Consider the following 72,089-nt stretch of genomic DNA (forward strand, 5'->3'; position numbering starts at 1 on the left):
CATGGAGTTGATCAGGCTGTTGATTGTGGCCTGTGGAATGTTGTCCCAATCCTCTTCAATGGCTGTGCGAAGTTGCTGGATAACGGTGGGAACTTGAACACGCTGTCGTACACGTCGGTCCAGAGCATCCCAAACATGCTCAATGAGTGACATGTCTGGTGAGTATGCAGACCATAGAAGAACTGGAACATTTTCAGCTTTCAAGGAATTGTGTACAGATCCTTGTAACAAGGGGCCGTGCATTATCATACTGAAACACAAAGTGATGGAGACAGATGAATGACACAACAATGGACCTCAGCATCTCTTCACAGTATCTCTGTGCTCATTCAAATTGCCATCAATAAAATGCAATTGTGTTCATTGTCCGTAGCTTATGCCTGCCCATACTATAACCCATGGGGCAGCTCTGTTCACAACACTGACATCAGCAAACCGCTCGCCCACACGATGTCATACACACTGTCTGCCATCTGCCCAGTACAGTTGATACCGGCATTCATCTGTGAAGAGAACACTTAACCCAGCATGCCAACGAAGGTGAGCATTTGCCCACTGAAGTCGGTTATGACGTCGAATTGCAGTCAGGTTAAGACCCTGGTGAGGATGACGAGCAGTCAGATGAGCTTCCCTGAGACGGTTTTTGACAGTTTGTGCAGAACTTCTTCCGTTGTGCAAACCCAAAGTTTCATCAGCTGTACGGGTGGCTGGTCTCCCTTTGTGCTGTTGTCTGTGCCCAATAATGTTTGTACAATGTTTTGTGCTGCTACCATGTTGTGTTGCTACAATGTTGTTGTCATGTTGTGTTGCTACCATGCTGTGTTGTCATGTGTTGCTGCCCTTGCTATGTTGTTGTCTTAGGTCTCTCTTTATGTAGTGTTGTGTTGTCTTTCTTGTCGTGATGTGTGTTTTGTTCTATATTCTTTTTTATTTTTTTTATCCAAGTCCCTGTCCCCACATGAGGCCTTTTGCCTTTTGGTAGGCCGTCATTGTAAATACGAATTTGTTCTTAACTGACTTGCCTTAATAAATAAAGGTTTAATAAAAAAATACAAATAAATAAAGGATGAAGTAGCCGGATGTGGTTACACGTGATTCTGAAGCCAGTTGGACGTACTGCCAAATTCTCTAAAACGACGTTGGAGGAATTCTCTGGCAACAGCTCTGGTGAACATTCCAGCAGTTAGCATGCCAATTGCACGCTCACTCAAAATGCTCACTCAAAATGCAAGACATCTGTGGCGTTGTGTTGTGTGACAAAACTGAACATTTTAGATTGGCCTTTTATTGTCCCCAGCACAAGGTGCAACTACGTAATGACCACGCTGTTTAATCAGCTTATTGATATGCCACACCTGTCAGTGGATTACCTTGGCAAAGGAGAAATGCTCACTAACAGTGATATAAACAAATGTGTGGCCAAAATTTGAGAGCGAAATAAGCTTTTTTTGTGTATGGACAATTTCTGGGATCTTTCATTTCAGTTCATGAAAATATGCAACCAACACTTTACATGTGTTTATATTTTTGTTCAGTGTAGTATTTGAACCCAGATGTGGTATGGATGGAGAACATCTGAGCGTCATCAGACAGAGACATGTCTGGCTGCAGCTCTGCCATCACGTAGTAATCCTCCATATTCACCTTATAGGTATGCAAAGGAATGTGTTATTGGCCAGCAGTCTTCTTAGTAACGAGACAAACAGATACAAACGGTACAATTAGTGGTTGTTATTTGTATTGATGTCAACAAATTATATATCCACTTTCGTAATGTATTTGGATGGGAGAGCATAAAGATGGTGGTCCCCATGAATTTAATAAAAGTTTGTGGTCCTACGCACATCGTTAAAAACATAGGTGCTGGGCTAACAAAGAATACTAGTATAGAAGATTTGTTTCAGATGGGAACGTTGTCAATAAAGCCGTGATTTAACAATGTTGTCAAACAGTGTTGTTCTATACTGCATTTACCACAAATGACTAGTTCTGCTAAGTTCGCCGTGTTGTACGTTGCTCTCTGTTACTATTGTTTGTGTGGTAATTAGCACAGTATACATGATCCTAATGTTAGCTTCAAAACACAACGCAATTTGAAAACCAAAAAGAGTAGATTGTGCTGATTTATGGCACGATATCCACGTTGATCAGTGGTGCCCAGGTTAGACCAAGGACATTCAGAAGCTCTGACCAGCTCCTGTAGTCAAGACCCCCCGTGCTGAAATATCACTCTCATCTGCTGTTTCTACCACTGTCTACATCCAAATCAGGTCAGATAAACATGGTCATATCCAGCTGCTGTGTTTGCATTTCTGGAGCTTATTGTTTGTAGGATTTAGCCCGGCGCATACACAACTTTGTAATTAAAGTAAATATTTGAGGAAAGCATTCTGATGCTTGTGTGTGTGTGTGTGTGTGTGTGTGTGTGTGTGTGTGTGTGTGTGTGTGTGTGTGTGTGTGTGTGTGTGTGTGTGTGTGTGTGTGTGTGTGTGTGTGTGTGTGTGTGTGTGTGTGTGTGTGTGTGTATCTGCTTGTGTCTGTGTTAGGCATGGGATCTAGGGGTATGTTTCGTTGTTTACCTTTTCTCCATGCAGACGGCTATTCCTTATAAGACTGCAGTTCTACATTGTTATTCTATAAGTCTCTTATACATGTGTAATGTTTACATGCCTAGTGTTTGCATAGCTTGTAAGTCCCTCATCATAGCAACTGCTTCTGTCTACTGTCAACCAAGAACCATTCATTATGCACTAGAAAGACTAGTGTAACAATACATGTTCAGTGTTGTCTTGATATCCATGTTGGTCAGTGGTGCCCAGGTTAGACCAAGGACATTCAGTAGCTCTGACCAGCTCCTGTAGTCAAGACCCCCTGTGCTGAAATATCACTCTCATCTGCTGTTTCTAACAATGTCTCCTACCAAATCAGGTCATGGATCATTTAACCAAACTCGTATCCAAACTCCATGTTTGCATTTCTGGAGCTCATTTTTTATAGGATTTAGCCTGGCACTCATACAACTTTGTAATTAGAGTAAATATTGACTTTATATGCATGTTGCCTTTGTATCCATCAGTGAGTATTGGCCAAACATTTGTACATGTATCAAAGTTGGGCCACATGATTGTTTATTAACATCATGCAGTGAGGTCACATTGACTCAAACTCTCTCCCCACTGCACATGTGTCCCGTGTCGGCGTGGGTACGAATCCATCACACTGCATATTTTATTTTGACACATATTCTCCTGTCTTTCCTGTGCCCTCTACTCACAGTCCAATGTACGAGAGGAGTGGGAACTGCCCGCATTCATTTGAAGACCAAATGCAGCTGTTTTTATCTCAATATCAAATCATGTCTGAGTAACAAGTACACTACGTGACTAAAGTATGTGGACACCTGTTCGTTGAACATCTCATTCCAAAATCATGGGCTTTAATATGGAGTTGGTCCCCCCTTTGCTGCTATAACAACTTGCACTCTTCTGAAACATTGCTGCGGGGAGCAAGAGCATTAGTGAGATCGGGCACCGATGTTGGCCGACAAGGCCTGGCTCGGCGTCGGCATTCCAATTCATCCCAAAGGTGTTCGATGGGTTTGAGGTCAGGGCTTTGTGCAGGCCAGTCAAGTTATTCCACACCGATCTAGACAAGCCATTTCTGTATAGACCTCACTTTTTGCCTGGGGGCATTGTCAGGCTGAAAAGGGAAAGGGTCATCCCCAAACTGTTGCCACAAAGTTGGAAGTACAGAATCATCTAGAATATAATTGTATGCTGTATGCTGTATGCTCACAGCCGAATCCATGAAAAACAGCCCCAGACCATTATTCCTCCTCCACCAAACTTTACATTTGGCACTATGCATTCGGGCAGGTAGCGTTTTCCTGACATATACCAAATCCAGATTCGTTTGTCGGACTGGCAGATGATGAAGCGTGATTCATCACTACAGATAACGCATTTCCACTGCTCCAGAGTCCAATGGCGGCGAGCTTTACACCACTCCAGCCGATGCTTGGCATTGCGCTTGGTGATCTTAGGCTTGTGTGCGGCTGCTCGGCCATGGATACCCTTTTCATGAATCTCCCAAAGAAACAGTTCTTATGCTGACGTTGCTTCCAGATGCAGTTTGGAACTCAGTAGTGAGTGCTGCAACTGAGGACAGACGATTTTCACATGCTACGTACTTCAGCACTCGGCGGTCACGTTCTGTGAGCTTTTGTGGCCTACCACTTCACGGCTGAGCGGTTGTTGCTCCTAGACGTTTCCACTTCACAATAACAGCACTTACAGTTGACCTGGACAGCTCTAGCAGGGTAGACATTTGACGAACTGACTTGTTGGAAAGGTGGCATCCAATGAGCTCTTCAGTATTCTACTGACAATGTTTGTCTATGGATATGGCTGTGTGCTCTAGTTAATACACCTGTGTGACTGAAACGGGTGTGACTGAAATAGCCGAATCCACTAATTCAAATCCACTAATAGTATACCTTACTGTGATTGCTTTCAATCAAAATTGTCAAATCAGAACAAAAAATGTGCTTCTTAGCAAGAGCAATTTTTCAAGCAAGAATTGGGCAAGGACTGTCTGGGAGTGGTCTGAGCGAGGAGGGGAAAACTGAAAACTAGCTGTTATTGGCAGAGAGGTTTTGAACTCTCTTTGTTATTGGTCTATTAACTAATTTACTGCATGGTGATGTCACCATGGAAGGCCAAAACTCCATCCCACCTAAACAGGTTGACATTTCAGGCGTTCATTTCAAACAGCTCTTAAACTAAAACGGCATTAGCATCATTTTCACAATGTCACAGTATTATTCCAAACTCATAGTGTGGAAATATATATATATAAAAACAGGATAATCAAGTTTTTGACTGCACTGGGCTTTTAATAAGAGCAACCATCAGAACCCTCTCCAATAGTAATACTTTATAGGCCTCCTGGACCTGCGGTACAAGCCTTTAAACGTTCACGGGCATCGGAGCTGTATATCGTGTGCCAGGAGATCACTGTACAGTACATGAGTAAGAGTAATGAAAGCCTTTAAACGTTCACGGGCATCGGAGCTGTATATCGTGTGCCAGGAGATCACTGTACAGTACATGAGTAAGAGTAATGAAAGCCTTTAAACGTTCACGGGCATCGGAGCTGTATATCGTGTGCCAGGAGATCACTGTACAGTACATGAGTAAGAGTAATGAAAGCCTTTCGAATATAATATCATTTTAAACCATTGCATAGTATTCTCTGATCCTCACCCACCATTATTGTTACCAATGACACAGCCATCTTGGGCCCATAGAGGGTCTCTTGTAGAATCTTACTTTAGTTAAGGACGCGTAAATGTAACATAAATCCCTTTTTTATACACTCATCTCTCTAAGTGTATTCTGACCTTGAACTCAAGCATGAGAATATCAGGCTATTCATTGTTTGGGTTGAAGATCAAAGAAACGGAGGTGGGTCTACAGATACACTGTATTCTGACCTTGACATAATTCCCTCATAATTACATTCCAGTCGGAACGGAGCCTCTCCTTAATACTACTTAATATACTTAATATTTCTATAATAATAAATAACTGTCACGCTCTGACCATAGTTTGCTTTGTATGTTTCTATGTTTTGTTTGGTCAGGGTCTGATCTGAGTGGCATTCTATGTTGTATGTCTAGTTTGTCTATTTCTATGTGTTTGGCCTGATATGGTTCTCAATCAGAGGCAGGTGTCATTTGTTGTCTCTGATTGGGAACCATATTTAGGTAGGCTGTTTTGTATTGTGGGTTGTGGGTGATTGTTCCTGTGTTTGTGTTCACGTTACGGGACTGTTTCATCGTCGTCTGTTTGTTGGTTTATTGTTATGGTTCTTGTTCAAGTATTCTAATTAAAATGAATACTCACCACGCTGCATCTTGGTCCTCCTCTATTTCGCCCGACGAAGATCGTTACAGAATCACCCACCACAACCGCACCAAGCAGCGTGGTAACGGGCAGCAGCAGCAGCAGCGGCCGAAATCTCAGGACTCCTGGACATGGGAGGAGATTTTAAACGGAGAAGGACCCGTTTGGTGAAGGACCCGCTCAGGTTGGTGAATATCGCCGCCCCAAAGCAGAGCTGGAGGCAGCGAAAGCTGAGAGGCGGTGGTATGAGGAGGCAGCACGAAAGCGCGGTTGGAAGCCTCAAAAATGTATTGGGGGGTGGCACACGGGGAGTGTGGTTAAGTCAGGTAGGAGACCTGAGCCAACTCCCCGTGCTTACCGTGGAGAGAGAGGGACCGGCAGGCACCGTGTTATGCCGTGAGGCGCACGGGGTCCCCGGTGCGCAGGCAGAGCCCGGTGCAGTACATAGCAGCGTCTCGTATCGGCCGGGATAGAGTGGGCATCGAGCCAGGTGCCATGAAGCCGGCTCAGCTCATCTGGTCTCCAGTGCGTCTCCTCGGGCCGGGGTACATGGCACCAGCCCTACGCATGGTGTCCCCGGTTCGCCAGCACAGCCCAGTGCAGGCTATTCCACCTCACCGCACTGGCCTGGCTACGGGGAGCATTCAGCCAGGTAGGGTTGGGCAGGCTCGGTGCTCGAGACCTCCAGTGAGCCTCCACGGTCCGGTCTATCCGGTGCCTCCTCCACGTAGAGACCTCCGGTGGCAGCCTCACTCACTACCCGTCTGAACAGCACAATAACACTACAATGACACTGTTCTCCATGCACTGTAAGTTACACATTGATAAGAGCATATGTCACATTTAACCTTTATTTAACTAGGCAAGGCAGTTTATAATGACAGTCTATCTTGTTCAGGAGTAGAACAACAGATTTTTACCTTGTCATCTCAGGGATTTGATCCAGCAACCTTTTGGTAACTGGCCAAATGCTCGAACCCAATGCTCTAACCACTAGGCTAGCTGCCACCCCAAATGGTTTTATTTATAGAATGGTGTTATTTCTATTTGGGCTCTTGAGTGGCACAGTGGTCTAAGGCACTGCGTCTCTGTGCAAGAGGCAGCATCTCTATCCCTGGTTTGAATCCAGGCTGAATCACATCCAGCTGTGATTGGGAGTCCCATGGGGCGGCGCACAATTGGTCAAGCGTCGTCCGGGTTTGGACAGTGTAGGCCATCATTGTAAATAAGAACTTGTTCTTAACTGACTTGCCTAGTTGAATAAAGGTTACAATATAAATAACACCATGCTCTGTAAGTTACACATTGATTTGAGCTAGGTAAATGAGTAAGGGGATTGTAAATGGAAGTAGTTTAAGATTCATTTTACTCTTATAATTTCTGGTGACAAGTCATATGGCAGCAAACTGAAACATATCAACTTATCATCTTTTCCACAGTAAAGTTTATGAAATGTTGGCCTTGTAACTTTTAACTAAGCTATAGGCTTCTGTAGCCATGCACAAATGACAGTATATTGCACCAAGCCTACTGAGTTGTTTTAAGTAAGTAACAAGTAAGTAAGCAACAAGAACATTTCCCAGGACATAGACATATCTGATATTGTCAGAAAGCTTACATTCTTGTTAATCTAACTACACTGTCCAATTTACAGTAGCTATTAGAGTGAAATAATACCATGCTATTGTTTGAGGAGAGGGCACAGTTATGAACTTGAAAAGTTATTCATTAACATATTAGGCACATTTGGGCAGTCTTGACACAACATTTTCAACAGAAATGCAATAGTTCATTGGATCAGTCTGAAACTTTGCACATGCATTGCTGCCATCTAGTGGACAAAATATAAATAGTAAATGGGCTGGAATAATACATGATGGCCTTTCTCTTGCATTTCAAAGATGATGGTACAAAAAAATACAAAAGAACGGTTGTTTTTTTTCTTTGTATTTTCTTTTACCAGATCTATTCTGTTATATTCGCCTACATTCCTTTCACATTTCCACAAAGTTCCTTTCACATGGTACCAAGAATATGCATATCCTTGCTTCAGGGCCTGAGATATAGGCAGTTAGATTTGGGTATGTAATTTTAGGTGAAAATGTTATATTCCATTAGCCTAAATCGTCAGTTTGCTTTTCTCTCCTCTGTCATGTCCGTGCATAAAGGCTCTCCAAACCTGTTTTTTTTTATTATTCATAAATACTTTCCTAACCCTAAATAACGTACAAGATCATAAATCTACCAATTGGTGCTGAATTAAATGTATTCAGTGGCTGCAAAGGAATCATGCTTGCAAAGCCTATTTAGCACCCGCATAAGGTAAGTCTGAATACCGCATAAGGTAAGTCTGAATACCGCATAAGGTAAGTCTGAATACCGCATAAGGTAAGCCTGAATACCGCATAAGGTTAGCCTGAATACCGCATAAGATAAATCTGAATACCGCATAAGGTAAGTCTGAGTACCGCATAAGGTAAGCCTGAAAACCGCATAAAGTACGTTTGAATATCTTAAAATGCACAAATAAAATATATTATTATTATTATAATACTCTTTAAAGTATTAGGAACAGAAATATAAACGCAACATGTAAAGTGTTGATCCCATGTTTCATGAGCTGAAATAAAAGATCCCAGAAATGTTCTAAATGCACAAAAATATTATTTCTCTCAAATGTTGTGCACAAATTTGTTTACATCCCTGTCAGTGAGCATTTATCTTTAGCCAAGATAATCCATCCACCTGACAGGTTTGGCATATCAATAAGCTGCTTAAACAACCTGATCATTACACAGGTGCACCTTGTACTGGGGACAATAAAATGCCACTTTAAAATGTGCAGTTTTGTCACACAACACAATGCCACAGATGTCTCAAGATTTGTGGGAGTGTGCAATTGGCATGATGACTGCAGAAATGGTCACCAGAGCTGTTGCCAGAGAAATTAATGTTCATTAAGCTGCCTTCAACGCTATTTTAGAGAATTTGTCAGTACGTCCAACCGGTCTCAGAACTGCAGACCACGCCATCCCAGGACCTCCACATCCGGCTTCTTTACCTGCGGGATTGTCTGAGGGGGGGAGGTGGGTTGCTGAGAACTACTTTTGTCGGGCAAAACTTATTCAGATTGGCTGGAACTGGTTCCCCAGTGGGAGCCAGGCCCAGTCATGTGAAATCCATAGATTAGGGTCTAATTAATTTCATTCAATTGCCTGATTTCTTCATATGAACTGTAACTCAGTAAAATCTTTGAAATTGTTGCATGTTGCGTTTATATTTTTGTTCAGTATAATTTTTAGGAAGTGTAAAAATGCAAAAATATTTACTGTATTGTGTTATACAGTCTTTAAATGGATCTCTACAGATCGGTGTCCCATCCGCGGGATGGTTAGAGCTAATATGCGCTAATGCGATTAGCATGAGCTTGTAAGTAACAAGAACATTTCCCAGGACATAGACATATCTGATATTGGCAGAAAGCTGAAATTCTTGTTAATCTAACTGCACTGTCCAATGTACAATAGCTATTACAGTGAAATAATACCATGCTATTGTTTGAGGAGAGTGCACAGTTATGAACTTGAAAAGTTGTTAGTAAACCAATTAGGCATATTTGGGCAGTCTTGACACCAGATTTTTAACAGAAATGCAATAGTTCACTGGATCAGTCTAAAACTTTGCACACATCTAGTGGCCAAAATCTAAATTGCACCTGGGCTGTAATAATGCATTAAGGCTTTTCTCATGCTTTCCAAAGATGATAGTACAAAGAAATGCAAAAACAGGCTTTTTTTTACATTACGTTCACATTTACACAAACTTCAAAGTGTTTCCTTTCAAATTGTATCTAGAATATGCATATCCTTGCTTATTGTCCTGAGCTACAGGCAGTTAGATTTGGGTTGATCTTTATAGGCGACAATTTAAAAAAAGGGGCGGATCCGTAATTATAATTATGACTGATATAGAAAATCTGTGTCACCTACATTTGGATCAAGTGATTGAGAGAGTGTGTGTGTGTCGGGGAGGTGGTGGGCAGGGGGTCATTCGGGAATGCTTTTTGGGAACTGCATGACTTGACATTATCTCCAGTGTTCACTAACCCCACAGTGAACATAGCTTACTTGGCAAGAGCTGGCTGCCTGTCGGACGGCTGTGACAGGAGTGGAGCTCAATTGGACTTCTTCAAGACTTGTTGATGCTGTCGAGTTGGTTTGACCCAGAGCAAAGGGAAGGAGAGGGAGAAAGGGAGAATGAGAGAAAGAAGGGAAGAAGAGAGGCAGAGAGCTTTGACAAAGGAAGGGTTGGGTTGGGTTGGGAAGAACTCCATGACCCAAACGTTGAATGTGAGCCGAATGTAAAAAGAGTCTGAGGAGACCGGACCGATACAACAGCTGGCTTGGAGACAGAGAGAGGGGGAGGAGACAGCGAGAGAGAGAGAGAGAGAGAGAGAGAGAAAGAAAGGGAGGAGGTTGGAGAGACAAAGAGAGAGGGTGAGAGAGAGAGGGGATAGAGAGAGGGTGAGAGAGGAGAGAGAGGGAGAGTGTGGGTAGACAGACAGAGACAGGATGAGAGACTATGAGAGAAGGAGAGGAGGAGAGAGAGGTAAACAGGCGAGACAAAGTTGACTGTCCACTCGATTTGTTACCCTGCCCATCAATCCTGCTGTTGTTTTGAAGTGTGCCTCCCCTGTTTCCCCTGTTCCTTCCTGTTTCCCCTGTTCCTTCCTGTTTCCCCTGTTCCTTCCTGTTTCCCCTGTTCCTTCCTGTTTCCCCTGTTCCTTCCTGTTTCCCCTGTTCCTTCCTGTTGCTCCTGTTTCCCCTGTTCCTTCCTGTTGCTCCTGTTTCCCCTGTTCCTTCCTGTTGCTCCTGTTTCCCCTGTTCCTTCCTGTTGCTCCTGTTTCTCCTGTTCCTTCCTGTTGCTCCTGTTTCCCCTGTTCCTTCCTGTTGCTCCTGTTTCCCCTGTTCCTTCCTGTTGCTCCTGTTTCCCCTGTTCCTTCCTGTTGCTCCTGTTTCTCCTGTTCCTTCCTGTTGCTCCTGTTTCCCCTGTTCCTTCCTGTTGCTCCTGTTTCCCCTGTTCCTTCCTGTTTCCCCTGTTCCTTCCTGTTTCCCCTGTTCCTTCCTGTTTCCCCTGTTCCTTCCTGTTTCCCCTGTTCCTTCCTGTTTCCCCTGTTCCTTCCTGTTGCTCCTGTTCCCCCGCCTTCTCCTTCACATGCTCATCACACTGACAAAATCCTCACGTGCAAATATAGCTTCCTTTTTCTGTGTTAGGGTATGTTGTAACGAGTGATAACACCACCAGTCCTGGTGCCTTGTAATGATAGATGACTGAGCACAAAGTGAGCATTATCAAAACTGTCTGCCTGCCTGTCTGTCTCTGTGTGAGAGAGTGAGAGAAAGAGAGTGAGAAACAGAGAGAGAACAGGGGACAGGAAAAGCATTGTTCTGCTGGCCCAGCTAGAGTTTTCTGGGTTAGTGGTGTAGGAGAACATGTAGGAACACAGAGTCCTTAACCCCATCCCCAATCTCTAACCTCTAATCCTAACAACTAACCTCAGCTCCATCCCCAACCTCTAACCTCTAACCTTAACACCTAACCTCAGCTCCAGCCTCTAACCTCTAACCCTAACACCTAACCTAAATTCAGCTCCAACCTCTAACCTCTAACCTCTAACCCTAACAGCTAATCTCAGCTCCAACCCCAACCTCTAACCCTAACACCTAACCTCAGCTCCAGACTCTAGCCTCTAACCCAAACACCTAACCTCAGCTCCAGACTCTAGCCTCTAACCCAAACACCTAATCTAATATCAGTTCCAACCCCAGACTCTAACCTCTAACCATAACACCTAATCAAACCTAATCTCTGCTACAGCTTCTAACCTCTAACCCTAACAAATAACCTCAGCTCCAGCCTCTAACCGCTAACCCTAACACCTAACCTCAGCTCCAGCCTCTAACCGCTAACCCTAACACCTAACCTCATCTCCAGCCTCTAACCTCTAACCCTAACACCTAACCTCATCTCCAGCCACTAACCTCTAACCCTAACACCTAACCTCAGCTCCAGCCTCTAACCTCTAACCCTAACACCTAACCTCAGCTCCAGCCTCTAACCCTAGCACCTAACCTCATCTCCAGCCTCTAACCTCTAACCCTAACACCTAACCTCAGCTCCAGCCTCTAACCCTAACACCTAATCTTATCTCAGCTCCAGCCTCTAACCCTAACACCTAATCTTATCTCATCTCCAGCCTCTAACCTCTAACCCTAACACCTAACCTCAGCTCCAGTCTCTAACCTTTAACCCTAACACCTAATCTTATCTCAGCTCCAGCCTCTAACCCTAACACCTAATCTAACCTCAGCTCCAACCCCAGCCTCTAACCCCAACACCTAATCTAACCTCAGCTCCAACCCCAGCCTCTAACCCTAACACCTAATCTAATCTCAGCTCCAACCCCAGCCTCTAACCCTAACACCTAATCTAACCTCAGCTCCAACCCCAGCCTCTAACCCTAACACCTAATCTTATCTCAGCTCAAGCCTCTAACCCTAACACCTAATCTAACCTCAGCTCCAACCCCAGCCTCTAACCCCAACACCTAATCTAACCTCAGCTCCAGCCTCTAACCTCTAACCCTAACACCTAATCTAACCTCAGCTCCAACTCCAACCTCTAACCCTAACACCTAATCTAACCTTAGCTCCAACCCCAGCCTCTAACCCTAACACCTAATCTAACCTCAGCTCCAACCCCAGCCTCTAACCCTAACACCTAATCTAACCTCAGCTTCAACCCCAGCCTCTAACCCCAACACCTAATCTAACCTCAGCTCCAACCCCAGCCTCTAACCCCAACACCTAATCTAACCTCAGCTCCAACCCCAGCCTCTAACCCTAACACCTAATCTAAACTCAGCTCCAACCCCAGCCTCTAACCCCAACACCTAATCTAACCTCAGCTCCAACCCCAGCCTCTAACCCTAACACCTAATCTAACCTCAGCTCCAACCCCAGCCTCTAACCCCAACACCTAATCTAACCTAAGCTCCAACCCCAGCCTCTAACCCCAACACCTAATCTAACCTTAGCTCCAACTCCAACCTGTTGTCTCCGACTAGAGCAGCCTACTACTTTTCATTTTCAAATCATTTCAATCAATCAATAACCTTAATGCTAACTCCATTTGATCAGCTATTGACATCCACTGAAACGTATGCTAACTCCATTTGATCAGCTATTGACATCCACCGAAACGTATGCTAACTCCATTTGATCAGCTATTGACAGCCACCAAAACAGAATCATCAGAGTGTTCTCTATCTAATCAGTCTCCCTCATGAAATAGGTCATCTGAATTCAACGTGACTTCCTGCTTAAGTAAAGGTTAAATAACGTAAAACACCGATTGGCTTACTTGGGTAAACATCTTATGTGACACAGAAACCAATGCATTGTCACCATTTTATATCACTACGTAGTCAGATTCAAACTGAATGTTTGGCAATGGAGACCACTCTAGCATTAACGACACAGCACTTGTTTTTCCTATAAGATGATTATATATGTAACTGCCCTTTAACCCCTATAACGTTATGCTATACCGTTAGGAAACTTTGTTGTGAAACTGAAATGTTAGTAACACTATATTTGGATAGTACCAAGGAGATGGTCGGGAGAAGATCAGGAGATGGTCAGGAGAAGGTCAGGAGACGATCAGGAGACGATCAGGAGACGGTCAGGAGACGATCAGGAGACGGTCAGGAGAAGGTCAGGAGATTGTCAGGAGATGGTCAGGAGATGGTCAGGAGATGGTCAGGAGATGGTCAGGAGATGGTCAGGAGATGGTCAGGAGACGGTCAGGAGACGGTCAGGAAAAGGTCAGGAGACGATCAGGAGACGGTCAGGAGATGGTCAGGAGATAGTCAGGAGATAGTCAGGAGATTGTCAGGAGATTGTCAGGAGATTGTCAGGAGATGGTCAGGAGACGATCAGGAGACGGTCAGGAAAAGGTCAGGAGACGATCAGGAGACGGTCAGGAGACGGTCAGGAAAAGGTCAGGAGACGGTCAGGAGACGGTCAGGAGACGGTTTGTAGATGTTCAGTAGGTGTTCAATAATTGTCAACAACATTTCAACTAACTATCCACTAACATTAACTGTAGCCCTAACAGTATGATCATCTGTAGAGCCTCTATATGGGACAGTCCAGATAAAGGTTGACCTGGGTGTTTAGCAAGATGTCACCTCTATAGATTTTAACTATCTGCCACCCTGCTATGATTTAAGGTAATACTGTTGCCAAACATTTCAGTTTGGCAATTGTGTCACCTCTTTGGACGTAAGAAACAATCTATAGCTCCTAAGCCTTTGTAAGATGACTGTGCCCTCACGTGGATAAATGTCATATAAAAACAAACAACTGTGGCTTAAATAACGACCATGACCAGTGGAGGGAGATTGGCTTATAATAATGGCCGGAATGGAGAACATGGAATGGCATCAAACACCATGGAAACCATGGAAACCATGGAAACCATGTGTTTGATAACATTCCACAGATTCTGCTCCAGTCATTAACACGAGCCCTATCCTCCCCAATCAAGGTGCCACCAACCTCCTGTGACCATGACATTACATCCTGTAAGTGCAGCCATTGGCTTGTACCCATCGACTTTCTTTATGGCCTAGAGGAACAGGCTTTCTGTATACAGTACCCGGTATAAAGCTTCTGCAGGAGAGAGATGAGGCTGGATGTATGGAAGACTGAGGATACGAAGCATCAAGCTGGCTGGGTCATACCTCAATTATCCCCCCTCTCACTCTCGTCTCCTTCCAGTCACCTGTAGTCAGAAACACAAGAAACACAAACGCTTCTCAGATCCGTGTAGAAGAAGGAATGGAGACAAGGAAAGGACTTTGGGGACATCATTTGAGACCAGAGGTGGGTGAATCTTACCACCTGCCCGCAATGGCTTGTAGGGGTGCTGGGTGGTGTTTTAGACCATGCGCCCCGGGGTGCATCTCAAAGGTCTAAAAGCAGTGAGTGAGTCATCATGAGGGGTAGCTATATAATGAGTTCATAAAAGGTCTGAATTTCCCACATGGCAGATGTCCAGCGACTATGACAATTACTAATCATAACGTCAGGCCTCTTTATTTTCCTGTTGGGCTCACTGTGCTTGGCAAGAGGAGTTTATTTGGGTCAGCTGACGGGGGAGAGAGACAGGTGTTGATTTACTTTTTCCTAGAAAAACACAGTGTACAAGTTTGCTTACAATTTGGTCCACTCTTTTTGTTTGACAAGATAGCTGAGAATGAGATTAGATGTTAAATACAAAGACAGTCAATAAATCAAGAGCAAATGGTTGTTTTAGTGGTTTCATATTTTATTGAATATGACTTTGAAGGGGTTGTGAAAAAATAAGTCATTTTTTTAAATCAAAACTGCACATGCATTTTACTAGTATTTTTTGGGTCTATCTTAATTTAATTTAGTCGAGAAATGTATTGTTTTTAATCTTTTGTTACTTTTTATGATAAAAAATTAAAATAATTGTTAACCACTTTGTACTGCATTTTGTATTTTCACGTACGTTTTTGGGGTGAAAAATGATCAATTCTAAAGGAGTGCACTATCTTCTGTATGATTGTTTTGGAACAATATAAAGTTCCTTGAGGCTTTGCCACCCTTCTCTGTTTCCATGTGTTATATTACCGAGAAGCGCTATAAGCCAGCGAGAGAGGGGGTAGCACTCGGTCTGACGTCATGATCTTACAACAAGATACGCCTGGAGCTCTATCGCGGAGGCGAATAATTTACGGTATAAAAAGATTTACAGCCGAGAGGGCTAACTCGTTGGAGCACACAAGCAATTACAAAGCCAGCTAAATACAACTTTTGGCACGCGCAGAGCGCAGCCCTCGAATACGCTCCTTGAGCCCTCTCTTGCCTCTTTTTATCCCGGGTGACAATTCATTTGTGCGCTCCAAGTCAAGTCAGAGCGCACTCCGTTGAAATGCGAGCAGCAGCATAAAGACCTTACACCTTCGAGAGAGGGGACAGAGACATATTTAGTGTTTGACAGTGTCAGACAGTGAGCGGGGAAAAGCAGAGGAGCACCTGTCTTCGCGGCATGTCCTTGGAAAGCAGCTAAAACCGAGACGCATCATCGGTCTAGTCCGGGGACAGAAGCCTAAACAAATGGGCGCTGCCAGCGTGGACCTGCTGGTCACCCTCCAGATCCTGCCCGGTTTCTTCTCCAACTGCCTGTTCCTCGCGCTCTACGACTCGGTGGTCCTGGTGAAGCGCGTGGTGTCGTTGCTGAGCTGCCCTGGCGGCGGCGGGGGAGAGTGGCAGCGCATGCTGACCTCGGCGGGGCTCCGGTCCATATGGAACAGCTTCCTGCTGGACGCATACAAACAGGTAATGAACCATGTATGTTAACACTGCAGGCTACACTGAGGCTAGAGTCTGTGCTTATACTGTACGTTGTAGCAACTTGTATTGTGGTATTTCTGTGTTCAACAAACCCACAGGTATTGGGCAATGTTCCAATATAATAGTAATCTCTCATGGACATCTTCACGGATAATTTTACTCTTGTGTGTATGCAAGATTAGCGAAATAGTGTCCTCTAAAAGTGTCAGAGTGGCATCACCTGGAAAAGTTGGTATCTCAACTGTTATATAAATACTTTTCTGTTAATCTTAACATTTCAAAAGCACTGTATCGTTTTTAGAAGGTCAGTCCTTCATTTTGAAAGGACAGTTATACATCAGCATCACTGAATTCTTCTTATCTGGCCATCTGAGCCCATGGCCTCTCCTTTAAATGTCCAACTTTAATATCAAATTCAAAATGGAGGTTATCTAAAACGTGATGAACTTTGGTCCCCAGACAGTCAAAACCATGCGGGCCATTCACCCTCTGTTACTCAGAAGTTCAGAGGTCTGGCTTCTCCTAAATGTTACATTTTAACTCCCAAACCAAACAGAGACCAGTGTGTCAGTGCCAGCCAGACACCAGGCATCACACCAGGTAGACAGGTACACATGTGGGCTTTTACACAGATCATCTGACACCTATAGGCATTTTGATAGATAAGAAAATGTACAGAATGGATGTGAATGGCTTATAGCAGGTGAATGAAACACGATGCTCGTCACTAAAGAATGTGGTTGGTGTAGTTTGGTTGTAATTTGGTAGAGGATTCCCTGCCTCTCCCCCTCTCTGTCCCCTTGTTGGTGTAGTTTGGGGTAATTTGGTAGAGGATTCCCTGCCTCTCCCATCTCTGGCCCCTTGTTGGTGTAGTTTGGTTGTAATTTGGTAGAGGATTCCCTGCCTCTCCCCCTCTCTGGCCCCTTGTTGGTGTAGTTTGGGGTAATTTGGTAGAGGATTCCCTGCCTCTCCCCCTCTCTGTCCCCTTGTTGGTGTAGTTTGTGGTAATTTGGTAGAGGATTCCCTGCCTCTCCCCTCTCTGGCCCCTTGTTGGTGTAGTTTGGGGTAATTTGGTAGAGGATTCCCTGCCTCTCCCCCTCTCTGTCCCCTTGTTGGTGTAGTTTGGGGTAATTTGGTAGAGGATTCCCTGCCTCTCCCCTCTCTGTCCCCTTGTTGGTGTAGTTTGGTTGTAATTTGGTAGAGGATTCCCTGCCTCTCCCCTCTCTGGCCCCTTGTTGGTGTAGTTTGGTTGTAATTTGGTAGAGGATTCCCTGCCTCTCCCCTCTCTGTCCCCTTGTTGGTGTAGTTTGGGGTAATTTGGTAGAGGAATCCCCTGCCTCTCCCCTCTCTGGCCCCTTGTTGGTCTAGTTTGGTTGTAATTTGGTAGAGGATTCCCTGCCTCTCCCCTCTCTGTCCCCTTGTTGGTGTAGTTTGGTTGTAATTTGGTAGAGGATTCCCTGCCTCTCCCCTCTCTGTCCCCTTGTTGGTGTAGTTTGGGGTAATTTGGTAGAGGATTCCCTGCCTCTCCCCTCTCTGTCCCCTTGTTGGTGTAGTTTGGTTGTAATTTGGTAGAGGATTCCCTGCCTCTCCCCTCTCTGTCCCCTTGTTGGTGTAGTTTGGGGTAATTTGGTAGAGGATTCCCTGCCTCTCCCCTCTCTGGCCCCTTGTTCGTCTAGTTTGGGGTAATTTGGTAGAGGAATCCCCTGCCTCTCCCCTCTCTGGCCCCTTGTTGGTCTAGTTTGGGGTAATTTGGTAGAGGATTCCCTGCCTCTCCCCTCTCTGTCCCCTTGTTGGTGTAGTTTGGTTGTAATTTGGTAGAGGAATCCCCTGCCTCTCCCCTCTCTGTCCCCTTGTTGGTCTAGTTTGGGGTAATTTGGTAGAGGAAACCCCTGCCTCTCCCCTCTCTGTCCCCTTGTTGAGAGTCTGATCCTCTGTTGCGTCCTTGTCACTTTCCTCCTCTCTCTCTCGCTTCATCCTCTCTCTCTTTTTCACTCTCTCATGCCCCCTCTCTTCCCCTCGCCTTTGTCGTTCAGTCCTTGTCTCTGTCGTTCAGTCCCTGCCTCTGTCGTTCAGTCCCTGCCTCTATCGTTCAGTCCCCGCCTCTGTCATTCAGTCCCCGCCTCTGTCATTCAGTCCCTGCCTCTATCGTTCAGTCCCCGCCTCTGTCGTTCAGTACCTGCCCGTCGTCCTGCCTCTGTCGTTCAGTCCCTGCCTCTGTCGTTCAGTCCCTGCCTCTGTCGTTCAGTCCCTGCCTCTGTCGTTCAGTCCCTGCCTCTGTCGTTCAGTCCCTGTTGTTCAGTCCCTGCCTCTGTCGTTCAGTCCCTGTCGTTCAGTCCCTGCCTCTGTCGTTCAGTCCCTGCCTCTGTCGTTCAGTCCCTGCCTCTGTCGTTCAGTCCCTGCCTCTGTCGTTCAGTCCCTGCCTCTGTCGTTCAGTCCCTGCCTCTGTCGTTCAGTCCCTGCCTCTGTCGTTCAGTCCCTGTCGTTCAGTCCCTGCCTCTGTCGTTCAGTACCTGCCCGTCGTCCTGCCTCTGTCGTTCAGTCCCTGCCTCTGTCGTTCAGTCCCTGCCTCTGTCGTTCAGTCCCTGTCGTTCAGTCCCTGCCTCTGTCGTTCAGTCCCTGCCTCTGTCGTTCAGTCCCTGCCTCTGTCGTTCAGTCCCTGCCTCTGTCGTTCAGTCCCTGCCTCTGTCGTTCAGTCCCTGCCTCTGTCGTTCAGTCCCTGTCGTTCAGTCCCTGTCGTTCAGTCCCTGCCTCTGCCGTTCAGTTCCTGCCTCTGCCGTTCAGTTCCTGCCTCTGCCGTTCAGTTCCTGCCTCTGCCGTTCAGTCCCTGTCTCTGTCGTTCAGTCCCTGCCTCCGCTGTTCAGTCTCTGTCTCTGCCGTTCAGTTCCTGCCTCTGCCGTTCAGTCCCTGTCTCTGTCGTTCAGTCCCTGCCTCCGCTGTTCAGTCTCTGTCTCTGCCGTTCAGTTCCTGCCTCTGCCGTTCAGTCCCTGCCTCCGTTGTTCAGTCCCTGCCTCCGTTGTTCAGTCCCTGCCTCCGTTGTTCAGTCCCTGCCTCCGTTGTTCAGTCCCTGCCTCCGCCGTTCAGTCCCTGCCTCCGCTGTTCAGTCCTTGCCTCTGCCGTTCAGTCCCTGCCTCCGCCGTTCAGTCCCTGCCTCCGCTGTTCAGTCCTTGCCTCTGCCGTTCAGTCCCTGCTTTTGTTGTTCTGTCGTTCAGTGTTTCTATGTCAAAAGATTTTGGCATATTTCAGTCTTCTGTGATGGACAGTACTAGTCAAAAGTTTGGGCACACCTACTCATTCCAGGGTTTTTCTTTATTTTCACTATTTTCTAGAATGTAGAATAGTAGTGAAGACATCAAAGCTATGAAATTACATATTTGGAATCATGTAGTAACCTAAATATATTTTATAGATACTTCATTATAGCCACACTTTGCCTTGATGAATGCTTTGCACACTCCATCCCACACACACACACACACACACACACACACACACACACACACACACACACACACACACACACACACACACACACACACACACACACACACACACACACACACACACACACACACACACACACACACACAGGGCTAGGTAGGTTACTTTCTAAATGTAATCTGTTACAGTTACTACATTACCTGTCCAAAATTGTAGTCGGTAAAGTAATTGTTTTGATTTCCCAAACTCAGTCATAATAATTTATTTGGGGCGGCAGCGTAGCCTAGTGGTTAGAGTGTTGGACTAGTAACCGAAAGGTTGAAAGATTGAATCCCCGAGCTGACAAAGTAAAAATCTGTTGTTCTGCCCCTGAACAAGGCAGTTAACCCTAGGCCATTGTTGAAAATAAGATTTTGTTCTTAACTGACTTGCCTGGTTAAATAAAGGTTAAAAAAAACAGCTTTCAGGCATTAGAAGACAAAAATGCATTTGACCAATTGGATGACATCTACTGCAGGGTAAATCAATGTTAGAGCTGTCATAGATGGATGTTGCATTTTACTTTATGGGGTTAGGTAGCGTCTTCTAACCCGTAACATTAACTTGTTGTTGACAGTATGGAGCATAATACCCCAGAGGAGTATAGAAGGGGGAAACTCATTGTTGACAGTATGGAGCATAATACCCCAGAGGAGTATAGAAGGGGGAAACTCATTGTTGACAGTATGGAGCATAATACCACAGAGGAGTATAGAAGGGGGAACTCATTGTTAACAGTATGGAGCATAATACCACAGAGGAGAATAGAAGGGGGGAAACTCATTGTTGACAGTATGGAGCATAATACCACAGAGGAGTATAGAAGGGGGAAACTCATTGTTGACAGTATGGAGCATAATACCACAGAGGAGTATAGAAGGGGGAACTCATTGTTAACAGTATGGAGCATAATACCACAGAGGAGTATAGAAGGGGGAACTCATTGTTGACAGTATGGAGCATAATACCACAGAGGAGTATAGAAGGGGGGAACTCATTGTTGACAGTATGGAGCATAATACCACAGAGGAGTATAGAAGGGGGAAACTCATTGTTGACAGTATGGAGCATAATACCACAGAGGAGTATAGAAGGGGGGAACTCATTGTTGACAGTATGGAGCATAATACCACAGAGGAGTATAGAAGGGGGAAACTCATTGTTGACAGTATGGAGCATAATACCACAGAGGAGTATAGAAAGGGGAAACTCATTGTTGACAGTATGGAGCATAATACCACAGAGGAGTATAGAAGGGGGAACTCAGTGTTAACAGTATGGAGCATAATACCACAGAGGAGTATAGAAGGGGGAAACTCATTGTTAACAGTATGGAGCATAATACCACAGAGGAGTATAGAAGGGGGAACTCATTGTTAACAGTATGGAGCATAATACCACAGAGGAGTGTAGAAGGGGGAAACTCATTGTTGACAGTATGGAGCATAATACCACAGAGGAGTATAGAAGGGGGGGAACTCATTGTTAACAGTATGGAGCATAATACCACAGAGGAGTGTAGAAGGGGGAAACTCATTGTTGACAGTATGGAGCATAATACCACAGAGGAGTGTAGAAGGGGGGGAACTCATTGTTAACAGTATGGAGCATAATACCCCAGAGTAGTGTAGAAGGGGGAAACTCATTGTTGACAGTATGGAGCATAATACCACAGAGGAGTGTAGAAGGGGGGGAACTCATTGTTAACAGTATGGAGCATAATACCACAGAGGAGTATAGAAGGGGGAAACTCATTGTTGACAGTATGGAGCATAATACCACAGAGGAGTGTAGAAGGGGGAAACTCATTGTTAACAGTATGGAGCATAATACCACAGAGGAGTGTAGAAGGGGGGGAACTCATTGTTAACAGTATGGAGCATAATACCACAGAGGAGTGTAGAAGGGGGAAACTCATTGTTAACAGTATGGAGCATAATACCACAGAGGAGTATAGAAGGGGGGAACTCATTGTTGACAGTATGGAGCATAATACCACAGAGGAGTGTAGAAGGGGGGGAACTCATTGTTAACAGTATGGAGCATAATACCACAGAGGAGTATAGAAGGGGGGAACTCATTGTTGACAGTATGGAGCATAATACCACAGAGGAGTGTAGAAGGGGGGGAACTCATTGTTAACAGTATGGAGCATAATACCACAGAGGAGTGTAGAAGGGGGAAACTCATTGTTGACAGTATGGAGCATAATACCCCAGAGGAGTATAGAAGGGGGAAACTCATTGTTGACAGTATGGAGCATAATACCACAGAGGAGTGTAGAAGGGGGAAACTCATTGTTAACAGTATGGAGCATAATACCACAGAGGAGTGTAGAAGGGGGGGAACTCATTGTTAACAGTATGGAGCATAATACCACAGAGGAGTGTAGAAGGGGGAAACTCATTGTTAACAGTATGGAGCATAATACCACAGAGGAGTATAGAAGGGGGGAACTCATTGTTGACAGTATGGAGCATAATACCACAGAGGAGTGTAGAAGGGAAGGAACTCATTGTTAACAGTATGGAGCATAATACCACAGAGGAGTATAGAAGGGGGAAACTCATTGTTAACAGTATGGAGCATAATACCACAGAGGAGTATAGAAGGGGAGCGCTGGCTATCCACTGGTCAACAAAAACAACAATTGATAGGCAGCTTACAATTATTCAATTCAACCATTATTGGTATAAAATACACATATTTATTTTATTTATTTATATTTCACTTTTATTTTACCAGGTAGGCTAGTTGAGAACAAGTTCTAATTTACAACTGCGACCTGGCTAAGATAAAGCAAAGCAGTTCGACACATACAACAACACAGAGTTACACATGGAGTAGAACAAACATACAGTCAATAATACAGTAGAACAAAGTCTATATACAGTGTGTGCAAATGAGGTAGGATTAAAGGAGGTAAGGTAAAAAAAATAGGCCATGGTGACGATTATAGATCCGTTTGTGAACAGCCGTCCACCACAACCACAATCCGTAAAGGCACAAATGGCTACATGAGAGAGCAGCAGTGTGATTCACATCAATGTGTTATGTAGATATCAATAATAAACGACATCCAATGAAGGTGCCACCAACCACCTGTAATGTGTATATTATTGTGTCTTGATTGACTGGCAACACCAAGCTTCTCTTTTCTTTCAGAAAGACGGTACAGCTCAAGACAAACAGCTGATAACCAACCTATCTTTCTCTCTTCCTCCCTCCTCGCTTTCCCTCCCCTCCTTCCTCTCCCTCCTGCCCTCCCTCCCTCTTCTCCCGCCTCTCCTCCCCTCTCTCTCCCCATGTAGGTGAAACTTGGCAGTGAGGCACCCAACTCCAAAGTGGTGAAGGTTCCTGGTAGCGGTGGTAACCATGGCTTCCGGCGGCGGAGCAGTGTGACCACCACCACGGCCCGTCATCCTGGAGACGAGTGCCGCCTGCTGGACTTCGAGTCATCGGAGCGCCCTCTTGTGGTGAACTTCGGTTCGGCCACCTGACCCCCATTCATCAGCCACCTGCCCGCCTTCCGGCGGCTGGTGGAGGAGTTCTCTAACGTGGCCGACTTCCTGCTGGTCTACATCGACGAGGCGCACCCCTCAGACGGCTGGGTGGCGCCCACCATGGGCCCATGCTCCTTCGAGATCAGGAAGCACCGGTCGCTGGAGGAGAGGGTGGTGGCGGCCATGAAACTTACTGAGGCCTTCAGCCTGCCGCCTCAGTGCCAGCTGGTGGCAGACTGCATGGACAACAATGCTAACGTAGCCTACGGCGTGTCCTACGAGAGGGTGTGCATCGTGCAGAGAAGGAAGATCGCCTACCTGGGTGGGAAGGGACCCTTCTTCTACAACCTGAAGGATGTGAGGCAGTATCTGGAACAGAGATATGGCAAGAGATAGGGGACAGACAGACAGAGAGGACGAGTTCTGTGACAACTGAACGGCTGATAAGAGAAAGAGAGAATATTTATTTTCGTATAAAAGGAGAATAAAAGGAAGGCGAGGTGCTTTCCGAACTGATCTGTTCTGACCACGAATGACAGGCAATGCTCGGAACAGAACATGTGACATGTTCTAAAATTCCCAAGTTCCACATCTCTGGGACTTCCTTTCTGGAAGGAGACCAACATTCCATAAGACTTTTCACTGGAACACAATAGAACAGAACCGATAGACTTTAGAACATGGACTGATGCTCTGCTACCTATGACAGTGAGTTGACTGAAAGAAGAAACTGAATAGGTTGACCCGTGACACGCTTTATCAATAACTTCATCCCCATTTGCTAATAATCTAAAACATGTCTAGTTACAGTACACATTATCTTCTAACCTGGCTCCTTTCAAAACGAAAACCAAATTACTGCACAGAGAAGAAAGCACAAGTGCCCAACTATAACAATTATATTAATTTATTTCTATGGAGTTTTGAATGTTATGTTGTTTGTTTTTACACCACGATAATATTTTGTGTGTTGATGCACTTGTAAGGCTTTTTATTTAAGAAAACAATCCATCATATAAGGGGTGTTACACCACTGTTTAAACCATCTAGAGGAGACTGTTCTCAACCATCTAGAGTAGACTGTTCTCAACCATCTAGAGGAGACTGTTCTCAACCATCTAGAGTAGACTGTTCTCAACCATCTAGAGTAGACTGTTCTCAACCATCTAGAGTAGACTGTTCTCAACCATCTAGAGTAGACTGTTCTCAACCATCTAGAGTAGACTGTTCTCAACCATCTAGAGTAGACTGTTCTCAACCATCTAGAGGAGACTGTTCTCAACCATCTAGAGTAGACTGTTCTCAACCATCTAGAGTAGACTGTTCTCAACCATCTAGAGTAGACTGTTCTCAACCATCTAGAGGAGACTGTTCTCAACCATCTAGAGTAGACTGTTCTCAACCATCTAGAGGAGACTGTTCTCAACCATCTAGAGGAGACTGTTCTCAACCATCTAGAGGAGACTGTTCTCAACCATCTAGAGTAGACTGTTCTCAACCATCTAGAGTAGACTGTTCTCAACCATCTAGAGTAGACTGTTCTCAACCATCTAGAGTAGACTGTTCTCAACCATCTAGAGTAGACTGTTCTCAACCATCTAGAGTAGACTGTTCTCAACCATCTAGAGTAGACTGTTCTCAACCATCTAGAGTAGACTGTTCTCAACCATCTAGAGTAGACTGTTCTCAACCATCTAGAGTAGACTGTTCTCAACCATCTAGAGTAGACTGTTCTCAACCATCTAGAGTAGACTGTTCTCAACCATCTAGAGTAGACTGTTCTCAACCATCTAGAGTAGACTGTTCTCAACCATCTAGAGTAGACTGTTCTCAACCATCTAGAGTAGACTGTTCTCAACCATCTAGAGTAGACTGTTCTCAACCATCTAGAGTAGACTGTTCTCAACCATCCAGAGTAGACTGTTCTCAACCATCCAGAGTAGACTGTTCTCAACCATCCAGAGTAGACTGTTCTCAACCATCCAGAGTAGACTGTTCTCAACCATCTAGAGTAGACTGTTCTCAACCATCTAGAGTAGACTGTTCTCAACCATCTAGAGTAGACTGTTCTCAACCATCTAGAGTAGACTGTTCTCAACCATCTAGAGTAGACTGTTCTCAACCATCTAGAGTAGACTGTTCTCAACCATCTAGAGTAGACTGTTCTCAACCTTCTAGAGTAGACTGTTCTCAACCTTCTAGAGTAGACTGTTCTCAACCATCTAGAGTAGACTGTTCTCAACCATCTAGAGTAGACTGTTCTCAACCATCTAGAGTAGACTGTTCTCAACCATCTAGAGTAGACTGTTCTCAACCATCTAGAGTAGACTGTTCTCAACCATCTAGAGTAGACTGTTCTCAACCATCTAGAGTAGACTGTTCTCAACCATCTAGAGTAGACTGTTCTCAACCATCTAGAGTAGACTGTTCTCAACCATCTAGAGTAGACTGTTCTCAACCATCTAGAGTAGACTGTTTTCAACCATCTAGAGTAGACTGTTTTCAACCATCTAGAGTAGACTGTTTTCAACCATCTAGAGTAGACTGTTTTCAACCATCTAGAGTAGACTGTTTTCAACCAGCTAGAGTAGTCTGTTTTCAACCAGCTAGAGTAGTCTGTTCTCAACCAGCTAGAGTAGTCTGTTTTCAACCATCTAGAGTAGACTGTTTTCAACCATCTAAAGTAGACTGTTCTCAACCATCTAGAGGAGACTGTTTTCAACCATCTAGAGTAGACTGTTCTCAACCATCTAGAGTAGACTGTTCTCAACCATCTAGAGTAGACTGTTCTCAACCATCTAGAGTAGACTGTTCTCAACCATCTCGACTCAGACACTTCCTAGTACATCGTTCATGTTACACCAGCACCTAGAAAATAGACGTTAGCTCTGTGTCCATCTCCTCCAAATGGGCGTTGTAACCCAACAGACAATGAGAGAGAGAGGAAAGTAAACCCAAGAACAAAGCACAGAATGAAGAAAGAGAGGCAGTATGTGTACTGTAGTCAGCACCAAGGCTAGCTAGCTGTAATCCCAGGGGCTGTTTGCTTCTTTGTGATGGTTTGTGTTAGTGATGAGGCAGGGGTGTACAGAGATGTAATGGGTTGAGGGAGATAGGTTTTTGGAGACATGGCTAAGGTGAGTTTTCTGAAAGCTTTATGGCTAACGTGGTGCTTCATTTCTCTCAACCCAGACTCAAGCCACATGTAGAACATCAAACATTGATTTTTCAATTGGTGCTCTCGTGGTTGAGTTGTCAAGATATACAAAGTGCCACGTTAGCTATAAAGCTTCTGGGACACTCTGAGTTCTGAGGTGTGTGGCAGGAAGTGAGAAAGGCTAAGGACAGGTGGTGTCTAGATGACTTTAGAAGGAGTTTCAAAAGCGGTGTGTATCAGTGTTACGGTGTGACGTGACTGAAGAGGTTTTTAGTTGATCAGACAGACAGTTGTCCATGGTAAGACAGACATACAGACAGTTGGTTTGTGTCGAGACGGGGCTGGTGTGAGAATGAAAACCACTGACTAAAGGGTTACTGACTCAGTCTTTGGTCGGATGACAGACCTCACCTCCTTGACGTAGACTCAAACCAACATGTCTGGACATCATCAAACCAACCAACATTCGCACACTCTCTCTAGGAAAAGTCCATGAACTAATATTTGTTTTCTTTATCCATATGTGTAGAGCTGTGTTTAACAAACTCCAGAGAAGAGGAGTGACGCAAAGAGAAATAAAGATGAATTTACTACTCTGTGATTTGTGTCTGTGTGTCTGTGTCCTGATAGGGCCAGATAACCACGAGGGAGAGAGAGAGAGAGAGAGAGTAGAGAGGGAACAAAAGAAAGAGAGAGAACGAAAGAGACAGAGAGAAAGAGAGAGAGAGACACTGAAAGAAGGAAAGAACTGTTCAGGGAGTTTAAACAGAAGCCTTCTTTCTGTACACGTGCGAGTGCTTGTGCGTGCCCCTGAACAGCTCTCCATGAACAAAAAAATAAAACGATACACATACAATAGCTGAAATGACTCCTAAAATAGGACAGCTTTGGACACGCTCTCTATGATAGATTATAACATATGTCTAACCGGGGCTGTAGGGTTCAAATGGAGCCGAGACTCCTGGCTGAACTTGTGCTCCAGTGAACCTGCCAACTACTGCACAGAATAGTACAGACGCCAGGGAGGGAAGGGAAAGAGAGAGGAGGGAGGGAGGGAGGGGTGCGGCGGAGGAGGAGCATGGGGATGTTATGGAATAGGGAAAGGCAGAGATGTAGAGGAGGCTAGGAGAAGAGGTAAAGTGGGAGGAAGGGAGGGGGGGGATGGGAGGAGAAAGTGAGGGAGAATGGAGGGATTGGAGGATGAGAAGTAGAGAGAAAAACAGAGAGAGGATGTTTTCAGCTGGTCCATTGCTTTGGCGTGCAATAGGACCCGGATGATGTGGTAGTCTGGGTAAGAGCCCTCAGAGCGTGACACGGTGAATGTAGAGAAATTTAACATTATTTACTAACTATCTCCGCCTCGGAAAGTCCCAGCACTGCCAGGGAGTGCCGTGTGTGTGTGTGTGTGTGTGTGTGTGAGTGTGAGTGTGCGTGTTCGTGTGTGTACTGATTTCGGGGAATAGAGGGTGAGGATGCTTGAAACGAAAAGGGGGCAATTAGTTCTGTAGGTTTATACAAGAGACCCAAACAGACCAATGGGAAAGAGTGGGAGAGAGTGGGAGATTGAGAGAGCAAGAGAGAGATTGAGAGAGGGGGGGAGAGAGATTGAGAGAGAGAGGGAGAGAGATAGATTGAAAAGAGGGAGAGAGAGAGATTGGGAGAGAGAGAGATAGAGATTGAGAGAGCAAGAGAGAGAGATTGAGAAAGAGAGGGAGAGAGATAGATTGAGAGAGCAAGGGAGAGAGAGAGAGACTGAGAAAGAGAGGGGGAGAGAGAGAGATTGAGAGGGGGAGAGAGAGAGATTGAGAGAGAGAGATTGAGAAAGAGAGGGGGAGAGAGAGAGAGACTGAGAAAGAGAGGGGGAGAGAGAGAGATTGAGAGGGGGAGAGAGAGAGAGACTGAGAAAGAGAGGGAGAGAGAGATTCATTGATTTATTCACCTTCAATTTGACAATCCTACAACTGTAAAAACTCCAATAAATTTGGAACGGATTATGATAGAGGCATGAGGATAGGAGCATTTTTCTTCTTAAAGGATTATCTACACAATTAATTATTTAACCAATTCGTCAAAATATGTGTTTTTGATTGGACACCATAAGTATTTATATATTCCTGCTACCAGTCACTTTTCAGCCCTGTTTACATGTATATATTGTCACTAGTATATTACCATCAGTATTTATATATTATCACTAGTATATTACCATCAGTATTTATATAGTACCACTAGTATATTACCACCAGTATTAATATATTCCTGCTACTAGTCACTTTTCAGCGCCGTTTACATGTATATTGTCACGTTCGTTCTCCTCCTCGTCTGAGGAGGTGCATGGATCGGACCAATACGCAGAGTGATATGAATACATCTTCTTTATTAGAGACGAAGACGAAACGAACAATAAACAAACTAATACAAAAAACAATAAACCACGAACGTGAAGCTACAAACAAAAGTGCACACACAGCTCCTAACGTTAGACATAGACAATTACCCACAAACACCTAAAGCCTATGGCTGCCTTAAATATGGCTCCCAATCAGAGACAACAATAAACAGCTGTCTCTGATTGAGAACCAAACCAGGCAACCATAGACTTTCCTAAACCTCTCTACTGAACACAACCCCATACACTATACAAAACCCCCTAAACAATACACACACCCTAAACTAGACAAAACACACAAACATCCCATGTCACACCCTGACCTAATTAAACTAATAAAGAAAATCAATATAACAGAGGCCAGGGTGTGACAGTACCCCCCCCCCCACCCCACCCCCCAAAGGTGCGGACTCCGGGCGCAAAACCTGACACAGAAGGGGAGGGTCCGGGTGGGCCTTCCAATGGCGAAGGCTCGGGTGCGGGACGTGGACCCCCCTCCACCATAGTCACTACCCGCTCTGGCGTATCCTGGCTGGCGACTCTGGCTGCTCATGGCTGGCTGGCGACTCTGGCTGCTCATGGCTGGCTGGCGACTGTGGCTACTCATGGCTGGCTGGCGACTCTGGCTGCTCATGGCTGGCTGGCGACTCTGGCTGCTCATGGCTGGCTGGCGACTCTGGCTGCTCATGGCTGGCTGGCGACTCTGGCTGCTCATGGCTGGTAGGCGGCTCTGGCAGATCCTGGCTGGTTGGTGGCTCTGGCATATCCTGGCTGGTTGGCGGCTCTGGCAGATCCTGGCTGGTTGGCGGCTCTGGCAGATCCTGGCTGGTTGGCGGCTCTGGCAGATCCTGGCTGGTTGGCGGCTCTGGCAGATCCTGGCTGATTGGCGTCTCTGGCAGATCCTGGCTGGTTGACGTCTCTGGCAGATCCTGGCTGGTTGACGGCTCTGGAAGATCCTGGCTGACTGGCGACTCTGGAAGATCCTGGCTGACTGGCGGCTCTGGCGGATCCTGGCTGACTGGCGGCTCTGGCAGATCCTGGCTGACGGACGGCTCTGACGGCTCGGGACAGACGAGCGGCTCTAACGTCTCGGGACAGACGGGCGGCTGTAACGGCTCGGGACAGACGGATGGCTCAGATGTCGCTGGGCAAACGGATGGCTCAGATTGCGTTGGGCAGACGGATGGCTCAGATGGCGCTGGGCAGACGGATGGCTCAGATGGCGCTGGGCAGGCAGGCGACTCAGATGGCGCTGGGCAGACGAGCAGTGCAGGCGGCGTTGGGCAGACGGCCGACTCTGACCTGCTGAAGCGCACAGTAGGCCGGGTGCGTGGTGCCGGAACTGGTGGTACCGGGCTGGGGACACACATCTCAGGGCTAGTGCGGGGAGAAGGAACAGGGCATACTGGACCCTGGAGACGCACATTAGTCCTAGTGCGTGGTGCCGGTACTGGTGGTACCGGGCTGGGGACACGCATCTCAGGGCTAGTGCGGGGAGAAGGAACAGGGCATACTGGACCCTGGAGACGCACATTAGGCCTAGTGCGTGGTGCCGGAACTGGTGGTACCGGGCTGGGGACACGCATCTCAGGGCTAGTGCGGGGAGCAGCAACAGGATGCACAGGACTCTGCAGACGCACAGGAGGCTTGGTGCGTGGTGTAGGCACTGGTGGTAATAGGCTGGAGACACGCACCACAGGGCTAGTGCGTGGAGGAGAAACAGGGCTCTGGAGACGCACAGGAAGCCTGGTGCGTGGTGTAGGCACTGGTGGTACTGGGCTGGGGCGGGGAGGTGGCGCCGGAAATACCGGACCGTGCAGGCGTACTGGCTCCCTTGAGCACTGAGCCTGCCCAACCTTACCTGGTTGTATGCTCCCCGTAGCCCGACTAGTGCGGGGAGGTGGAATAACCCGCACTGGGCTGTGTAGGCGTGGACACCATGCGTAAGGCTGGTGCCATGTATGCCGGCCCGAGGAGACGCTCTGGAGACCAGACGCATTGAGCCGGCTTCATGGCACCTGGCTCAATGCCCAATCTAGCCCTGCCAGTGCGGGGAGGTGGAATAACTCGCACCGGGCTATGCACACGTACAGGAGACACCATGCGCTCTTCCGCATAACACAGTGTCTGCCCGTACTCTCGCACTCCACAGTAAGCATAGGGAGTTGGCGCAGGTCTCCTACCTGACTTCGCCACACTCCCTTGTAGCCTCCCCCCCAAGAAATGTTTGGGTTTTACTCACGGGCTTCCAGCCTTGCTTCCGTGCTGCCTCCTCATATCGCCTCCTCTCGGCTTTAGCTGCCTCCAGCTCTTCACGAGGGAGGTGATATTCTCCCGGTTGTGCCCAAGGTCCCTTACCATCCAGTCTCTCCTCCCAAGTCCAAGAATCCTGTGTATATAGCTCCTGCTGCTGCTTTACACACTGCTTGGTCCCGTTCTGGTGGGTAATTCTGTCACGTTCGTTCTCCTCCTCGTCTGAGGAGGTGCATGGATCGGACCAATACGCAGAGTGATTTGAATACATCTTCTTTATTAGAGACGAAGACGAAACGAACAATAAACAAACAAATACAAAAAACAATAAACCACGAACGTGAAGCTACAAACGAAAGTGCACACACAGCTACTAACGTTAGACATAGACAATTACCCACAAACACCTAAAGCCTATGGCTGCCTTAAATATGGCTCCCAATCAGAGACAACAATAAACAGCTGTCTCTGATTGAGAACCAAAGCAGGCAACCATAGACTTTCCTTAACCTCTCTACTGAACACAACCCCATACACTATACAAAACCCCCTAAACAATACACACACCCTAAACTAGACAAAACACACAAACATCCCATGTCACACCCTGACCTAACTAAACTAATAAAGAAAATCAATATAACAGAGGCCAGGGTGTGACATATATATTATCACTAGTATATTACCATCAGTATTTATATATTACCACTAGTATATTACCACCAGTATTTATATATTCCCACTAGTATATTACCACCAGTATTTATATATTACCACTAGTATATTACCACCAGTATTTATATATTCCCACTCTGCATATCCACCTATCACGCCTACACTAACACTCTTACACACACACTCACACTAACATCCACACACTTAGAATTATATACCCACATCCACCACCCACACACATCCACCAACCCCACACATCCACCAACCCCACACACCACCACCCACACATACCCCCACACACACACATCCACCAACCCCACACACGAACCATCCCCATACACACACCACCACCCACACACACCACCACCCACACACATCCACCAACCCCACACACACCACCACACACACACATCCACCAACCCCACACATCCACCAACCCCACACACCCACCACCCACACACACCACCACCCACCCACACACACCACCACCCACCCACACACACCACCACCTACACACACCACAGCCCACACACACCACCGCCCACACACATCCACCACCCACACACACCACCACCTACACACACCACCACCTACACACACCACAGCCCACACACACCACCACCTACACACACCACCACCTACACACACCACCACCTACACACACCACCACCTACACACACCACAGCCCACACACACCACCACCTATACACACCACAGCCCACACACACCACCACCCACACACACCACCACCTACACACACCACCACCTACACACACCACAGGCCACACACACCACCACCTACACACACCACCACCTATACACACCACAGCCCACACACACCACCACCCACACACACCACCACCTACACACACCACCACCTACACACACCACCACCTACACACACCACAGGCCACACACACCACCACCTACACACACCACCACCTATACACACCACAGCCCACACACACCACCACCTACACACACCACCACCTACACACACCACAGCCCACACACACCACCACCCACACACACCACCACCCACACACACCACCACCTATACACACCACAGCCCACACACACCACCACCCACACACACCACCACCTACACACACCACCACCTACACACACCACAGCCCACACACACCACCACCCACACACACCACCACCCACACACACCACCACCTATACACACCACAGCCCACACACACCACAGCCCACACACACCACCACCCACACACAACACCACCTACACACACCACCACCTACACACACCACAGCCCACACACACCACCACCCACACACACCACCACCAACTCACCACCACCACCCACACACATCCACCACCAACACACAACCACCACCCACACACATCCACCACCACCACCACACCACCACCCACACACATCCACCACCACCAACACACCACCACCAACACACCACCACCAACACACCACCACCAACACACCACCACCAACACACCACCACCAACACACCACCACCACACACACCACCACACACACACACACACACACCACCACCACCACCTCCAACACACATCCACCACACAACCACCACCTACACACCACCACCTACCCACACCACCACCACCACCACCAACACACCACCACCAACCCACACCACCACCACCACCACCAACCCACACCACCACCACCCACACCACCACCACCCACACCACCACCACCACCAACACACCACCACCACCACCCACACCACCACCACCACCAACACACCACCACCACCAACACACCACCACCAACACACCACCACCAACACACCAACACCACCACCAACACACCACAACCACCACCAACACACCACCACCACCACCCACACCACCACCACCACCACCAACACACCACCACCACCCACACCACCACCACCAACACACCACCACCACCAACACACCACCACCACCACCCACACCACCAACACCCACACCACCACCACCAACACATCACCCACACCACCACCACCACCACCACCCACACCACCAACACACCACCACCACCAACACACCACCACCACCACCCACACCACCAACACCCACACCACCACCACCAACACATCACCACCACCACCACCCACACCACCACCACCACCACCACCACCACCACCACCACCACCACCACCACCACCACCACCACCACCACCACACCCACCACCACCAACACACCACCACCACCCACACACCCACCACCACCACCCACACCACGACCACCACCAACACACCACCACCCACACCACCCACACCACCACCACCACCCACACCACCACCACCACCCACACCACCACCACCATCACCACCCACACCACCACCACCACCCACACCACCACCACCATCACCAACCACACCACCACCACCACCAACACACCACCACCACCACCAACACACCACCCCCACCACCACCACCAACACACCACCACCACCACCACCAACACACCACCACCACCACCACCACCACCACCAACAACACACCACCACCACCACCACCACCAACAACAACAACACACCACCACCACCAACACCACCACCAACAACACACCACCACCACCACCACCAACAACACACCACCACCACCACCACCAACACACCACCACCACCACCAACACACCACCCCCACCACCACCACCAACACACCACCACCACCACCACCATCACCACCAACAACAACACACCACCACCACCACCACCACCACCACCACCACCACCACCACCACCACCACCACCACCAACAACACACCACCACCACCACCACCACCACCACCACCACCACCACCACCACCACCAACAACAACAACACACCACCACCACCACCACCACCACCAACAACACACCACCACCACCACCACCACCAACAACAACACACCACCACCAACACACCACCACCAACACACCACCACCACCCACACCACCACCACCACCAACACACCACCACCAACACACCACCACCACCATCAACACACCATCACCACCACCCACACCACCACCACCACCACCCACACCACCACCACCACCAACACACCACCACCACCTCCACCCACACCACCACCAACACACCACCACCACCAACACACCACCACCACCACACCACCACCACACCACCACCACCACCACCACCACCACCAACACACCACTACCACCCACACCACCACCACCACCCACACCACCACCACCAACACACCACCACCCACACCACCACCACCACCAACACACCACCACCACCAACACACCACCACCACCACCACCCACACCACCACCACCACCAACACACCACCACCAACACACCACCACCACCACCACCCACACCACCACCACCACCAACACACCACCACCCACACCACCACCACCACCAACACACCACCACCACCCACACCACCTCCACCACCCACACCACCACCACCACCACCACCACCACCACCACCAACACACCACCACCACCACCCACACCACCACCACCACCCACATCACCACCACCACCACCACCACCACCAACACACCACCACCACCAACACACCACCACCAACACACCACCACCACCAACACACCACCACCACCCACACCACCACCACCACCCACACACCCACCACCACCACCCACACCACGACCACCACCAACACACCACCACCACCCACACACCCACCACCACCACCCACACCACGACCACCACCAACACACCACCACCACCCACACCACCACCACCACCCACACCACCACCACCATCACCAACCACACCACCACCACCACCAACACACCACCACCACCACCAACACACCACCCCCACCACCACCACCAACACACCACCACCACCACCAACACACCACCACCACCACCACCATCACCACCAACAACAACACACCACCACCACCACCACCACCACCACCAACAACACACCACCACCACCACCAACAACAACACACCACCACCACCACCACCACCAACAACACACCACCACCACCACCACCACCACCAACAACACACCACCACCACCACCACCACCAACACACCACCACCACCACCAACAACACACCACCACCACCACCACCACCACCACCACCACCACCACCAACAACACACCACCACCAACACACCACCACCACCACCACCACCACCACCACCAACACACCACCACCACCACCAACAACAACACACCACCACCACCAACAACACACCACCACCAACAACAACACACCACCACCACCAACAACACACCACCACCAACACACCACCACCACCACCACCACCAACAACACACCACCACCAACACACCACCACCACCACCACCACCACCACCACCAACAACAACAACACACCACCACCACCACCACCAACAACACACCACCACCACCACCACCACCACCACCACCAACAACAACACACCACCACCACCACCACCACCACCACCACCACCACCACCAACAACAACAACAACACACCACCACCACCACCACCAACAACACACCACCACCACCACCACCAACAACAACACACCACCACCACAACCACCACCAACAACAACAACACACCACCACCACCACCACCAACAACAACACACCACCACCACAACCACCACCAACAACAACAACACACCACCACCACCACCAACAACACACCACCACCACCACCACCACCAACACACCACCACCACCACCACCACCACCACCACCAACAACAACAACACACCACCACCAACACACCACCACCAACACACCACCACCACCACCACCACCACCACCACCAACACACCACCACCACCACCACCACCCACACCACCCACACCACTACATACATACATGAAACTACATTGCAGGTACTCAAAACTTCGAACACCAAACAGTTAGTCAATGTCCCCTAACCTCACAGACATCTTTCAAAATGAAACACAGTAATCAAAATCATGTTCTCTCAGCTCAAAATGAAACTCTGCTTACAAATGAGACACACATTCGTCACGTGCTTCCCTCGTCACGCGCTTCAGCGATATTGGACTCACCTGGACTCACTCAATCACCTGTTTATTACCTCTCCTATATTTGTCAGTTCCCCCGCTCTGTTCACCGCTGCTGCATTGTTTGTAATATGTCTGTGTTAGCCGTGTGCTGACGCTGTTCCTGTCGTGTTCTATGTCTGTTCCCGAAAAAATGTCTGACTCCCCGTAGCTGCTTCTCCTGTCCGGAGTCGGCCCTGACAACCCTACTATCAGAACCGATTTCAGTGTAAAGAGTAAGATTTAGTTGTTATACTGTATATTGTTTGTGTGTACTCAAACAAGAAAGGAAAACAACAGCAAACATTTTGGTTTTATACTTCAACATGACTCAATACATGTAAAACAGCATACTGTAAGCACAAGCAAAAGATAGTCATGTAAGGTGTTGAGGAAATGAAAGAGATGGGAAGTGTTGTATGGTACAAGGGTGGCATGGCAGTGGAGGACCCCATCGAGGCTCATAGCTGCAGATATGATGATATTTCCCCCGCGCCGGCCAGGTACAGTACCTCAATGATGGCACGTTGACCAATGATGTTCCTCCTCTCCTCCTCATCTTCGCTAAATTGAATCCAACCTCATCTATGTATATGAGTTGAGGGATGGGACTTGCACACAACTCCAGGATTTTCTGAAATGACAGTGAATACTGTAATTGATGGATAGTAAAGCTCACTGGCAACATCAACGAGTCTCTAATGTTTTAAAAGTGCATTGCTTACTGCACATATTCATACTGTTTATCCTTCACTGTTTGGGAATTCCTTTCAAATGGGACTCTGTAGATTTGCTTCATCCAGAGAGGGTGTTTCTTAAGGATGCAGGCTGTGGTTGATAAACTCACTCTGATGTTATGGAAGATGGCAGGGTTTTCAATCATCTGTTGTTGGATTTCCCGTTGTCTTACGGCATCATTTTCAACTACCATTTGCACAATGACAGCCTCCTGTTGGTCTGGAAATAGACGCCTTCTACCACCACTTGGTGCTCGTCTTTCAGATCTACACAAAAGAAACAGCATGCAGTGCAGTACAGTAACACTAAAGTAATAGAGTATACAAGTTAAAACATGTTACAAAGTAGTATAGCTCCCAGTTTCATACATACAGTAATACATGAAACATTTACGTTGTGTACAGTACAGTATGTATTGGTATCTCCAGTCTTTACTGTGCTGTGCCTCATGTTGTACTACTGTCAAATAGTAAACGTAGCAGAGAGGTCTAATATCATTGTGGAACATCTGGATGATGGATGCTACGGTGAAGTTGCTCAGATTGTGCAGCCTCTGCCCAGTCTCTCTAAAGGTCAAACTACAGTTGACCAGTCTCTCTAAAGGTCAAACTACAGTTGCCCAGTCTCTCTAAAGGTCAAAGTACAGTTGACCAGTCTCTCTAAAGGTCAAACTGCAGTTGACCAGTCTCTCTAAAGGTCAAACTACAGTTGCCCAGTCTCTCTAAAGGTCAAACTACAGTTGCCCAGTCTCTCTAAAGGTCAAACTACAGTTGCCCAGTCTCTCTAAAGGTCAAACTACAGTTGCTCAGTCTCTCTAAAGGTCAAACTACAGTTGACCAGTCTCTCTAAAGGTCAAACTATAGTTACCCAGTCTCTCTAAAGGTCAAACCAAAGTTGATCAGTCTCTCTAAAGGTCAAACTACAGTTACCCAGTCTCTCTAAAGGTCAAACCATAGTTGCCCAGTCTCTCTAAAGGTCAAACTATAGTTGACCAGTCTCTCTAAAGATCAAACTATAATTGATCAGTCTCTCTAAAGGTCAAACTATCGTTGCCCAGTCTCTCTAAAGGTCAAACCATAGTTGCCCAGTCTCTCTAAAGGTCAAACTACAGTTGACCAGTCTCTCTAAAGGTCAAACTATAGTTGCCCAGTCTCTCTAAAGATCAAACTATAATTGCCCAGTCTCTCTAAAGGTCAAACTATAGTTGACCAGTCTCTCTAAAGGTCAAACTACAGTTGACCAGTCTCTCTAAAGGTCAAACTACAGTTGCTCAGTCTCTCTAAAGGTCAAACTACAGTTGACCAGTCTCTCTAAAGGTCAAACTATAGTTGCCCAGTCTCTCTAAAGGTCAAACTATAGTTGCCCAGTCTCTCTAAAGGTCAAACTATAGTTGCCCAGTCTCTCTAAAGGTCAAACTATAGTTGACCAGTCTCTCTAAAGATCAAACTATAATTGATCAGTCTCTCTAAAGGTCAAACTATAGTTGTCCAGTCTCTCTAAAGGTCAAACCATAGTTGCCCAGTCTCTCTAAAGGTCAAACTACAGTTGACCAGTCTCTCTAAAGGTCAAACTATAGTTTCCCAGTCTCTCTAAAGGTCAAACCATAGTTGCCCAGTCTCTCTAAAGGTCAAACTATAGTTGCCCAGTCTCTCTAAAGGTCAAACTATAGTTGACCAGTCTCTCTAAAGATCAAACTATAATTGATCAGTCTCTCTAAAGGTCAAACTATAGTTGCCCAGTCTCTCTAAAGGTCAAACTATAGTTGACCAGTCTCTCTAAAGGTCAAACTACAGTTGACCAGTCTCTCTAAAGGTCAAACTACAGTTGCTCAGTCTCTCTAAAGGTCAAACTACAGTTGACCAGTCTCTCTAAAGGTCAAACTATAGTTGCCCAGTCTCTCTAAAGGTCAAACTATAGTTGCCCAGTCTCTCTAAAGGTCAAACTATAGTTGCCCAGTCTCTCTAAAGGTCAAACTATAGTTGACCAGTCTCTCTAAAGATCAAACTATAATTGATCAGTCTCTCTAAAGGTCAAACTATAGTTGTCCAGTCTCTCTAAAGGTCAAACCATAGTTGCCCAGTCTCTCTAAAGGTCAAACTACAGTTGACCAGTCTCTCTAAAGGTCAAACTATAGTTGCCCAGTCTCTCTAAAGGTCAAACCATAGTTGCCCAGTCTCTCTAAAGGTCAAACCATAGTTGCCCAGTCTCTCTAAAGATCAAACTATAATTGATCAGTCTCTCTAAAGGTCAAACTATAGTTGCCCAGTCTCTCTAAAGGTCAAACTATAGTTGACCAGTCTCTCTAAAGGTCAAACTACAGTTGCCCAGTCTCTCTAAAGGTCAAACCATAGTTGCCCAGTCTCTCTAAAGATCAAACTATAATTGATCAGTCTCTCTAAAGGTCAAACTATAGTTGCCCAGTCTCTCTAAAGGTCAAACTATAGTTGACCAGTCTCTCTAAAGGTCAAACTATAGTTGACCAGTCTCTCTAAAGGTCAAACCATAGTTGACCAGTCTCTCTAAAGGTCAAACTACAGTTGACCAGTCTCTCTAAAGGTCAAACTACAGTTGCTCAGTCTCTCTAAAGGTCAAACTACAGTTGACCAGTCTCTCTAAAGGTCAAACTATAGTTGCCCAGTCTCTCTAAAGGTCAAACTATAGTTGCCCAGTCTCTCTAAAGGTCAAACTATAGTTGCCCAGTCTCTCTAAAGGTCAAACTATAGTTGACCAGTCTCTCTAAAGATCAAACTATAATTGATCAGTCTCTCTAAAGGTCAAACTATAGTTGTCCAGTCTCTCTAAAGGTCAAACCATAGTTGCCCAGTCTCTCTAAAGGTCAAACTACAGTTGACCAGTCTCTCTAAAGGTCAAACTATAGTTGCCCAGTCTCTCTAAAGGTCAAACCATAGTTGCCCAGTCTCTCTAATGGTCAAACCATAGTTGCCCAGTCTCTCTAAAGATCAAACTATAATTGATCAGTCTCTCTAAAGGTCAAACTATAGTTGCCCAGTCTCTCTAAAGGTCAAACTATAGTTGACCAGTCTCTCTAAAGGTCAAACTACAGTTGCCCAGTCTCTCTAAAGGTCAAACCATAGTTGCCCAGTCTCTCTAAAGATCAAACTATAATTGATCAGTCTCTCTAAAGGTCAAACTATAGTTGCCCAGTCTCTCTAAAGGTCAAACTATAGTTGACCAGTCTCTCTAAAGGTCAAACTATAGTTGACCAGTCTCTCTAAAGGTCAAACTATAGTTGACCAGTCTCTCTAAAGGTCAAACTATAGTTGACCAGTCTCTCTAAAGGTCAAACCATAGTTGACCAGTCTCTCTAAAGGTCAAACTCCAGTTGATAGACCATAGTTCATCAGAGATTACTCTCCTTGTTTTTGGTACTACTCCACCTCTACCTCCACCTCTACCTCTACCTCCACCTCCACCTCCACCTCCACCTCCACCTCCACCTCTACCTCTACCTCACCCAGAGCGACTTACAGGAGCAATTAGGGTTTAGTGGCTTGCTCAAGGGCACATCGATAGACTTTTCACCTAGGCATCTCGTAGATTCAAACCAACAAAGTTTCAGTTACTGGTCCAATGCTCTTAACGTTGTTTATTATCTATGCATGGTAACTTTACAAATGACCTTGACTAACCTGTTACCACCGCACATTGACTCGGTACCGGTACCCCCTGTATATAGCCTCGTTATTGTTATGTACTGTACATTTACTTTTTGATTGATACATTTCTTTTCTTACTTTAGATTATATAGTATATATTTAATTAATTCTATTTCTTGAGCTGCATTGTTGGTTAAGGGCTTGTAAGTAAGCATTTCACGATAAGGTGTAAACTGTTGTATTCGGCGTTTGTGAAAAATAACGTTTGATTTGAACCACCAGGCTGCCTGCCGCCCCTACAGAGGTAATCTTATTGGGACAGTGGAAAGAGTGTCCATTTTTGGCAGGAGAGAGGGGCTATGGTCCCACTATAGCACCTTGTGCTTGACCCTTGTTTCATCCCACATAAATAGATTGGGATTTGGTTTTGTAACTGGTAGCACAACGAAGTAGTGTGTGTTGTGTTGTTGGCTGGTTAAAGAGGGTGCATAGTGGACACAGTGGTCTGCCAGAGATTTCCAGGACAGAGAGAGAGGAAACAGGAGCAGACCTCTGCAGCGTGCCATTATCTCATCCTGGCCTTATTGTCGCTCTCTCTCTCTCTCTCTCTCTCTCTCTCTCTCTCTCTCTCTCTCTCTCTCTCTCTCTCTCTCTCTCTCTCTCTCTCTCTCTCTCTCTCTCGCTCTCTCTCTCTCTCTTTCTCTCTCTCTCACTCCATGAACATACTTACGCACACAGATTACGCACACACACACACACCAAGCCAATCATTCACTTTCCTCATGGCCCACTTTGAGACCTGTAGTGAATTCATGCAACCCCCATGGCACTATAAGCATTAACCTTTCCCACTCCTTATGCTTTTACCAGATCAAGTCTTAGTTGCATAGTGTTACGTTACATCCCCCCCCCCCACCTCCACCTAGCATGTTTACTATGCTAGAGCAGGTATTCCCAAACTGGGAAACAGTGTGGTTCATCACCATCATACTGTACAGTGTAGTATTCATCATTATACTGTACAGTGTAGTATTCATCATTATACTGTACAGTGTAGTATTCACCATTATACTGTACAGTGTAGTATTCATCATTATACTGTACAGTGTAGTATTCATCATTATACTGTACAGTGTAGTATTCATCATTATACTATACAGTGTAGTATTCATCATTATACTGCACAGTGTAGTGTTCATCATTATACTATACAGTGTAATATTCATCATTATAGTGTACAGTGTAGTATTCATCATTATACTGTACAGTGTAGTATTCATCATTATACTGTACAGTGTAGTATTATTAATTATACTGTACATTGTAGTACTTCATCATTATTATAATGTACAGGGTAATGTTCATCAGTATACTGTACAGTGTAGTATTCATCATTATACTGTACAGTGTAGTATTCATCATTATACTGTACAGTGTAGTATTCATCATTATACTGCACAGTGTAGTGTTCATCATTATACTATACAGTGTAATATTCATCATTATAGTGTACAGTGTGGTACTTCATTATTATACTGTACAGTGAGGTACTTCGTTATTATGCTTTACAGTGTAGTATTTATCATTATACTGTACAGTGTGTTTCATCATCATTATACTGTACAGTGTGTGGTACTTCATTATTATACTGTACAGTGTAGTAGTCATCATTATACTGTACAGTGTGTTTCATCATCATTATACTGTACAGTGTAGTATTCGTCATTATACTGTACAGTGTGGTACTTCATCATTATACTGTACAGTGTGGTACTTCATCATTATAATGTACAGTGTGTTTCATCATCATTATACTGTACAGTGTAGTATTCGTCATTATACTGTACAGTGTGGTACTTCATCATTATACTGTACAGTGTGGTACTTCATTATTATACTGTACAGTGTAGTATTCATCATTATACTGTACAGTGTGTGGTACTTCATTATTATACTGTACAGTGTAGTAGTCATCATTATACTGTACAGTGTGTTTCATCATCATTATACTGTACAGTGTAGTATTCGTCATTATACTGTACAGTGTAGTAGTCATCATTATACTGTACAGTGTGTTTCATCATCATTATACTGTACAGTGTAGTATTCGTCATTATACTGTACAGTGTAATATTCATCATTATACTGTACAGTGTAGTATTCATCATTATACTGTACAGTGTGGTACTTCATTATTATACTGTACAGTGATTTACTTCGTTATTATGCTTTACAGTGTAGTATTTATCATTATACTGTACAGTGTGTTTCATCATCATTATACTGTACAGTTTAGTATTCGTCATTATACTGTACAGTGTGGTACTTCATCATTATACTGTACAGTGTAGTATTCATCATTATACTGTACAGTGTGTGGTACTTCATTATTATACTGTACAGTGTAGTAGTCATCATTATACTGTACAGTGTGTTTCATCATCATTATACTGTACAGTGTAGTATTCGTCATTATACTGTACAGTGTGGTACTTCATCATTATACTGTACAGTGTAGTATTCGTCATTATACTGTACAGTGTGGTACTTCATCATTATACTGTACAGTGTAGTAGGCATCATTATACTGTACAGTGTAGTAGTCATCATTATACTGTACAGTGTAGTAGTCATCATTATACTGTACAGTGTAGTATTCGTCATTATACTGTACAGTGTAGTAGTCATCATTATACTGTACAGTGTGTTTCATCATCATTATACTGCACAGTGTAGTATTCATCATTATACTGTACAGTGTGTTTCATCATCATTATACTGTACAGTGTGTTTCATCATCATTATACTGTACAGTGTAGTAGTCATCATTATACTGTACAGTGTGTTTCATCATCATTATACTGTACAGTGTGTTTCATCATCATTATACTGTACAGTGTAGTATTCATCATTATAATGTACAGTGTAGTAGGCATCATTATACTGTACAGTGTAGTATTCATCATTATTATACTGTACAGTGTAGTATTCATCATTATACTGCACACTGTAGTACTTCATCATTATACTGTACAGTGTAGTAGGCATCATTATACTGTACAGTGTAGTATTCATCATTATTATACTGTACAGTGTAGTATTCATCATTATACTGCACACTGTAGTACTCCATCATTATACTGTACAGTGTAGTATTCATCATTATACTGCACACTGTGGTACTTCATCATTATATTGTACAGTGTTGTATTATTAATTATACTGTACATTGTAGTACTTCATCATTATTATAATGTACAGGGTAATATTCATCAGTATACTGTATAGTGTAATATTCCTCATCATACTGTACAGTGTAATATTCATCATTATACTGTACAGTGTAGTATTCACCATTATACTGTACAGTGTGGTACTTCATTATTATACTGTACAGTGTAATATTCCTCATCATACTGTACAGTGTAGTGTTCATCATTATACTATACAGTGTAATATTCATCATTATACTGTGCTGTGTAGTATTTATCATTATACTGTACAGTTTAGTATTCATCATTATATTGTACAGTGTAGTACTTCATCATTATACTGTACAGTGTACTATTCCTCATTATACTGTACAGTGTAGTATTCATCATTATACTGTACAGTGTAGTATTCATCATTATACTGTACAGTGTAGTTCTGATCTGAGCGACTGCCAGCTCATTATCTTTCACTCTTTACTCTGCTGTCTTTATCAAAGCTTTTCTTTCAACCGCCCGCCCTGATATTTCCCTGGCGACATCTCCTCGCTGTGGGTGTTATTAACTCGGTTGTTAACGCGGTCATTAACACGGTCCAATTTCTCAACCGTGTCCCCATCATCTTACCCTCTCTAATATAATGCATTGATTTTCATACATTTTCATTGATTTTCATAGATTTTCATAGATTTTCATTGATATAGATCAGGTATTGCCAAACTGGGATATGTATAATGCCGTCAGGGGTAGGCCAATTAAAAACGTGATTCACATTAATTTATTTTATTATAATAATATTGACATTTTTTTTCTTTACATTTTCTAACAGTCCATTTATATTTTCGAACGGGGCTATATGTTTGGGTAAGATTTTTCTTCTAGCCTAAGTAGCCTCGTTTCACTGCCAAAAATAAAATTAAACCATCTTGTGTTCAGCAAATTTAACAACACAATGTCAAATACAGGTAGCCTATTCAATAATTAACATCCAATCACATTAACCGTTACTCTCAAGCAGGAATTCCGCTAACGGTCCATATGTAGCCAAATGTAGCTGCTGCTCCTGTTGGTATCTTGACTGATGCCGCAAAAGCCATGACAGGGAGACATAGTGGAGTGGTAACGATCGTGCAAAGAGTTGCTCCCGACACCACTTCGGTACACTGCAGCATCCACTGAGAGGCTCTTGCTGCCAAGGGGATGCCTGACAGCTTGAAATAAGTTTTGGACACTACAGTAAAGAAGATGGAGGCAATGATTGATTAAGAAGTTGGAGCTCTTCTCTGTCTGCAACACAGGTCTTTTCATCATTGTATGATTTTTTGTGTGGAAATGAACTCAAGCTTATGGACAATGTCAAATGTGATATAGCGAAGCACCTGAGTGAGTTGGATGTGCAGTTATGCAGGTACTTTCCTTTAAAAAAATAATAATAACGCCCTGCCTCAAGTCCACTTACCAATATCTGAACAAGAGAGCCTCATCGAAATTGCAACAAACAGTTCTGTGAAAATTTGATTTAATCAGAAGCCACTGCCGGATTTCTGGATTGGGCTGCACTCAGAGTATCCTGCCTTGGCAAATCGGGCAGTTAAAGTGACTATGCATAGATAATAAACAGAGAATAGCAGCAGCGTAAAAAAAGGGGATTAGCTGTAAAGGAGTCTTATGGCTTGGGTGTATAAGCTATTGAGAAGCTTTTTGGACCTAGACTTGGCACTCCGGCTCGTTTGCCGTGCGGTAGCAGAGAGGACAGGCTATGACTAGGGTGGCTGGAGTCTATGACAATTTTTAGGGCAGGCTGGTGTCACGTTCCTGACCTGTTTTTGTATGTGTTAGTTGGTCAGGACGTGAGTTTGGGTGGGCGGTCTATGTTTTCTGTTTCTATGTTTGTTTAAGGGTGACCTAATATGGCTCTCAATTAGAGGCAGGTGTTTTTCATTTCCTCTGATTGAGAGTCATATTAAGGTAGGTGTTTTCACACTGTTTGTTGTGGGTGGTTGTCTCCTGTGTCTGTGTATGTCGTTGCGCCACACGGGACTGTTTTCGGTTTGTTTGTATGTTTGTTCTTTTATGTAGTCAGTTTTCCCTGTTCATGCGTTCTTCGTGTTTCATGTAAGTTCGTTGTCCCGGTCTGTCTACATCGTTTATTTGTTTTGTAATTATCCAAGTGTATTTCGTTTCGTCTTCGTCTTGTAAAATAAATCATCATGTCATATCACAACGCTGCGTTTTGGTCAAATCCCTGCTCCTCCTCTTCCGATGAAGAGGAGGAGGAAAGCCGATACAGAACCACCCACCAATATACAACCAAGCAGCTTGGGGGTACGCAACAAAAGATCCAGGACTCGTGGACATGGGAGGAGATATTGGATGGTAAGGGACCCTGGGCTCAACCAGGAGAATACCGCCGCCCCAAAGCTGAGCTGGAGGCAGCGAAAGCAGAGAGGCGGCGATATGAGGAGCTAGCTCGGAGGCAGGAAAAGGATCTGGGCTACACTACGTGGGAGGAGATCGACAGGTGGGCGATCAACCCAGGGCGAGTGCCGGAGCCCGCCTGGGATTCTCTGGCGCAGTGCGAGGAGGGATACCGGCGTATGGAGGCAGCACGACGAAGCGATAGGAAGCCTGTGAGAAAACCCAAAAAATTTCTTGGGGGGGGCTTAAAGGGAGAGTGGCGAAGTCAGGTAGGAAACCTGCGCCTACTCCCTGTAATTACCGTGGAGAGCGAGAGTACGGGCAGACACCGTGTTACGCAGTAGAGCGCACGGTGTCTCCTGTACGTGTGCATAGCCCGGTGCGGGTTATTCCACCTCCCCGCACTGGCAGGGCTAGATTGAGTATTGAGCCGGATGTCATGAAGCCGGCCCTACATATCTGGCCACCAGTGCGTCTCCTCGGGCCGGCTTACATGGCACCAGCCTTACGCATGGTGTCCCCGGTTCGCCTACATAGCCCGGTGCGGGTTATTCCACCTCCCCGCACTGGTCGGGCAACGGGGAGCATTCAACCAGGTAAGGTTGGGCAGGCTCAATGCTCAAGGGAGCCAGTACGCCTACACGGTCCGGTATTTCCGGCGCCACCTTCCTGTCCCAGCCCAGTACCACCAGTGCCTACACCATGCACCAGGCTTCCAGTGCGTTTCCAGAGCCCTGTTCCTCCTCCACGCACTCTCCCTATGGTGCGTGTCTCCAGCCCAGTGCCTCCAGTTCCGGCACCACGCACTAAGCCACCTGTGCGTCTCCAGAGCCCTGTACGCACTGTTCCTTCTCCCCGCACTCGCCCTGTTGTGCGTGCCCTCAGCCCGGTACCTCCAGTTCCGGTACCATGCACCAGGCCTATAGGGCGCATTGAGAGTCCAGTGTGCCCTGTTGTTGTTCCCCGCACTAGCCTGAAGGTGCGTGTCCTTAGCCTGGTGCCTCCAGTTCCGGCACCACGCACCAGGGCTACAGTGCGCCTCATCCGGCCAGAGCCATCCGTCTCCCCAGCGCCATCTGAGCCATCCGTCTCCCCAGCGCCGTCTGAGGCATCCGTCTCCCCAGCGCCGTCTGAGGCATCCGTCTCCCCAGCGCCGTCTGAGCCATCCGTCTCCCCAGCGCGGTCTGAGCCAACCGTCTCCCCAACGCCGTCTGAGCCATCCGTCTGCCCAATGCCGTCTGAGCCATCCTTCTGTCCCGAGCCATTAGAGCCGCTCGTCTGTCCCGAGCCGTTAGAGCCGTTAGTCAGTCAGGAGCCGCTAGAGCCATTTGTCAGTCAGGATCTGCCGGAGCCGCCAACCAGACAGGATCTGCCAGAGCCGCCAACCAGACAGGATCTGCCAGAGCCGCCAACCAGACAGGATCTGCCAGAGCCGCCAACCATACAGGATCTGCCAGAGCCGCCAACCAGACAGGATCTGCCAGAGCCGCCAACCAGACAGGATCTGCCTGAGCCGCCAGCGAGCCATGAGCGTCCAGAGCCGCCAGCGAGCCATGAGCGTCCAGAGCCGCCAGCAAGCCATGAGCTTCCAGAGCCGTCAGCCAGCCATGAGCGTCCAGAGCCGTCAGCCAGTCATGAGCTGTCCCTCAGCCCAGAGTGGCTATTTATCCAGAACTGCCCCACAGTCCAGAGCTGTCTCTCTGTCCGGAGCTGCCCTTCAGTCCGGAGTTGCCCCTCTATCCTGAGCTACCTCTCTATCCTGAGCTACCTCTCTATCCTGAGCTATCCCTCTGTCCTGAGCTATCCCTCTGTCCTGAGCTACCTCTCTATCCCGGTGCTGTCCCTTGTCCTGGTGCTGCCCCTTGTCTCGATGTCACCCAAAAAATTAAGTGGGTGGAATAGGAGGTTGGTCAGTCGTAGGGGGAAACGTAAGCTGGGATTGACTATGGTGGGGTGGGGACCTCGCCCAGAGCCTGAGCCACCACCGTGGTCAGATGCCCACCCAGACCCTCCCCTAAACTTTGTGCTGGTGCGCCCGGAGTTCGCACCTTAAGGGGGGGGTTATGTCACGTTCCTGACCTGTTTTTGTATGTGTTAGTTGGTCAGGACGTGAGTTTGGGTGGGCAGTCTATGTTTTCTGTTTCTATGTTTGTTTAAGGGTGACCTAATATGGCTCTCAGTTAGAGGCAGGTGTTTTTCATTTCCTCTGATTGAGAGTCATATTAAGGTAGGTGTTTTCACACTGTTTGTTGTGGGTGGTTGTCTCCTGTGTCTGTATATGTCGTTGCGCCACACGGGACTGTTTTCGGTTTGTTTGTATGTTCGTTCTTTTATGTAGTCAGTTTTCCCTGTTCATGCGTTCTTCGTGTTTCATGTAAGTTCGTCGTCCAGGTCTGTCTACATCGTTTATTTGTTTTGTAATTATCCAAGTGTATTTCGTTTCGTCTTCGTCTTGTAAAATAAATCATCATGTCATATCACAACGCTGCGTTTTGGTCAAATCCCTGCTCCTCCTCTTCGGATGAAGAGGAGGAGGAAAGCCGTTACAGCTGGGCAACTCCTGTCCTCGGGGGCCTGAATTGGTGTCACACTTTTGCCCATCCCTAGCAAACATACAACTACTTCTTCATTTAAAAAAAAAGGGGGGAGTGAGGCCTAAGAGGTTTTCATAAATAAGCATCAAACAGTGGGTCTTACGGAGGATATACAGAGATGACCAGTTTACAGAGGAGTATAGAGTGCAGTGATGTGTCCTATAAGCAGCATTGGTGGCAAATCTGATGGCCGAATGGTAAAGGACATCTAGCCGCTCGAGAGGACCCTTCACTGCCAATCTATAAATGATGTATCCGTAATCTAGCATGGGTAGGATGGTCATCTGAATCAGGGTTAGTTTGGCAGCTGGGGTGAAAGAGGAGCGATTACGCTAGAGAAAACCAAGTCTAGATTTAACTTTAGCCTGCAGCTTTGATGTGTGCTGAGAGAAAGACAGTGTACTGTCTAGCCATACTCCCAAGTACTTGTATGAGGTGACTACCTCACACTCTAAACCCTGAGAGGTAGTAATAACACCTGTGGGAAGTGGGGCATTCTTCTTACCAAACCACATGACCTTTGTTTTGGAGGTGTTCAGAACAAGGTTAAGGAGCTCCTTTAGCACCTCGGACAGTGGCTGCCTGCAGGGAGAAACTTTGTAGCGGGTCAGGGGAAAAAGAGGGATAAGCATCGGGGATAGTCGTAATAGAAGGAGTGGGAGATGAGGAAATGTTGGACAGGCAAGGACGCATGGCTGAGTCAAATAGGAATCCTGTCTTAGCTGGCCCTAGCTGCCTCGAGAGGTTTTATAGTCCGGGTTGGCTCGGCAGGCGCCCATCCCACGTCAGGCCTCAGCCGGATCGCCAGGGTTTTACGTCTTAGGCATCTGCTCTTCAGCTGGCTGATCAGGCTCCCTTGTTCCTTCAGGATGTCACGCCTCAACCGGGTTGTCAGGCTCCCACACCGCAGCCGGTTCGCCAGGCTCCCACTCCTCTGCCGTTTCGTCTGGCTTTTACCCCCCCAACCGGCTGGTCAAGCGCCCAGGCCTCTGACAGCCCGTCAGGCTCAACTAGGTGGGACGCCGGGTGGCGCCCCTACAGGGGGAGGTACTGTCATGCCTGCTCCCACTCCCCCTCCCTGGTATTCAAAGGCGCCAGGCTCCCCAGCATTATGCATTCCTGCCACCATCATTACGCACACCTGCCTTCCCCCGTTCCCCCGCAATTATTGGACTCACCTGGACTCAATCACCTCTGTCATTACCTCTCCTATATTTGTCGGTTCACCAGCTCTGTTCCCCGCTGCTGCATTGTTTGTCATGTTACCCGGTGCTGAAGCTGTTGCTTGTTTCTTCCATGTCTGTTCCTTAATAACCTCTCTAGGGTACGTGAGACGGTAGCGTCCCACCTCTTCAACAGCCAGTGAATCTGCAGGGCGCCAAATTCAAAACCACATAAATCCCATAATTAAAATTCCTCAAACATACAGTGGGAAGAACAAGTATTTGACACACTGCCGATTTTGCAGAATTTCCTACATACAAAGCATGTAGAGGTCTGTCATTTTAATCATAGGTACACTTCAACTGTGAGAGACTGAATCTAAAACAAAAATCCAGAAAATCCCATTGTATGATTTTTAAGTAATTCATTTGCATTTATTGCATGACATAAGTATTTGATCACCTACCAACCAGTAAGAATTCCGGCTCTCACAGACCCAACCCGGTTCGATGCAGTTCTCCTTAATGCAATCGCTGTGTCAGATTTCAAAAAAGCTTTACGGAAAAAGCAAACCAGCAAACCAAAAGCAAACCCCTTCCTGTTTGGGTCGTCGTCACATAACATACTAGCTGCCACTGACTTTTTACTCCCCCTCTTAATTTGTTTATTGGTTACACCTGTTTGTGGTTAAGGTGATTAGTGGGGCTTTATTACCCAGCAGCCCTGCCTGGGTGTGCGGGATTGTTTTGTGTACAGGTTGTACATGCTTGTGTGTCACGGTTCGTGTACGTTGTCTTTTCGGATTATTTTGTTCCCTTAGTGTGTTGGGGCATTCACTTGGAGTGGCGTCATGTTCACCTCTGTGTGATTAAAAGTTACGCTACTCTGAGCTCTCTGTCTCCTGTGTCTGACTCCTTCCTCCACTACACCCCGGGCATTACAGCAATAATCTGAGTCGGCGCTCAGAGCCCAATCAAGACACAAATATATCCGCCATATTATGCAGTCAACAGAAGTCAGAAATAACGTTACAAACATTCACTTACCTTTGATGATCTTCATCAGAATGCACTCCCAGGAATCCCAGTTACACAATAAATGTTTGTTTTGTTCGATAATGTCCATCATTTATGTCCAAATTCCTCCTTGTTGTTCTAGCGTTCAGTATACTTTCCAAACTCACGACGCACGGGCAAGTCCAGAGGAAAGTACGGACAAAAATTTAAAAAAGTTATATTACAGTCCGTAAAAACATGACAAACTAAGTATTGAATCAATCTTTAGGATGTTTTTAACATAATTCTTCAATAATGTTCCAACCAGAGTATTCCTTTGTCTTCAGAAGTGCGATGGAACAGAGCACGCTCTCCCGTGAACGCGCATGGTCAGCGCATGTTCAGGTCCTGATAGATCTTACTTATTCCCCTCTCCTCCGGCCCCACTTCACAGTAGAAGCATCAGACAAGGTTCTAAAGACTGTTGACATCTAGTGGAAGCATTAGGAAGTGCAACATTACCAATATCCCACTGTATCTTCAATAGGACCAACCTCAGATTTCCCACTTCCTGGTTGGATTTCTTCTCAGGGTTTTGCCTGCCGTAGGAGTTCTGTTATACTCACAGACATCATTCAAACAGTTTTAGAAACTTCGGAATGCTTTCCATCCAAATATACTAATAATATGCATATTCTAGCTTTTATGGCTTTGTAGCAGGCCGTTTACTCTGGGCATGTTTTTCATTCGGACGTGAAAATACTGCCCCCTACCACAAAGAAGTTAAATGTTGACTCCCCTTACCTGCTTCTCTACTCCAGCATCGGTTCTTACAAATGCTGATGCTCCAGATACTCAACTAGTCTAAAGAAGGCCAGTTTTATTGCTTCTGTCACGTTCTGACCATAGTTATTTTGTGTTTTCTTTGTTTTAGTGTTGGTCAGGACGTGAGCTGAGTGGGCATTCAATGTTTTGTGTTTCTATGTTGGGTTTGTTGTTTGGCCTGATATGGTTCTCAATCAGAGGCAGGTGTTTGTCATTGTCTCTGATTGGGAACCATATTTAGGTAGCCTGTTTTGTGTTGGGGTTTGTGGGTGGTTGTCTTCTGTCTTTGTGTCTATGCACCAGATAGGACATGATGAACACTAACCACGCTGCGCTTTGGTCCGATCCTTGCTACACCTCCTCTTCAGACGAAGAGGAGGAAATCTGCCGTTACAGCTTCTTTAATCGGGACAACAGTTTTCAGCTGTGCTAACATAATTGCAAAAGGGTTTTCTAATGATATATTAGCCTTTTAATATTATAAACTTGAATTAGCTAACACAACGTGCCATTGGAACACAGGAGTGATGGTTGCTGATAATGGGCCTCTGTACGCCTATGTAGATATTCCATAAAAAATCTGCCGTTTCCAGCTACAATAGTCATTTACAACATTAACAATGTCTCCATTGTATTTCTGATCAATTTAATGTTATTTTAATGGACCAAAACATTTATTTTCTTTCAAAAACAAGGACATTTCTAAGTGGCCCCAAACTGTTGAATGGTAGTGGAACTTAACCCTTAACTACAACAAACGAATTTCAATTGCAAAACAGAATGGTTAACTTACATGTTTTTCGCTGTCCAGTGGCACCACATGTGGGCATTCGAGTTGCGAACTCATCACATGATCATCGTCTCGTCAACACTAAAAGTACTTCCAGATCATGGAATTTCAGAAATGTTTTAAATAAATTAGCTCAAGTAATAGTAGAAAAGTGACAACAGTTGTAGAAGCATTTCAAGGTAAACATTTCATCATAAACATTAACAATGATTCTTTATTGTTCATATTTAAGTGACATCTGCATTACATTTATTTGGGTTTTAAAACATATTCCAAGGTCAAATAAAATCCCCCAATGTGAATCACTGTATATGGAATATATATTGGCTAAGAGCAAGAACTATTCTTGGTATTGGAATAAGTACTCAGTTGGGTCTGTAGAATGTACATTGCATTCTTAATGTATTCAGACCCCTTGATCTTTCCCCCATTTTGTTACATTACAGGTTATTCTAAAATTAATTAAATACTTTTTTTCCTCATCAGGCTACACACAAAAACAGGTTTTTAAAAATGTTTGCAAATGTATTATTTAAATTCCTTATTTACACAATGATTCAGACCCTTTGCTACGAGACTCGAAATTGAACTCAGGTGCATCATGTTTCCATTGACCATCCTTGAAATGTTGAAATGTCCACCTGTAAATTCAATTGATTGAACATGATTTGGAAAAGCACACACCTGCCTACATAAGGTCTCACAGTTGACAATGCATGTCAGAGCAAAAACTAAGCCATGAGGTCGAAGGAATTGTCCATAGAGCTCCAAGACAGGATTGTGTCAAGGCACAGATCTGCGGAAGGGTACCACATTTTTTTTGCAGCATTGAAGGTCCCCAAGATAACAGTGGCCTCATTGAACCACCAATACTCTTCCTTAAGGTGGCCGCCCAGCCAAACTGAGCAATCGGGGGAGAAGGGCCTTGGTCAGGGAGGTGACCAGGAACCCAATGATGACTCTGACAGAGCTCCAGAGTTCCTCTGTGGAGATGGGAGAACATTAGGCCAATTAGGCCTTTATGGTAGAGTAGCCAGACGGACGCCAGTCCTCAGTAAAAGGCACATGACAGTCCACTTGGAGTTTGCCAAAAGGCACCAAAAGGACTCAGACCATGAGAAACAGGATTCTCTGGTCTTAATAATCCAATATTGAACTCTTTGGCCTGAATGCCAAGCGTCACGTCTGGAGGAAACCTGGCACCATCCCTATGGCGAAGCATGGTGGTGGCAGCATCTTTTGCTGTGGGGATGTGTTTCAGCAGCAGGGACTGGAAGACTAGTCTGGATCGAGGGAAAGATGAACGACTCTAAGTACAGAGAGATCCTTGATGAAAACCTGCTCCTGAGTGCTCAGGACCTCAGACTGGGGTGAAGGTTCACCTTCCAACAGGACAACGACCCCAAGCACACAGCCAAGACAACGCAGGAGTGGCTTCGGGACAAGTCTCTGAATGTTCTTGAGTGGCCCAGCCAGATTCCGGACTTGGACCCGATCTCAAATCTCTGGAGAGACATGAAAATAGCTGAGCAGCGACACTTCCCATCCAACCTGACAGAGCTTGAGAGGATCTGCAGAGTAGAATGGGAGAAACTCCCCAAATAGAGGTGTGCCAGGCGTGTAGCGTCATACAACAGAGACTTGAGGATCTAATCGCTGACAAAGCTGCTTCAACAAAGTACTGAGTAAAGGGTCTGAATTGTTATGGACATGTGTTATTTCAGGTTTTTTATTTTGTATAAATTTGCACAAATTAAAAAAAAATCTTTGTCATTATGGAGTATTGTGTGAAAATTGATGAGGGGGAAAAAAACAATTCAATTATTTTAGAATAAGGCTGTAATGTAACAATATTTGAAAAACTCAAGGGTTCTGAATAGTTTCTGAATGCACTGCATATGTGGTGTCTTTTCATAGGGCTCGGAATAATACGGAGTGTTGCTGGCCTTTAAGAATAATACGGAGTGTTGCTGGCCTTTAAGAATAATACGGAGTGTTGCTGGCCTTTAAGAATAATACGGAGTGTTGCTGGCCTTTAAGAATAATACGGAGTGTTGCTGGCCTTTAAGAATAATACGGAGTGTTGCTGGCCTTTAAGAATAATACGGAGTGTTGCTGGCCTTTAAGAATAATACGGAGTGTTGCTGGCCTTTAAGAATAATACGGAGTGTTGCTGGCCTTTAAGAATAATACGGAGTGTTGCTGGCGTTTAAGAATAATACGGAGTGTTGCTGGCCTTTAAGAATAATACGGAGTGTTGCTGGCCTTTAAGAATAATACGGAGTGTTGCTGGCCTTTAAGAATAATACGGAGTGTTGCTGGCCTTTAAGAATAATACGTAGTGTTGCTGGCATTTAAGAATAATACGGAGTGTTGCTGGCCTTTAAGAATAATACGGAGTGTTGCTGGCCTTTAAGAATAATACGGAGTGTTGCTGGCCTTTAAGAATAATACGGAGTGTTGCTGGCCTTTAAGAATAATACGGAGTGTTGCTGGCCTTTAAGAATAATACGGAGTGTTGCTGGCCTTTAAGAATAATACGGAGTGTTGCTGGCCTTTAACTCCACCCTTTCCATTAGCGGCCAAATCACATCACGTGCGCTTACTGCACTACAGAAAACCTGCTAACCAAACAACAGTGCTCACTCAAGGGCAAGTACACTCAAAAATCTAAGATTATTCAATTTTTCTCAGACCTCAAAAGTCATCCCCTGATTTGGGGTAGGTTGGGGTGGTGTGGGTCTATCTGCTATTACCCCATACAAACGCATTGAATAACAGATTCACTACATGGCACAACAGATAGTCCCCCAAAAATATCATACGGAAGTTAATTCTGAAGTGTCTTCCTATATCTGAAAGATATAAGAAAGAACAGGTAACATTTGTTAGATTTTTGACATGTATTTTACCCCATATTTTTTGGCAATAGGCATTGTTGTGAACACGGAAATTCCAATTTTGTTGTTTTTCTATTAAAAAAGGGAAAAAATGGGCTAAACCAGAATTTTTTTAAAATCTGAATCCTGGAAAAACAATGGGGTTTAATAAAGACTCTGAACCCAAGAGGGAACGAGGTTGGCCTTTCCTAGAAATGTTTTAGAGATACATAATATATACATTTTTGCAGATGCTTTTATCCAAAGTGACTTAAAGTTAGCGTGAATACATTTTAACAATGCTCTACCGAGATGCATGACAAGGTAATAAATGCTTTGTGAAGCCTCAATGTAATAAGATCTATAAGGCCTTTAATTAAATTAGCAGTGCTTATGCCACCCTTTATAAAGCAAAGGTTTATGTCAAATTTGACATGATGGGTTATGTCACATTTGACATTGAGTGTTATGTCATGTGCTTCTACATCTGCATTGCCTGCTGTTTGGGGTTTTAGGCTGGGTTTCTGTATAGAACTTTGTGATATCAGCTGATGTCAAAAGGGCTTGAAAAAGACATTTGATTGAGTTATTTCACATTTCTGAACCCTTTATAAAGAATGACACAGTTAAAGATGATTTTTAACACATTTATGTAGTGTTTATGAAGGCTTTATGAATTTGCGACCAAGCTTCAACTTCAACCACTAGGCTCTACCCACTAGGCTCTACCCACTAGGCTCTAACCACTAGGCTCTAACCACTAGGCTCTAAACACTAGGCTCTGCCCACTAGGCTCTAAACACTAGGCTCTACCCACTAGGCTCTACCCACTAGGCTCTACCCACTAGGCTCTACCCACTAGGCTCTACCCACTAGGCTCTAACCACTAGGCTCTACCCACTAGGCTCTAACCACTAGGCTCTACCCACTAGGCTCTACCCACTAGGCTCTAACCACTAGGCTCTACCCACTAGGCTCTACCCACTAGGCTCTAACCACTAGGCTCTAACCACTAGGCTACCTGTCGCCCCAATAACTCCTTTAAGGGTTGGATAAAGTGTCTGCTAAAATACATATATTAATATATATAATATTATATACATTTGGATTCTATCCAATCGTATGTACTCTTCTTGACCTGATATCCAGAACAAACGTGTGACCAAAATGTTATTTTGGTGTACAGTATGAAGACCATGTGATCAGTGTAACCAGCCTGTCACTAGATCAAATCATATGTACACAATAGGATACAGTTCAAGTCTGAAGTTTACATACACTTAGGTTGGAGTCATGAAAACTCATTTTTCAACCACTCCACAAATTTCTTGTTAACAAACTATAGTTTTGGCAAGTAATTTAGGACATCTACTTTGTGCATGACACAAGTTATTTTTTCCAACAATTGTTTACAGACAGATTATTTAACTTATAATTCACTGTATCACATTTCCAGTGGGTCAGAAGTTTACATACAGTAAGTTGACTGTGCCTTTAAACAGCTTGGAAAATTCCAGAAAATTATGTCATGGCTTTAGAAGCTTCTGATAGGCAAAAAAATTTTAGACCTCCACAAGTCTGGTTCATCCTAGGGAGCAATTTCAAACGCCTGAAGGTACCACACATCTGTACAAACAATAGTACACAAGTATAAACACCATGGGACCACGCAGATGTCATACCGCTCAGGAAGGAGACGTGTTTTGTCTCCTGGAGATAAACGTACTTCGGTGCGAAAAGTGCAAATCAATCCCAGAACAACAGCAAAGGAAGTTGTTAAGATGCTGGAGGAAACAGGTACAAAAGTATCTCTATCCCCAGTAAAACGAGTCCTATTTCAACATAACTTGAAAGGCCGCTCAGCATGCAAGAAGCCACTGCTCCAAAACCGCTATAAAAAAAAAACAGACTACAGATTGCAACTGCACATGGGGACAAAGATTGTACATTTTGGAGAAAATTCCTCTGGTCTGATGAAAGAAAAATAGAACTATTTGGCCGTAATAACCATCATTATGTTTGGAGGAAAAAGGGGATGCTTGCAAGCCGAAGAACACCATCCCAACCGTAAAGTACGTGGGTGGCAGCATCATGTCCCGGGGGTGCTTTGCTACAGGAGGAACTGGTGCACTTCACAAAATAGATGGCGTCATGAGGCAGGAAAATGATGTGGATATGTTGAAGCAACATCTCCAACCTAAGTGTATGTAAACTTCAGACTTGAACTGTATCCTATTGTGTACATATGATTTGATCTAGTGACAGGCTGGTTACACTGATCACATGGTCTTCATACTGTACACCAAAATAACATTTTGGTCACACGTTTGTTCTGGATATCAGGTCAAGAAGAGTACATACGATTGGATAGAATCCAAATGTATATAATATTATATATATTAATATATGTATTTTAGCAGACACTTTATCCAACCCTTAAAGGAGTTATTGGGGCGACAGGTAGCCTAGTGGTTAGAGCCTAGTGGTTAGAGCCTAGTGGGTAGAGCCTAGTGGGTAGAGCCTAGTGGTTAGAGCCTAGTGGGTAGAGCCTAGTGGGTAGAGCCTAGTGGTTAGAGCCTAGTGGGTAGAGCCTAGTGGTTAGAGCCTAGTGGGTAGAGCCTAGTGGGTAGAGCCTAGTGGGTAGAGCCTAGTGGGTAGAGCCTAGTGTTTAGAGCCTAGTGGTTAGAGCCTAGTGGGTAGAGCCTAGTGGGTAGAGCCTAGTGGTTAGAGCCTAGTGGGTAGAGCCTAGTGGGTAGAGCCTAGTGGTTAGAGCCTAGTGGGTAGAGCCTAGTGGGTAGAGCCTAGTGGTTAGAGCCTAGTGGTTAGAGCCTAGTGGGTAGAGCCCAGTGTTTAGAGCGTTGTGCCAGTAACTGAAAGGTTGCTGGATCAAATAACCGAGCTGACAAGGTAAAAAAATCTGTCGTTCTGCCTCTGAGCAACCCACTGTTCCCTGGGCGCCGAAGACGTGGATGTCGATTAAGGCAGCCCCCCGCAACTCTCTGATTCAATGCGGAAGACACATTTCAGTTGAATGCATTGAGTTGTACAACTTTCCCTCAATCTGTATCTCCCACCTGCTTCTACTCCTATTTCTAAGATTGCGTAACACCATGACCTACATCTCTCACAATGATTGATGGCACAATATAAAATAATACGACACTGTTTGAGAATACAAAAGTTAAAGAATGTTGAGTTATTTAAGTCAGTCTAGAATGTGATGTCACTGACAGGGCCTGCTGGGTAAATAACCACATATTATGTTGCTCCTCTCCCTGTATGGAGTGATTTGATTTAACCTTTATTTAACCAGGCAAGTCTTGATTTAACCTCTATTTAACCAGGCAAGTCTTGATTTAACCTCTATTTAACCAGGCAAGTCTTGATTTAACCTCTATTTAACCAGGCAAGTCTTGATTTAACCTCTATTTAACCAGGCAAGTCTTGATTTAACCTTTATTTAACCAGGCAAGTCTTGATTTAACCTCTATTTAACCAGGCAAGTCTTGATTTAACCTCTATTTAACCAGGCAAGTCTTGATTTAACCTTTATTTAACCAGGCAAGTCTTGATTTAACCTCTATTTAACCAGGCAAGTCTTGATTTAACCTCTATTTAACCAGGCAAGCCAGTTAAGAACAAATTCGTATTCATAATGACATTCTGGATTATATTAAACGTGTGTTGATCTACAGTCACTGGTGAAAGTCTACACACCCTTGCACAATCTTCACCTTTGGCTGCCATAAAATGAAATCTAAAAAGGGACCTTCTCCACATTTTCTAATCCAATCAGATAAAGATGCCTAGTTAAAAAGTCGTTATTTATACAGCACATTTCAGATATGGAATGCAACACACGGTGCTTTTACAGGGAAACAAAAAACGAATTAAAAGCCCAAATAAAAGCTGAAATATTTACATAACAAACATAAGATAAAATCAAAAGAATGAACCAAACTGAATGACTAAGGAAAAGAAAAGCAAAACATTTGTGTTTTAAGATCTCTTTTAAATATGTCCACAGTTTCGGGACCTACTGTAAAATACAAAATGAAAGAATATTTTCTAAATGAATTAAAAACAAATGAAGATGTCTTGATTTTGTGTGTCTTCACACTCCAGAGGTAATACTTGGTGGAAGCACTTCTTGACAGCAATTACAGCTGTAAATCATTTTTAATACAATTCAACCAACTGTGCACAACTCTTAGGACAACATATACAGTACCAGTCAAATGTTTTAGACACACCTCATTCAAAGGTTTTTATTTATTTTTACTATTTTCTACATTGTAGAATAATAGTGAAGACATCAAAACTATGAAATAACACATATGGAATCATGTAGTAACAAAAAAGTGTTAAATAAATCAAAATATATTTTATATTTCTTCAAAGTAGCCACCCTTTGCCTTGATGACAGCTTTGCACACTCTTGGCATTCTCTCAACCAACTTCACCTGGAATGCTTTTCCAACAGTCTTGAAGGAGTTCCCACATATGCTGATGTAGTAACCAAAAAATATTTTCAATTTGTGGAATTTCTTATCCTAATGCGTTTGAGACAATCAGTTGTGTTGTGACAAGGTAAGGGTGGTACACAGAAGACAGCCCTATTTGGAAAATGACCAAGTCCATATTATGGCTAGAACCGCTCAAATAAGCAAAAAGAAATGACAGTCCATCATTACTTTATGACATGAAGGTCAGTCAATGCGGAAAATTTCAGGAACTTTGAAAGTTTATTCTTGTGCAGTCGCAAAACCCATCAAGCGCTATGATGAAAAAGACTCTTATGAGGACGGCCACAGGAAAGGAAGACCCAGAGTTACCTCTGCTGCAGAGGATAAGTTCATTAAAGTTAACTGCATCTTAAATTGCGGCCCAAACAAATGCTTCACAGAGTTCAAGTAACAGACACATCTCAACATCAACTGTTCAGAGGAGACTGAGTGAATCAGGCCTTCATGGTCGAATTGCTGCAAATAAACCACTACTAAAGGACACCAATAAGAAGAACAGGTTAATTTGGGCCAAGAAACACGAGCAACGGTGAAAATCTGTCATTTGGCCTGATGAGTCCAAATTTGAGATTTTGGTTCCAACTGCCGTGCCTTTGTGAGACACAGAGCAGGTGAACGGATGATCTCCGCATGTGTGGTTCCCACCGTGAAGCATGGAGGAGGAGGTGTGATGGTGTGGGGGTGCTTTACTGGTGACACTGTCTGTGATTTAATTAGAATTCAAGGCACACTTACCTAGCATGGCTATCACAGCATTCTGCAGTGATACACTATCCCATCTGGTTTGCGCTTAGGTGGACTATCATTTGTTTTTCAACAGGAAAATGACCCAACACACCTCCAGGCTGTGTAAGGGCTATTTGACTAATTTGGGATTAGTTGGACCCCAGAGTGAAGGATAAGCAGCCAACAAGTGCTCAGCATATGTGGGAACTCCTTCAAGACTGTTGGAAAAGCATTCCAGGTGAAGCTGGTTGAGAGAGGGCCAAGAGCTGCAAAGGGTGACTACTTTGAAGAAATATACAATATATTTTGATTTATTTAACACTTTTTTGATTACTACATGATTCCATAATGTGTAATTTCATAGTTTTGATGTCTTCACTTTTATTCTACAATGTAGAAAATAGTAAAAATAAATAAAAACCCTTGAATGAGTAGGTGTGTACGCAATCAATACATCCTCATTTTGTATTTCTCAGTCATTTGGAAAATGTTCATTTTTCTTATACTTTGAAAATGTTGAGAAGGTTGTGTGGATAGGGGAAAAATGCTTTCGAATCCCTTTTTAGATAATATTTTATTACAACGAAATGTGAAGACATATTTACACGTATTCCATTTGGAGGTTGCACTGTGTGCGATCCGTATGCTCTCATTGGCTGGCCCTCGTTATATATTCGCCGCCAAACCCACTGGCTCCAGGTCATCTATAAGTCTTTACTAGGTAAAGCCCCACCTTATCTCAGCTCACTGGTCACTATAGCAACACCCACCCGTAGCACGCGCTCCAGCAGGTATATTTCACTGGTCATCCCCAAAGCCAACACCTCCTTTGGCCGCATTTCCTTCCAGTTCTCTGCTGCTAATAACTGGAACGAATTGCAAAAATCACTGAAGCTGGAGACTTATTTCTGCCTCTCTAACTTTAAGCATCAGCTGTCAGAGCACCTTACCGATCATTGTACCTGTACACAGCCCATCCGTAAATAGCATCCCCAACTACCTCATCCCCACATTGTTATTTAAAAACAAAAATCCTATTTTGCACCCTAGATCTCTACTTGCACATCATCATCTGCACAATTAGTTCTCCTCTATTGCCTATTTATTGCCTTACCTCCCTAATCTTACTACATTTTCACACACTGTACATAGATTTTTCTGTGTTGTTGTTTTTGTCGCACTGCTTTGCTTTATCTTGGCCAGGTCGCAGTTGTAGATGAGAACTTCTTCTCAACTGGCCGACCTGGTTAAATACTTTTGAGGGGAAAAAAATGGAATGTCTTATATGAAAAAACATTGTTTTTGGGGTGTACAGTAAGGCAGATGGAATTCCTGTTTCTACAAGTCTGAATGGAGAGTGGGGCTTTGTTAAAAAGTTTTGCAGTGACTTGCATAAACACCCACCCTCATTCATGCAGTGCGTTTGTGTGTGTGTATGGGTGCCAACAAAGGAGACGGGAATGCACCGGGGCGTGTTTTTACAGTACGATTATGGAGAGTTACAGTATGATTAAAGTGTCATTCATATCTGTTACCTGAGTACTATATATCATATTCTCAGATCATTGAAAGGACACTGGAGCAGTTACTTTCTGCCTGCAGCAGTTTGTGTTCTAGTCTGTGTCTCATACATTCTCATACTGTCTGAAATACTGTCTGAGCCTGAAAGATGCTGGAGGACTGATTGCTAGACACTGACATCTGTGTTGCTTAACCTATTAAATGTGTGACAGACAGACCGACCGAACGACCGACCGACAGACAGACAGACAGCGTGACAGACAGACAGGCAGCGTGACAGACAGACAGGCAGCGTGACAGACAGACAGACAGACAGCGTGACAGAGGATGTGTTAGTCAGTCTTTGGCACTCTCCTGCTCCACCCAACAGTACTGCCAAGTTAAACATATGTCCTGAACCAGCTCTGGGGAGCCTCTTTGCCCATACATGCAGTTCACACATAGGATACAAGAGGGCGCTGTGGACCAGATATTCCCTAGTAATGGTTGTGTTTTCACCATTGGTCCAAATGTGTATTTACATGCTCAAGGCTAAAGTCTATTAGACTTAATGATAATGAATTCTACAAAATGTGTACACTATTCACGACTACAATTGAAATGTATCCTCAGGCTGATCCAGAGAAGGCTGTGTCATTACTTTTTCAGATGTTGAGGGAACAAACAGGTAGCTGACAAACTAATGGAAAGAATTTAATAAACGAGGGATAAAGAATATATGTAACGCTGGTGCTTCCACACTGGTGTGTTTCCTGAGTTATTTAAGCAATTAACATCCCATCATGCTTAGGGTCATGTATAAAATACTGGTCAGGCCATTCATTGTTTTGACCATTAGTTTGTCTACCATGGCGATGGCCCCATAGGATGACAATGCCCCCATCCACGGGTCATGAGTGGTCACTGAATAGTTTGATAAGCATGTAAAAGATATGCCATGGCCATCTCAGTCACCAGATCTCAACCTTATTGAACACTTATGGGAGATACTGGAGCGGCGCCTGAGACAGTGTTTTCCACCATCATCAACAAAACAACAAATGATGGAATTTCTCATGGAAGAATGGTGTCGCATCCCTCCAATAGAGTTCCAGACACTTGTAGAATCTACGCCAGGGTTCATTGAAGATGTTTTGGCTCTTGGTGGCACAATGCCCTTTAAAGACACTTTATGTTGGTGTTTCCTTGATTTATCAGTTATCTGTATGTCTCTGTGTATTTATGATGCATTGGTAGCATCATTTCACATGGAGCTCTATGCCATGCTGTTTTCATATCTCTGGCAGTTCCCTTGGAATCACGTTGGAATTTGGGGTTTTGGAATTCAAGTCAAGTCAAGATTGAATGGAATCCTAATGTATATATTTTATGTATTTAATTAATAATTCAAGCGGAGCGATGCAGCTCTGACTGCGAAACTTCCAAACCTGCCTGGCTGAATATAAATAAAAATGAAGACCATACCAATCGGTCCTGTGAGAGGCTACCGTTCAAACAGCTGTGAACATGAATCTGTGCTATCTTGCCAAGGAAGAGGAGGTCTTACAAAGATGGGATGAACAGAATTTATGCTAAACATGTTACACAGAGACCTGATACTAATTATAATATATATGAATGATAATAATAATATATATATAATATTAAAAATATATATATATATAATATACCCAGAGCGACTTACAATTAGTGCATTCATCTTAAGATAGTTAGGTGAGACAACAACGCATCACAATGTTAGCAAGTCCATTTTCCCTCAATAAAGTAAACTCATCAAAAAAAGAAACGTCCTCTCACTGTCAACTGTGTTAATTTTCAGCTAACTTAACATGTGTAAATATTTGTATGAACATAACAAGATTCAACAACTGAGACATAAACTGAACAAGTTCCACAAACATGTGACTAACAGAAATGGAATAATGTGTCGCTGAAGAAAGGAGGAGCCAAAATCAAAAGTAAAAGTCAGTATCTGTTGTGGCCACCAGCTGCATTAAGTACTGCAGTAAATCTCCATGTACTGCACCAGATTTGCCAGTTCTTGCTGTGAGATGTTACCCCACTCTTCCATCAAGACACCTGCAAGTTCCCAAACGTTTCTGGGGGGAATGGCCCTAGCCCTCACCCTCCGATCCAACAGGTCCCAGACGTGCTCAATGGGATTGAGATCCGGGCTCTTCGCTGGCCATGGCAGAACTCTGCCATTCCTGCTTTGCAGGAAATTACGCACAGAACGAGCAGTATGGCAGGTGGCATTGTCATGCTGGAGGGTCATGTCAAGATGAACCTGCAGGAAGGCAACCACGTGAGGGAGGAGGATGTCTTCCCTGTATCGCACAGTGTTGAGATTGCCTGCAATAACAACAAGCTCAGTCTGATGATGCGGTGACACACCGCCTCAGACCATGATGGACCCTCCACCTCCAAATCGATCCCGCTCCAGAGTACAGGCCTCGGTGTAACGCTCATTTCTTTGACGTGAATCCGACCATCACCCTGGTGAGACAAAACGACGACTCGTCAGCGAAGATAACTTTTTTGCCAGTCCTGTCTGGTCCAGCGACGGTGGGTTTGTGCCTATAGGTGACGTTGTTGCCGGTGACGTCTGGTGAGGACCTGCCTTACAACAGGCCTACAAGCCCTCAGTCCAGCCTCTCTCAGCCTATTGCGGACAGTCTGAGCACTGATTGTGCGTTCCTGGTGTAACTTGGGCAGTTGTTGTTGCCATCCTGTACCTGTACCGCAGGTGTGATGTTCGGATGTACCAATCCTGTGGAGGTGTTGTTACACGTGGTCTGCCACTGCGAAGACGATCAGTTGTCCGTCCTGCCTCCCTGTAGTGCTGTCTTAGGCTTCTCATATTATGGACATTGCAATTTATTGCCCTGGCCACATCTACAGTCCTCATGCCTCCTTGCACCATGCCTATAGCACATTAACGCAGATGAGCAGGTACCCTGGGGATATTTCTTTTGGTGTTTTTCAGAGTCAGTAGAAAGGCCACTTTAGTGTCCTAAGTTTTCATAACTGTGACCTTAATTGCCTACCGTCTGTAAGCTGTTAGTGTCTTAATGACCGGTTTATGGTTCATTGAACAAGCATGGTAAACAGTGTTCAAACCCTTTACAATGAAGATCTGTGAAGTTATTTGGATTTTTATGAATTATCTTTGAAAGACAAGGTCCTGAAAAAGGGACTTTTATTTTTTTGCTGAGTTATCAGCAGTAACTGGTAGGAGGAAAACACATAACATAATAACATTTTATCAAAAGCCACTTACAGTAATACATACATACATTTTACATATGGGTGGTCTCATTAAATCATACATTCATGTCATTAGGCCTACAGGCCTATATATACATTTTGTACTTGATTACGTTTTCTGTAATCTTGACCTGAATTCCAAATAGCCTAAATTTCACACGACAAACATTACACATGGATTTTAAATTAGGATTCTGTCTTAAACCGGTGGAAAATATAATAGTTTTTCTATTAAACTGTTTAGATAATTAGCTAAACTGTTGTTAATCATTGCTAATAAGCAAACATTAATCAACAACTGTGGGTCCATTGCGATGCTCATGATACCATGTCCGATTCACTTTTCAACTATAGATTCTATAGATTTTCTGGGGAGAAGGCAAATCTAATTCTTCAATGTAATTCCACCTGATATTCCTTCCCTCTACATTAATGATGGTGTAATCCTATTCATATTCACATCCTGTACCTCGAGGAGCAACAGAAAAAGCCAACAACATTATCCACTTGAACAAAGATCATTTTTAATGTGTCTGCCAATGAATTAATGAATTTCACTCTCATTTGATGACTCAGTAAGCAAACTGACCTACTAGAGGTTGTAGAGAGCTGATAGGTTGGTCCTTGGGGAATGTTATTGACCAATAGTTTCTTCCGGGGAGGAGATTCCGGGTACTGATAGGTGTCTTGAATCAGGCGGTTGAATTGTTTCAAGGCAAGACGGTTAGGATAACACCGTGGCGTGGTGTATTGTGGGGTCAGTATGTACAGTCGTAGCCAAATGTTTTGAGAACGACACAAATATTAATTTCCACAAAGTTTGCTGCTTCAGTGTCTTTAGATATTTTTTGTCAGATGTTACTATGGAATATTGAAGTATAATTACAAGCATTTCATAAGAGTCAAAGGCTTTTATTGACAATTACATGAAGTTGATGCAAAGAGTCAGCATTTGCAGTATTTGCAGTGTATTCATGGCTGTGTTCTTAGGCAAAAATGTGAGTGAGCCCACTCCCTTGGCTGAGAAGCAACCTCACACATGAATGGTCTTAGGATGCTTTACTGTTGGCATGACAAAGGACTGATGGTAGCGCTCACCTTGTCTTCTCCGGACAAGCTTTTTTTCTGGATGCCCCAAACAATCGGAAAGGCGATTCATCAGAGAAAATGACTTTACCCCAGCCCTCAGCAGTCCATTCCCTGTACCTATTGCAGAATATTAGTCTTTCCCTGATGTTTTTCCTGGAGAAAAGTGGCTTCTTTGCTGCCCTTCTTGACACCAGGCCATCCTCCAAAAGTCTTAGCCTCACTGTGCGTGCATATGCACTCACACCTGCCTGCTTCCATTCCTGAGCAAGCTCTGTACTGGTGGTGCCCTGATCACGCAGCTGAATCAACTTTAGGATACTGTCCTGGCGCATGCTGGACTTTCTTGGGCGCCCTGAAGCCTTCTTCACAACAATTGAACCGCTCTCCTCAAAGTTCTTGATGATCCGATAAATGCTTGATTTAGGTGCAATCTTACTGGCAGCAATATCCTTCCCTGTGAAGCCCTCTTTGTGCAAAGCAATGATGACGGCACGTGTTTCCTTGCAGGTAACCATGGTTGACAGAGGAAGAACAATGATTCCAAGCACCACCCTCCTTTTGAAGCTTCCAGTCTGTTATTCAAACTCAATCAGCATGACAGAGTGATCTCCAGCCTTGTCCTCGTCAACACTCACACGTGTTAACGAGAGAATCACTGACATGATGTCAGCTGGTCCTTTTGTGGCAGGGCTGAAATGCAGTGGAAATGTTTTTTGAGATTCAGTTAATTTGCATGGCAAGAGGGACTTTGCAATTAATTGCAATTCATCTGATCACTCTTCATAAAATTCTGGAGTATATGCAAATTGCCATCATACAAACTGAGGCAGGAGACTTTGTAAAAATGTATATTTGTGTCAGTCTCAAAACTTTTGGCCACGACTGTACAAAGGAGAGCACAACACAGGAAGCGCACACACACACACACACACACACACACACACACACACACACACACACACACACACACACACACACACACACACACACACACACACACACACACACACACACACAGTCATGTGTGTCAGTATTCCGGAGAAATAGCAGCTGATCTCCAGGCAAGTATAAATAATAAAGCAGGTAATTTATCAGGCCCTTCTCTCTCAGGATATACTCAGAACCTATTTGTTCTATATCCAGGCAAGCTTTTCCCCCTATACCTCAGTAAATATATTCCTATATGTCTTCCTAAAAATAGTTTTATGTTGCCATCCTTCCAAAATCCTGTCTCGTTCAATTGGAAATCTGTAAAGCTTCACATTTGGATATCGAATTTGAATGTAAACGGTGGCATTCTGTGCTCGCATTTGATTGGCTCTGAGTAGAAATTATGTTTCCCCTCAGGAGAGGGATTTCCTTTTTATGTTTAGTTTTGTTGTTGTTTTGTCCTTGTCTCTTTTCCTAATGTGTTGGTATATGGTAACACTTTATGAGGATGTATGGTGACTTGCGAAAGTATTCACCCTCTTGGCATTTTTCCTACCCTGCCTTACAACCTAGAATTAAAATAGATTTTTTGGGAGTTTCTATCAATTGATTTACACAACATTCCTACCACATTATTGTGAAAGAAACAAGAAATAAGACAAGAAAACTAAAACTTGATAGTGCATACCTAAACTAAACTAAAACATCCCCACAGCATGATGCTGCCACCACCATGCTTCACTGTGGGCATGGTGTTCTCGGGGTGATGAGCGGTTTTGGGTTTGCGCCAGAAATAACGTTTTCTTAGATGGCCAAAAAAGCTCAATTTTAGTCTCATCTGACCAGAGTACCTTCTTCCATATGTTTGGGGAGTCTCCCACATGCCTTTTTGCGAACACCAAATTTGTTGGCTTAGTTTTTTTATTTAAGCAATGGCTTTTTTCTGCCCATTCTTCCGTAAAGCCCATCTCTGTGGAATGTATTGCTTAAAGTGGTCCTATGGACAGATACTCCAATCTCCGCTGTAGAGCTTTGCAGCTCCTTCAGTGTTATCTTTGGTCTATTTGTTCCCTCTGATTAATGCCCTCCTTGCCTGGTCCGTGAGTTTTAGTGGGCGGCCCTCTCTTGGCAGGTTTGTTGTGGTGCCATATTCTTTCCATTTTTTATAACGGATTTAATATCGCTCCGTGGGATGTTCAAAGTTTGGGATGTTTTTTTATAATCCAACTCTGATCTGTACTTCTCCACAACTTTGTCTGTGACCTGTTTAGAGAGCTCCTTGGTCTTCATATTGTTGCTTGCTTGCTTGCTTGGTGGTGCTGCTTGCTTGATGGTGTTGCTTGCTTAGTGGTGTTGCAGACTCTTGGGCCTTTCAAAACAGGTGTATATATACTGAGATCATGTGACAGATTATTTCACACATAGATTGCACACAGGTGGATTTTATTTAACTAATTATGTGACTTCTGAAGGTAATTGGTTGCACCAGATCTGTTTTGGGGGGCTTCCTTGCAAATAAATATGCACGCACCACTTTTCCGTTTTAATTGTTTTAAACATTTTTTGAAACAAGTACATTTTTCATTTCACTTCACCAATTTGGACTTTTTTGTGTATGTTTATTACATGAAATCTAAATAAAAATCCATTTAAATTACTGATTGTAATTTGAAAAACGCCAAGGGGGATGAATACTTTTGCACGGCACTGTACTGTTGAGATCCTACTGAAATGCCAAAGACATGCTGTTGAAATACCGCTGATAGTTGAACATCTGTAGATGGACTACAGACACTTTCTTGTTGAAAATCAACAGACATGCAGTTGACATGTAACCGTCAGTAGATAGTCTGTAGAGTATCTTCAGATGGACTATCCACATGTTAAGAAACACAGTCTGAATGGAAATCCACCCATGCAAAATACTTGATTGGTTTGGTAAGTGGCAGCACTTCAATATCTTCCATCTAGACCTCTACCTTAATCCCACCCCTTTTACATTTTACATTATATTTTAGTAATTTAGCAGACACCCTTATCTAGATCGACTTACAGTTAGTGCATTCAGTTGAAGGTAGCTAGGTGAGACAACCACATATCACAGGTTGCGTTTTACACAGAGAGCACAGTTTGGGGTCATGATTTTTCAATTTGAGTTTGGGAGAGGGTTTAGTCATTTTTTATTTAGTCCAGGGGAGGATCATGTCATTTGTAGTCAATTAAATGTCCTATTGCTCTGTGTTTGATAATTAGTTGCTTATTATTTCTCGATGTGTGCCCGATGCTGCCCCTCATCCCTGATTCTCTGCTGGCCACACAATATTAAGTGTCCCTAGTGTGGTCCCAATGAAATGATCCATAGCCTATACCAGAGGTCTTCACAGATCCACCTGTACGCAATACCCAAGAACTGGTTTGGGACCCGAGCGGGAATTCTAAATTATGCCACAGGTCTGGGTCGGATCTGATGGTCACAGGTCTCGGGTATGTGTAATTTTAACTGACTTGTCCTCAAGGGCCCATACAGATCCAAGATCATCTATTGCAGTATAGAGAGAGAGAGAGAGACATTTTATCATTTATGTTGCTGCTCTTGCTTTTCACAAGAGTGGCGCGTGGCGCGTGAATCTTGTTGTTTGCCAATCATAAGTCATCAAAGCGGCAATAGGCTACAGTCACATAGCCTCCTTCCATGTGTGGCAAAAGTTACAAGAAAATGGAATGAAAATTATGAAATTAAAAGTTTAAGGAGAAGGATAGGCTACAACGACCAAGAGCCAACAGGTAGGCTGGCTGCTTCTTAATATCCTGGATGGAGTTAATGGGTCATGGCTAGAAGGAACCCAGCAGGCTAGGAGGGCTTGTACAGCAGGTTAGGATGATTAACATAGCAGGCTAGGAGAATCGGAAGTTTACATACACTTAGGTTGGAGTCATTAAAACTCGTTTTTCAACCACTCCACACATTTCTTGTTAACAAGCTATAGTTTTGGGAAGTATGTTAGGACATCTACTTCGTGCATGACACAAGTAATTTTTTCAACAATTGTTTACAGACAGATTATTTCACTTATAATTCACTGTATCACAATTCCGGTGGGTCATACGTTTACGTACACTAAGTTGACTGTGCCTTTAAACAGCTTGGAAAATTCCAGAAATTATATCATGGCTTTAGAAGCTTCTGATAGGCTTATTGTCATCGTTTGAGTCAATTGGAGGTGTACCTGTGGATGTATTTCAAGGACTACCTTCAAACTAAGTGCCTCTTTGCTTGACATCATTCGAAAATCAAAAGAGATCAGCCAAGACCTCAGAAAAATAATTGTATACCTCCACAAGTCTGGTTCATCCTTGGGAGCAATTTCCAAACGCCTGAAGGTACCACATTCATCTGTACAAACAGTAGAATGCAAGTATAAACACCATGTGACCACGCACCTATCATACCACTCAGGAAGGAGACGCTTTCTGTCTCCTAGAGATGAATGTACTTTGGTGTGAAAAGTGCAAATCAATCTCAGAACAACAGCAAAGGACCCTGTGAAGATGCTGAAACAGGTACAACAATATCTATGTCCACAGCAAATAGAGTCCTATATCGACATAACCTGAAAGACAGCTCAGCAAGGAGGAAGCCACTGCTCCAAAACCGCCATAAAAAAGCCAGACCACAGATTGCAACTGCACATGGGGACAAATATCGTACGTTTTGGAGAAATGTCCTCTGGTCTGATGAAACAATATTAGAACTGTTTGGCCATAATTACCATCGTTATGTTAGGAGGAAAAAGGGGGACGCTTGCAAGCCGAAGAACACCATCCCAACCGTGAAGCACGGGGGTGGCAGCATCATGTTGTGGGGGTGCTTTGCTGCAGGAGGGACTGGTGCACTTCACAAAATAGATGGCATCATGAGGACGGAAAATGATGTGGATATCTTGAGGCAACTTCTCAAGACATCAGTCAGGAAGTTAAAGCTTGGTTGCA

At 44.9% G+C, this 72,089-nt stretch overlaps 1 pseudogene; it reads left to right on the forward strand.

The window, feature by feature from the left end:
* The first annotated feature begins 15,664 nt into the window (after positions 1-15,664).
* On the forward strand, positions 15,665-24,416 carry LOC129813205 (type II iodothyronine deiodinase-like; annotated as a pseudogene).
* The last annotated feature ends 47,673 nt before the right edge of the window (positions 24,417-72,089 follow it).

Source organism: Salvelinus fontinalis, chromosome 16, assembly GCF_029448725.1.
Source record: "Salvelinus fontinalis isolate EN_2023a chromosome 16, ASM2944872v1, whole genome shotgun sequence".
Lineage (NCBI taxonomy): Eukaryota > Metazoa > Chordata > Actinopteri > Salmoniformes > Salmonidae > Salvelinus > Salvelinus fontinalis.